Source organism: Theobroma cacao, chromosome 2, assembly GCF_000208745.1.
Source record: "Theobroma cacao cultivar B97-61/B2 chromosome 2, Criollo_cocoa_genome_V2, whole genome shotgun sequence".
Lineage (NCBI taxonomy): Eukaryota > Viridiplantae > Streptophyta > Magnoliopsida > Malvales > Malvaceae > Theobroma > Theobroma cacao.
In genome coordinates, this window is record NC_030851.1 from 35,872,393 (window position 1) to 35,944,481 (window position 72,089).

Consider the following 72,089-nt stretch of genomic DNA (forward strand, 5'->3'; position numbering starts at 1 on the left):
ACGCGACATTTGGGCTTTAGTATTAGGTTATGGTATCGACTTGTTTCCATTGCTACTTGACCCACCCATGTACACAAACATTATCCTTTTTTGCAAAGAAACAAACATCAATTTTAATCACTTCTTTTAATTCTGAAAAAAACGTTTTAAATTAATTTTTTAAAGAAAAACTATAGACATAATACTCAAAAAATCTTTGAATTATTTAAAAAAATTCAAATAAATATTTATTCTTTTATTGTATTCAATTAAACATTTATACTTTTATTTTGAATCAAATAAGCTTTTACAAATAATGATTGATCATTTTCATTAATCAAAATGTCTATTATCATTTTATATTTAAATGGTGTTAATATAACACTAATGTGGATGATAAAAATATTATATGATCATATTATCATGTCATATCAATATGTCACGTCATTATTTATTATCACATATCAACTTACTACGTTAATACCATATCATCGTTATGTGATTTAAAATAACAAGTGATATTTTGATTAAATTAAGTAATAGTTATAAGAATTTATTTAATTCAAATAAAAATATAAGAATTTATTTGGTTTAAAATAAAAATATAAGAACTTGATTAAACGCAATAAAAGCATAAGAGTTTATTTGAATTTTCTTAAATAATTTAAAAATTTTTTTAAATATTATGTCAAACATATGTATACATTTACTATTAAATCAAATATTCATATGCAAAATCTATTATTCTTGTCCCTTATCTTTTGTTCGTAATGAATAAGTGGAGGCGAATTTTTTTCGGACTCAAACTCTTTCATTGAGGTAGTAAATCAAATAAAAACTTAAAATAAGATTTACTTTCTCTCGGTCACATTTTATTGTTTTCATTGGATTTTAACAAAATTTAAAAGAAACTTTAACTTTAATGTATGCTATATTAAATTTAAATTTTGAATTTGATGTTTCATAATAATTTTTAATGCCAAAAATTAAAAAAGAAAAAATCATAAAAAATTATGAAACATAAAGAATAAAAGTATTAAGTGTTTAAACAAGGAAAGAAAATATAATTTTAAAAAGAAAAAATGAGACGAAGGGAGCATCATCTTTTTCGATGAAATTGTTAAAAATAAAATCTTGATCTGATTCCTTATTGTCAACAAGTTAAAACCAAAGGATTATGTTTTTCAGAAAATTTGAGACCCTTACACAGCTACACCATTATTCAAATGTACTGTTAACATGGGTTTGGGAATAAAGGCGACTGCATATATACAGAGCATAAAATCCTCTATGTCCTTTGCATTCGGTCAGATTCCCCAATAAGGTCTGGATCGAGAGTTCCCCTTTTTTCTCTGTAGATTCCATGTGAGCCTGAAATGACCCATGTTCATGACTCAGCCACTACTCAGTGTAACAGAAGGATAGTGGCATGCAATTGGAATTGGATCACGGAATCGCTGAAAACAAGAATCCAATGCAAAGTGACCAACTTCAATAATCCAAGACTTTTGTTGGTGATATATACGCTTACAAATTGCAAACAGGGAATGTTATGGGTTTTGACGAGTGGCCCAACATGTAGAAATGATTTGCTCCATAACTAGAAGCACCAAACTTTGAGGACATTAAGGTAGAAATTAATATACTTTGTATCGGATAGAAGGAGTGATATTTTACATATTATGATTAAGATAAGTCCTGTTCAAAGTGTTTTTTCGTTTATGGGCTAGACAATGGCCTGGTTTCAAGGGAAGTGGAGTATACATGCATTTTCAACTGTAAAAAAAAAAGTTGATGATCGCTTACAATTGGAAACATAAAAAGGTGGGCATTATGCATGTTACTTTTGATAGTGCAATAGCCTAAATCATGGGCTCCAGTGGATTTTCCAAACTACGATTCTTGAAATCAACACGTATAGAACAACGTTTGTTTGTACATCTTTTACCAGACAAAGGGTGGAATTTGAATCACGTGGGGAAACATGAACAGGAACTAAGTCATGAACAACAGCTAGGAAAGGGGAAAGAGAGATCTTACAAGGAATATATGAATCACCGTAAAGTAGCATATAATATCTCCCAACTTCAACAGTTTGCAAGTGACAGCCACGAACTGCACATGGCGTAGATCAAGCCCTCTCTGTTTTACAATTCGAAACTAATTTGCTCAAAATTATACCATTAATATGACATCTGCGAAGTTCTCTTGCAATAAAATAGCAAGAAAAACTAAAGCAGGAAACGTCGAAAAAAAAAGAAACGTCGCGGCGCAACCTTTTTGCTTTTTCTTATTGCATACGATCTTTGCGGCTAACATCACGCAACTTTCAGTTGATTTTATTTTTTATTTTATACTACCAACTGCCTTTATGGTACTTGTATTGTGAGGATTCGAGAATAAATTAAAAACCAGGCTTAGCCATTAGCATGAGTTTGAACATATATGTTAGGCGAATACCGACAAGCTGGTCCTTGTAGGTGAACTAATTTGATGGTGGAGCTGAATTTTGTTGGCTATAAGACAATGCCTTTTACTTTCATTTCATTACTATTACTTAAGTCATTCTTTTGTTTTAGGGTAAAAATAAAAAGTCCCATATCTCTTATTAATTTGCAAAAACTCCTCCGTTCCCCTTACATGCAAGTAACAATATTAACAATCAAATTGGTGTGACGACCGTACTTTTTCAGTGATGTTAGTGGTGCTTCACACCATTGTTTAATATCAAATAAGTTACACTCCTCGTCAAACTGCAAGCAAATAATTTCTAATAGTTTTTTTGTTTGTTTGTTTTAATTTATGAGTTAACTAGTGCTATAAATTCAAACCTCAAGTACGTTACATCATTTTGACCCCAAAATGACCATATGTGTTAATGAGTTGAGAAGTGATCAGAGTGGAACATATGATGGAAAGAAAAACCTTTCATTTCTTTATTTGAAACACATGATAAACGTCAATATCAAACCGAGAGTTCAAATTTTATATCTTAAGTAAAACGAGTTGAGGAAGGCAATTATTTAATGAATATCTTAGTTTTGCTTTAAGCATGAAAAAGACTTGAGCCTTTTGGTCAGAATATCCTCAGCATCATTCTTCTTAAACGAACCAAAGCTTAGCCTCTAATTAGTCAAAGATTCCAATAAGAATTTAGCCCGATCTAATTATACAAGGGCGAGCTAGGATTTAATTAACCGTGCACAAAACAAAAAACTTCATTTATTTTTTCCACCCTCTGTACAACATATAGGAGAGTTATGTTGCATTTATAATATATGTTCAATTAAAGAGGCATCTAAATGGTCCTGTCCTAATTTCTTGAGGATTAAAAAGAGCAAATAGTAAATGAGTTTTAAGAACGATGAAGAAGCATGACGTTCACACCAAGGCAGGCAGGAGCGTGGCAAACTTCCATCCAAAGGCTACCCCATCTGCCCCTTGGTGCATATTCCTACACGTGGGAAACGTTGGAATGAAAACTTTTATTCATTTCTGACTCTAAATTAATCGAATCATTTATTTTTTAAGTTATTCTCAGAGCGGTGAGCTGTTTCATGCAGTTCCCTGAAAAATAAGAAATTTGGGCCCTTTTCTGCTTGCCAAGTAAGCATCTGGTTATCATTAAAGAAAGCAAAGAAAAATGAAATAACAGCCGCCATGTTGCTCTGGTCCCTGATTTATTTTCAGATAACAGACCTGAAGTGAACAAGGTGACCAACCATTCAAGTATTAATTTAATTGATAAATTATTGTTCATGATGTAAATAATTATGAGAAGTTTATTAAAATTTATTTTAGTACTATTTGAATAAAAGATGTAATTTTTGAATCACATCTTATTAAGTATTGGAGTAATCTCTTTGCTTCTGAATTTATGTCTCTAAAAAAAAAGTGAACAATTTTAAAATAATAATTATAAGAGGAATTTCATAAGGAAAAGCAGCCCCTTGGCTACTCAATTTTCTCGTAATTTATATGGTAGAGTCAAAGCATCGAATGTTGCGTCTCTCATGTCACACAGAGTTTAATAGCATTAATCTGTCGGGCAACGAACAGATTTAAAGTGTCCCGATGGCCAGAATCAGGATTCAAGAAAATGACAAATGGTGTTTCCAATTTGCAAGCGTGTAAGGGAATTTGATCTACATGTACTGGGGAATCAAACAATTAAAAAAAATTATGGAAATAAGTGAACAACAGGTTCTTTCTTCCATGTGGCTGGGGCAAGCCCAAGGCTTAATATTGTTTAGACTTCAGCTTATTCTTCTCTCTATATTTCTTGAACCATTCCAGGAAGAAAATGGGAATAATAATTGATAATTTGATATACAAATTCAATTTTGTAATTTGCTCCTTTTTTCTCTTGGGAAACAGATTTTGTAGTTTGTTATACTTGACATCTATTGTAAGTTGCTACTAATATGCACACATGAAGCCCTTTTAAAAGTCACCTCTATTTAGCTTAATTACAGACCATTGAACGTGGATTACTATGTAGATTAGTCAATATTCTTATTCTCATATGATTTGGAATTGTCCAATGCGGATTCCTTTTGTTAGTTTATCAATTAATTTTCTTCTAATTAGTTTGATATGGCATTTTCTCAGCCGATGTTGAGGAATTGATTCAACCTGCCCCAGGCTCTTTAGCCTCTAGACAGAATTATGGCTACTTTTATAACAGGTGAACAAATGTCATAGCTAGTATACATATAGTATCATATCAAGGATGAATGGTTGAAATTTCGATTGTATAGTACTACTTAATAAAGCAAATAAATAAGTATCCGATGGCAATCCAATCTTACAATTAAAAAAGTACCTTTTTTTTTACAGAAGCTAAAACAATACTTTAACAACTAGCATAGGGCATAGCCGACTCAGCTTAATTTTGATAAGTAGATATCCATCTTTTTTTGAGGTTTTAGCTTTATATCTAGACTCGTATTGTTGAATTATGGAAACGAATAATCACATGCCTTACTGAATCCAAGCTGAGAGAACCCCTTCCATCAATTCACCTAAGGTCTTTATCAGCATGAGCTATACTTACTAATTCTATAAATATTTTGGAGAGAATTTTTCTCTATTTTCATTTTACTTGGACTTCAAGAAATTTTATGGTTAAAATACCTTTTTATTTACTATTATTATATTTGCACACCAAGTAGATTTAGATCTAATTAGTTATTATAAATACTATACTTGCATATCAAGTAAATGTAGGTCTAGTTCGCTATTATAAATAACTCATAGGTAGTTCTTTATTTTTCATCAAGCAATTTAGTTTTTTGCTTTGATTTTGAATATTTTTTACATGATATTAGAACAGTTCTAATTCTAAAAGAACTTTCTAACACGAATTTCGTATTGTGAACCTCTTATCCAAAAAATCACCATCACTATTTTTTTTCCTATTCATTTGAAACTACATGGCAAAAACCAATTTCATTGTTCCAACATACCAAAAAACCCAATACCACCAAGACAATTCTATATTTCCTACTAGCATCACACTAGATAAGACAATTTACTCATTATGGTCTCAACAAGATGGATATGCACATCGACACTTGCAACAAAGCTAAATATCTCACTAGAGAAGCAAAAAAACCTACACCCAAAGATTCTAATATTGAAACATGGATTACTAAAAATCACAAAGTGAAAAGCTAGCTTATTGACTCAATGAGTCCGTCTCTAATGCTACGATTTATTCATTTTCCCGCAACCAAGAAGGAAAGTTGTATCAAAAACCTTCTATGATGAATTGGACGAGACCCATATTTTTTATTTGAACTAGAGATCTTTCTCTACCAAACAACATGGTCGACTATTCTCAACATATTATAATGAACTTGTGACTATTTTTAGGAACTTAATCACAAAACTATCTCGTAGGAAAGAACAGTTCAAGATGTAGTCCAATTGCATTTCGTGATGGCTATGCTTCAAGTCCATATTTTTCTAAGTGGATTTGATTTTGAATTTGATTAGGTTCATAAGCAATGCTTCTTATTTTAACTGATTAACCTATTTATTATATAATTTTATTTTTAATCATTCATTTTATTGAGAGAATTGACTTTATCCTACACACTTAAATAGTAAAATTAGATATTATTGAATAAATAATGTTTTGTTGTCATTAAAAACATATGGAGTCAACAATAATATTGGAGGTAAGGTTTATGTTCCCTTCCCCAGTGTACTTTTATTTCCCATTTAAATAAAATTTTAACAAAGTAGTTGGCATTGAGAGATTTTTTGACTTAAAAAAAGTACAATTGATTTGAATGAAAGAGTTTATCAAGAAAATGGTGTTTATTCCAAAAATTGTTGCTCCCTCAAAGCAAGTTGATAACCCTTGAGTTTTTATTAATGGTTATTATGAAGAGGTAAATTCATTTATTCAGGAGGAAGAAAATGACATGGAAGGAGAAGTTGAAGACAAGATGAAAACGGAGACCAAAAATAAATAATTATGATGAAGTTCAACATGAAGAAATGAGTTTGCTTATTCTTTTTTTTCTTTGAATGGTAGTATATATTAATTGAAGGGATCACACAAAAAAACGTGTGGATCAACAAACATGACATACAGGAAGATGGCTCACATTTGACTGCTTAAGAAACAACATACCAGCAACAGCCAAGGAATAGAGAACCAAAAAAAAAATTTATAAAAAAAAAAATGATAAAATTTTGATTCATTGGTTCAAAACCGAATCGATCAAACTAATTCTATATTTAATTGTTTTAGTCTTTCTTTATATTTATTCGATTTTGATCAAATTTTTAAAAATGTTTTAACTCATTTGGTTCTTTGGTATAACGGATCAAACCACCACCCATTTGTTTACCCTAATGACACCTCATGCTGAATTTAAATTAGGATATTTATGATGATTATGACTATGGTTATCATTTAATTGCATCTATTATGTTTTCGTGAAATAGATTTGCAGCTGCTTACGTTTTTATGTATAGGATGGCGACAGGAAAATTTAATAAGAGTTTTGTTTTGACAGGACGAGTAGGGGGCTTTGAGACTTGAACCTTTTTGCGGGCTTGTGTTTACGTTCTCCTTATAAGGATGTCGTCTTCCATCACTTCATTTGTACCATTTAACCCAAACTAAAAAGAAAAACGCCCATCAAAGAATGGAGTTCGAGAATTTGGGATAAAGAGGAATTAAGGAAGAGTGAGAGAGAGAGATCAAAATAAAAAGAAAAACCCAAGTAGAGGGTGGTGCGAAAAGGAGAAGGAAAGTTAAAACAAATGGTAAGAGTGGAAAAAAAGGCGGAGGAGAAGATTACATGGGGAAAATTTGTGCTTTTTTCAAAGGTAAGTGGGTTTTTTTTTTTTTTTACCATTTCCCATCGATACACACACGCTGTATTGTGATTGAAGATTAGCTCCATCTCAATTGCAACACAGTCTCACTTTCACAATATCTTATTGACGCACCCTAAGTAAGTCATGTTAAAGTTGAAAACGAAGATGAAAGTAGAATAAACATTTGAAGAAACGTTTGAGTAACAACTAGCATGAAATAATATGTTTGGCACAGGGAGGCGATGGTAGTAAGGTCAGCATGGAAAATCGAGTGGGATGTTAATATAAAATAAGAATACTTCTTGAAGTCAATGGTGATATAGGCGTGTGCTAAAAAATAATCTCATCTAATGTTTTAGGTTAATGTGAATGTGATTGTTGATTTCAGAGGTTTGTTAGTTTGAAAAGAGATCAATTTATAATAAAATTACAAAAAAAAAATGACCTGCTGCAATCTCTCTCTCTCTCTCTCTCTCTCTCTCTTGAACAAAAAAAACCATATTTAAAACGAATACGGTTCAACGAGGTTAGACCGGCCGGTCTAGATGAACATTAAAAGGAAAAAGAAAATGTAAAGGAGAAAAAGAATGCTTGTGCAAGTGCAACAGGCAAATTTGTCGAGAGAGAGAGAGAGAGAATATGGCAGGCGTTTGGTGGGGGAGGGGTATTCGGTTCGGAGGGTAGGTCGGCGTAAATAACGAGACCCTAATCAGTCATCAACACGGAAACTACTTTCACGAAACGAACAAAACAAAACAAAAAAAAAAAGAGAAAGGAATAATAAAACTTTATATATTCAGAAAACTGAAAAAGCCTTTTTAAAAATCACCAAGCTCCAACTTCTTTCCACCGGAAACCCTAACCCTTTTCCTCTCAGTTAAAATATCTCCCCCTTTTTATTCTCGTTTAAATACCCTCACAAACCCACCATCGCCTCTCACCCCTTCTCCCAACCACAACAAAAATTTCTCTCCTTTTAGTCGAAATCTGCAGCACCCAGAATTGTTCTTTCTGCCTTTTTCTTATCTCTTATTTGGAATCAAAATATTGATCTTTTGGTATTATTGTGAATGGTGGAAACAATTCGGAGTGATAGTAATTTCATGCTCTCCCTTTGCCAATCAAGGGCGAGCGCTCTCCTACCTGTTTCTGCTGCCTCTGCTTTTGCATTCGGTTCTTGCAAGGAAGGCTGGTACTACCGTTGCCTCGGCCTGGACCCATAAACAACCCAGAAAATCTTTAGCCTCCACCAATAACCCAGATTTTTTTTTGTTTAAATAAAAAAACAAAATAAACCTTTTTTTTTTAATCTCGGTTGTTGGTGAAATATTCATTCAATTTTTGTTGATTTGATTTTTGGATTTTGATAAAGTCGAAAAAATGTTGCTTTACAAGCAGAAGAAGAATCAGGGTGCAAAGGGCAACAGGCTCTTGATTAGCATCACTGTTTTGGGAAGTGCAGGGCCGATCCGCTTCGTTGTCAACGAGGAAGAACTTGTTGCTGCTGTCATTGATACTGCTTTGAAATCCTATGCTCGTGAGGGGCGGCTTCCTGTTCTCGGCTCTGATCTTAATGATTTCCACCTTTATTGCCCCTGTGCTGGATCCGATGGTAGGTTTATTCAAATCCATTTGAATTATTGCCCCATGTCAGTTTTCATTTCTATCCTAAGAATAAAATTTTTCTTGAATTTGTTTATTTGAAATTTTGGGATAAATTTGAAGCTACGGGGTAAAAATCACCAAGCCAAGTCTGGGTTGTTAATTAAAACCTTTGTCCTTGAAAATACGGAATTAATTTTGTTTTGCTTGGAAAAATTTGTTGGGTTATTTATGATTTTGATGTTTGCTATTTCTATTGCAGCACTGAGTCCATGGGAGACAATTGGATCACAAGGGGCACGAAATTTCATGTTGTGCAAGAAGCCAAAGACTGAGAAAATGGAAGATGATGGGAGGTCAACTGGAGCAATTACTAGGAAGGGAAGTGGGAACTGGAAGGCATGGATTAATAAATCCCTCAATCTTAAGATTTCCTCCCACTAATAATTCTCAATCCTTTATGATCTTTATTTCTTGGATCAGCTTTACGTTTGAATTAAGGACTGAACTTAGGCTATCATGGAAGACCATGGTAGAATGTTGGTTATCTTTTCACCCTATGTTCTCATTCACGTGAGAAAGACCTGAATTGTTATTCAGGAATAAATTCGAGGTGTTATTCTGTTTTTTTTGCATTCCAATAAAATTGAACATTTTTTGTGTGCTTAATTTCAATTTTTTGTGTTCTGTTCTTGAATGGTTGTGATGGATGATCAAATTTATGTCAATAGTCCAGGAATCTCATTGAGGAACACTATTGGGTTTGGCTTACATCCATTGTCTGAAAAGCTTTTCGGAATTGTCCATATCCTTGGTGTTGTCATTAGCTGTTATCTTACAAGCTGCTTTGCAGGATTTTCATTTGCTAGTTGCATACGGCTATTTGCCTAGAAATATAGAATGTAGAGAATATGATGGATTAAATCATTCAATGTATGACAATTTAAAAATTTTAGTTCAATTTTTGTCATCTCATCAATTCCATATATTCAGAACTGAATATAGTTAGGCGATGCTTATTTTTGAACTTTGACCAAAATCAAACCGATGTTGTAATTTTTTGTCTTGATTAATAGTCTATTATTATGGAGCTGATTGTTAGATCCTTTTAAGATCTTTTGACAAATTAGATATTTGGTGAATCAAAAGAGGCGGTAGTGTTCTGTTTAAAATTGGACTAAAAGGAGTAGTCTGTCTCCTGTTTCCAACTTCAATTGCTACTGTTGGGGTGCACAATGGGGGACAAATTCTTATCAATCTTGCAAGAAATGGTTACTAGAGTCATATCAATCTTGCAAGAATGGTTACTTAGAGTCAGAAATAAACTAATCACAGGTTTAATGCCCATGTTCTCTGAATAAATCATAGTTGGTCTCATGTCACTAGTTGAAAGATTCAAGTTGATTTTGTGGACAGATTCATCTTTGTTATTGTGGGATTTTAACTTCCATGGTGTTTTGGAGACTTTAACTTGAAAATTTGATTTATGAGTTCACCAATATTGACCTAACTGTGGAAGGTTGCCTATAATTTGATTGAAAATACTTGCATCAGGTACCCATACTTTTCATATTAGAAATGGGAATGCAGTGTTGCTTTCATGACTATATAGCTTGAAAAAGTAGTCGTTTTCCCCTATATCTCCCTCACATGCTAGCCGTGCTTTATTTCATTGGTGCATTTTCAGATGAAAATGGGCGGAGTCGTTTGGAAGCATGGAAGAAGTGCGGTCCCACCATCTCCAAAATACATTCGTTTCTAATGACTTGAAGCTGCTCAAGTCTCAAAGTAATTAACAGTAATAGGGTCGGCAGGCAAATGCAAAATCCAAAATGCGGAACTGCTTCTGGTAGATGCATGGGATGGCTCTAAATTAGGTGATGATGCGTTTCAAGTTTTACCTCTAGCTGGCGAACTGCTGGTTCCATTGTCAGCTGGCGATCAAAAGGATGATAGGAGACAGCTCGCTAGTTTTATGGACCCCACATGAGAATTGGATTGTACTAGGCATATCCGCTTGAAAGCATGGCGATGCAATTGCTTTGTCCCTACTAGAGATTGATATCTTTAGTGCATTTGCAGGCTGCTGCAGCCCACGCTTCTGTTTTTCTTTTTCTCTCTTTTTGATCAGCGTCAAGGTTTTTTTTAATATGTACGAGCAAGCTGATTTTTACACTCCCAATTCTTATATTGAAAATTTTCACTTGTAAAAATAAATATGACAATTCATTTATTCATTATAAAACAAATGAGACTGCATCCCTAAAAATAAATAACTTTGGGCTTTTGCACGTTCTTTCCCTTTCCTTGAAGTCGTTTTCAGAACGGAAGCAACGCTCAGTCGGTACAAAAATATCTAGTCACAGATTTTCTGAGGCGCCTTTCTTCCATCGTTTCAGTAGCAAATGAGCTTTTCAGCATTGTGCTGACCATCCGAAACTGCTTGCCTTATCATGTATATGGGAAAATAGTTTAATTAACCTAACTAAATAAAGACAACAATTACTTTACTTATATCCAAAATTTATATTTACAATAATTTAATTAAATAAACCTGCACGAAATGCCAAGTGTCATTATCATGTAAGGCCGAAACAATGCCCAACAAAGCCTAATAATATTTGGCAAAGACAACCTACTCTTTCTAATATCCCCCTTATTTTCTTTCTCGTGACGGATTTGGCACATATACTTCATTGTTTCAAATTTCCATTACAAATTTGATGCTTCAAGTTGTAACCGTTAAGGTATTTTTAGGAAAACAGCTGAATCAACCATTATTTATTCCTCCACCATAATCAATTATTCCCATCCACATGATCCAACTCTGACACTATGATAAATTTGGAAAATCATTCTACTCATAATTTGTCCAACAATTGCTTATCAATTGAGCATAATCATAATCTCAATTGCATGACTTAACTCCAATTACTAGGTGTATTAGACTTAAAAGACGAGTCGCTTTCATACCGATCGGACCACGGTGTGGGGAGCAGCCCCATGTTGCGCCACACCCTCACCCTGCAATTGGGGCCCTGAAGGCTGAAAACACCCTTTTCAACCCCCTCAAAACTTTATAACTGTTTCTAAACTAGCCCTTTTCTAGAAAACTCAAGTCTTAAAGTGTTAGGCCAGTATTTGGGCTTAAAGCCCACTAAGCACTCTAGGGATGGAATTGAAATTTACCTTATACTCTTGGTTGGGTTTTGTTTTCTATGTCATGTTTCAGACATGTACATGAATAAAGGATGCAAGTATGCGTCCGTTGCACCAAAACTTCTCTTATGATATTTGAGTATGATTGCAACATCCTTTGGCACATGTCCTATCTATAGCCACATTTTAATATTTAAGGGATTTAACGAATTCTATCGTCTATTGTTTGTCATCATTGAATAATTTTTTTTTTAGTGCAGAATCATCATTTTGACCATTAAAAGGTAGGTATTGATCATTAAGACTGTGACTTCGCATTTGTTTAAAATTAAAAAAATATAACAAAGTGGACGAGTTGGATTAAATTAAAAAAATAATTTTTTTATGAATAAAATTTTATATTAAATTATAAAAATAGTTAGATATTTTTTTACAAATATAAAATATATATTTTTAATTAAAAAAATCAGTGGCCTTGTTGGCATTTATTTAGAGAAAATTCAATTATTTCTTTTCTTATTTGATTACTGATATTATCTCTAGTTAGCATTTGAAAAAACTCTTTTCTTTCGACGTAACCAAAAAATTGAAATTCCTAATGGAACCTTTTTCTTTTCATTCAAATAATGGTAAAAGTGCACCCAAAAAATTAAAATAGAACTGTGACATTGCATAAAAAAGGTTTAGAGTAGCAAATTTTGAGGCCAGCAATTTCAACAAGTGGTAATCTTAACCTTTATCTTTAGATTTAAAATGAACTGCATTGGTACAAATATCTAGATTTCATAATTATTCAACATTAACATATTAATAATAAAAATCTATGAAAGCATATCATCAAGGAAACTAGTTGATATAAAGATAGGGTGACTTATTCATTTACATATTTAATATTGAATCGGACCAACTTATTTCTGGGGGAATTACCTGCCAAACTCAAGAATGTGACATGCCTTGGTTGGTATGGGGTGACTTTAATGTCATTAGGAGTCCAGACGAGAAAATAGGAGCCACTTTTAATGATAATGCAACAAATAGTTTACTGAATTCATCAAAGAAGTTGGGTTGATTGATCTGTCGATGAGTGAGGGGAAGTTCACATGGAATGGTAATAGAGAAGGGGTGACATTTTGCTGGCTTGACAGGTTTCTAGTTGCTTTTGATATTCTAGAAATTTGTCCTAATCTTATCTATTTCAGACCATAACCCTATTCTTCTTTCCATTGTCTTGAACGACGAAAGCCCCAGACCATTCTAATTTTTTAATCACTAGAAGGACGAAGCAAGCTTCCAAGATATGTTCCTCAAGGCTTGGGAGAATACTCAAAATCTAAGTCTTAAAACGGTTAGCATCTGGCACAGACAAAAAGGGATCAAAGATGAGATTAGAGGTTGGCAAAAAGCCACTTATTGTGTTGGAGATAGGAAAATCATATTGATGGAACAGAACATTGGTGATCTCAAAATAGACCTACAGCAAGATCTGACAAACTAGCATATCAGGGGTCAAATTTTGAAGCTGAAGGGAGAACTATGGCAGCTACTAAGGGCTATTGAAAGAAGCTGGCATCAAAAGTTGAGAATAAAATGGTTCCTTCAAAGGGACCACAGCACAAAATTCTTTCACACGATTACTTCTACGTGGAGGAGAACTAACACCATTTGAAAGCTGGTTGTGTTGTGTTAATGGTGGTTAAGTTTTAATTTTGAAAAAATTTATGTTTTGATGTATTAAGATTATTTGTAAAGTTTGATGTTAAAAAGAGTCCAACTGGACAAGTTTCTAACATTTATTTTTGCTTACTATAGTTTATCTATCAATAAATTTCTTCATCTATCGATAGATAAACTCAAAAAAGTTTTTAAAAAAGATTGAAGAACATCCATTGATAAATATTCAACATCTATCGATCAATCAAGCCTAAATATCGATAGATGAGTCCATCTATTGATAGATAGCAACATAAAAGCTTTTTAAAAGAACCTTGAAGTCCATCTATCGATAGATGATCCCAATCTATAGATAGATGACGTCATTTTCAGAAAAATAAAAAAGATAAAAACGTATTTTCATATCTTAACCTACAAATATGTCACATGTTATGAGTGTTTGTGATTCTCAGCCATTTTTTCAAGGTATTATTTCAATCCAAAACCCTCTCAAACTCATTTTCAAGCCAAATCACTTTTTTTAAGATTGGAAGCTTGGTTTTTATTTTTAACCACAAAGGTGATGTTTTTCCACTTTAAAATCTTGGATTTCAAATTCTAAAATAATTATGAATTGTTCCAGATTTATTGTTTACTCCAAACTAAAGGATTTGAAGGGTTTTCCTCTTTGTCTGAAGCTCACCTAAGATAAGAATGATCAGTTTATAAATTTTGAGCACATGGATATTTGTAGAGCAATGAATTTAATCAAGAAAACTAGTTTTGAAGGAAATCGAATAACTTAGAAAGAGCTTAGAATGAATACTATGTCAATCTTAGTTTGAGAATTAAATATTGTGATAGCTAGATGTTTAGGAATGACTAGAACTCTAAGGAATTCATTGGATTAGAATTGGGTTTGTTGGTGGAAGTCGACTTTTCAAAATTGAGTAATAGTCAATATCTCTATTATATATTAGTTTTGAACAAAGGGTGACAACCCCTTTAAATGATTTTGTTCAAAAGTTCCTCGATTACTCCGTCCTACGGGCTAGTATGGGTAATAAGACATCTCTTGAGAAAGTGAATGTGGATGATAAGATGCCCATAAAATGTGAGAAATGTGAATGTGGATAAATACGTCTCCACCATTTCAAGATATATGTGAAGACCATGAGTTCCTATTTGATGCTTGATTTTGATTGGATCTTGTATAAATATTTCATTGTGTGATATGTTGGTTAAAGCTTGATATGGGGGTAAGAATATCGCAGGGTTAAGTTATGCGAACATACCATTTTTCCCTTCCTTAAGCCAGGTGTGGGGGTAAGAATGCCACAGGGATGAATTGGGCAAAAGTACCCATTCTCCCTTTATCTTGTTGATAGTATGTATTGATATCTTAATCGTAGAATAGATATTGTAATGCTTAAGAATGGTGACGTGATAATTGTTGTGCTTATGTGGAAATGATGATGTGAATCATGATTGGATGATACATTCATGTTATGAATGAATGATGTTGTATATGTGAGTTCAAACTGATTTATCCTTGCAAATGATTTGTAAGTTAAGCTTTTTATGTTATTGACTCTTTACGCCAATTGAGTTTTAAAATGCAGTTATGGAAATGTTGAAATGAAGTTATGGTCATTGAAAGGATTTATATGTTTATTATGTGTTTTTACAGAGTATGGTTTATTACAAAAACTCTCTCCTTTGGTTTGTCCCTTTCCCTATATCCATTTGCGGAGTCTTTGTGACTCACCCGTTATTTTCTCCTATTTTATTTTTCAGATCAATAGCTAGCTAGGCGGCTTGTGGAGTAGTAGCTTAGTTCATTCATGGTAGGTGTGGTGGAGCCTTCCTTCTAATGTTGTTACACTTTATAAGTGTCGAGTCAAGTCTTTGAACTGATATGTTAAGGTTAAATTTGATTATGTAAATAAATGTCGACCTATTCATCCTTGTTTACATTTCAGATATTATGTTAAGACTATGGTGAGCGAACCATATCAATATAGGCATGGGGACGCATGTCGAACCAAAGTTGTTCTAACTTTGTGTATATTTATATGAAATATGATAAAAATCTCACTTTACGTTTAGAAATTCCGTAATGTGGTGGTTTTGAAGAAATATTTGCATATTTTTAATTATGAATGGAAATTTATATGAACGTAATAGATAACTAACTCATACATTAATGGTTTAAGCTTACTTAGACTTAGTGGGCTATACTCACATAAGTTCATGCTCTGGTCATGATCTTTTCAGAAAATGAGATGTGATAGGATTACATATTGGGCCAACACAAAATGGCCTAGTGCCAATTTATCTATTTCAGATCTCACTAGATCTCCTAACTTTTGTCATCCCCCAAATCAAAACCAAATCTGTCAAACCGATAATTAAAGGGCCAGCTCCTTTTTTTGGTGCTCTAAAATTCAATATTGACAGAGCCTCCAAAGATAACCCAAGTGCTGCAGGCATTGGTGGCGCCTTAGAGACCATGATGGTCGAGTGTTAATTACTTTCCTTTCCCATATGGGACTCTCTTATGCGAATACTGTTGAATATAGGCTATCTGTAAAGCTATGAAGTTTTTTTTGCTTCTAGATGGACATTTCACAAGGTTGTGTTTGAAAGTGATTCTCAAAAAGCTGTGGATTGGATTCTTAATCCATCAACTGCTTTTTGGAGGCTAAGGCCAGGCACTACGAAAATTAATTTCTTCAAATCTAAACTTGTTGACTGAAGCATCATTAAAATTCTAAGAACAGCTAATGATTTAGCTAATTCGCTAGCTAAAGTTGGGACAACGAGAACTAATGATCCCTTATGGGTTTTCTATGATGGGGTTAATGGCACGTAATGTTGTTTCCCTCCTGATGCTGCTTCCTACATATTTGCTTTATTAAATGTTAGATTATAAGGGAATTGTGTGATCAGGCTTTTGTTGATATTTGTGAGTGGTTGGGTCTGTATAGTGTTTATGATCATAGGCATTTATCTCCCCCGTAACCTTCAAAAGGGTGTATGTATAGGGGTTTTGCTTTACATGGTTTACAGTAGTTTTTGCTTCTGGTGTTTTCCCTTTTTTGGGGTTCTAACTTGTATTGGATCTTGGTGGTTTGATAGATATGGGGTGTTATGGATCTTTTTTGTCATCCATAGCTTTTGTTGTATTTTGGGGTGATTCTCCCCATCTTTTACCATGTGAATAATACATCAGTTATTCAAAAAAATAAAATCAGACCAACTAGTTGGATTGGTTCGATCGAGAACTAATGAAATATTCAGCCCAAAAAAAAAAACAATTAGGCTGGTTAATTATGAACTGGTCAAAAATCTATCAACTCTTTTAGTTAAATTGAGTTTGAGATTGAACTAATTTTATTTCTTTAAAGTATCTTCAACCAAGGTGTGTTTGATTGGATTAAACTAATTTTATACATTTAACTAATTTATTATTTAATATTTTAAATTTTTTAACAAATAGTGAGATTATACCAACATAATATTCAGCAGTAACGACAAGGCAATAAATGGTATAGTGGCTACAAATACAAGTAGCTGAGAACCCTAGTACTTAATTGGGCATACTCTCTCTAAGTGTGGGGCAATGAACTACATTAGGAAGTAGAGGCTACAAGATTGGCAGTAGAGGCTGTTATCCTATGAGGAGATAATGAAATATTGATAAAGGCAGTTACAAGTCCCATGCCTATATATGTTATGAGCTATTTTCCTATTCTAAAAAAGAAATGTGAAGAAATAAAAGTAGCAATTGGCCGATGGCAAGGTTTTGGCGGGGACAACAACAAGAGGAAAAAAGAACTTATTGGACTAGCTGACAAAGAATCACTGTAATGAAACTGAGAAGGAAGATGAAACTATGACAGAGCAAAGGACTACTCTGCTATGGAGAAGGAAATAAAAGTAAAATGAGAGAAAGATTATTCTGATTAAAACTACACTTCATTCAACATGAACCAAAATATTTATACACGGTATACATGGTTAACACATGTTAACATAAAGAGACAAGCGTTATTAACCAGCCATACACTAAGACACCTCATAACACTGGTGTAGAAACATTTAATAACTAGTACAATGAAGCAAAATACATAGTAAAACAAAATGAGAAAGTCATTGCATGCTGAGTCAATACATGCTTTAACTCTAACACTCCTCCTTAAAGCTTGCATTGACAGTACTCAGCATTGCTTTCAAATCTTCAAACCTGGATGTAGGTAAAGTCTTTGTCAAAATATCTGCAATTTGATTTACAGAGGAGCAATATCTAAGAACAATCTCTCCACTATTCTCAGCTTCTCTAATAGCATGGAACTTTACCTTTATGTGCTTGGTTTTCCCATGAAACATTGGATTCTTGGTGATAGAAATTACAGACTTACTATCAATCAAGATATTTGTTGGAGTTGTTTGCACAAAGATTTAGTCCTTTAAGACTTTTCTCAGCCAGACAGCTTGGTTTGTTGCAGCATTGGCAGCTATGTATTCAACTTCTGCTGATAATTGTGCAACCATTGCTTGTTTATGTGAATTCCAAGAAAAAATTGCATTACCTAAAGAGAAAATATATCCAGATGTGCTTTTGGAGTCTTCAACACTCCTTGCCCAGTCACTATCTGAATATCCAACCAAGTTGATCTCCTTGATTCTTTCAAAATACAAACCATGATTAATGCCACGCTTTAAGAATCTGAGAATATGTTTAGCAGCTGCAAAATGAATATCAAAAGGTTCTCTTATAAATCTGGACAATAAACTCATAGAGTACATCAACTCAGGTCGAGTAAAACACACATACAGCAAGCTTCCAATAAGACTTCTGTACCTAGTAGCATTTTGGAGCTTAGAACCATCATCTGCAGTCAGCCTTTGATTCATAACCAGTGGTGTTGACATTGAATTACAACCACTCATGTGAAACTTACTCAGAATGTTTATGATGTAATTTCCTTGACATACAAAAATACCTTTGTTAGTTTGGCACATTTACATTCCAAGCAAATAGTTCATCAAGCCAAGGTCTGACATTTTGAATTTATTCTCCATCTGAGACTTAAACCTATTAATTGCTGTAGGGTCACAGCCAGTGATCATCAAATCATCAACATAAAGAGAGATAATTACCTGAGCTTGATTTTCATGCTTAAGCACATATAAAGTAGCTTCATTAGAGCTCTTTTCAAATCCAAGATTAATCAAATAAGAGTCAATCTTACTGTTCCAAGTTCAAAGAGCTTGTCTCAGGCCATACAAGGCCTTATGCAGCTTATATACTCTATCAGAGTTAGATTCGATCTTGAATCCTTTAAGTTGCTCAACATAAACCTCCTCCTGCAATATACCATTCAAAAAGTTTGATTTCACATCAAAATGAGATACCCTCCATCCTAATGCAGCTAAAAGAGCTAACAGCAACCGAATGGTTTCATATCTGGCCACAAGAGCAAAGGTATGTAGAAAATCAATACCTAGCAATTGTGAGTACCTTTTGATAACTAATCTTGTCTTATACTTGTTCAACGTACCATTAGAATTAAACTTCTTTCTGAAAATCCATTTAACTCCAATCACATGCTGATTCTCATGTCTATCAACTAATAACCAAGTATTGTTCTGATTAATCATATTGATTTTCTCTTGCATTGCAGCCCTCCATTCCTCAGACTTTGTTGCTGCTTGATAACTATCTGGTTCAGTTATAGCTATCAAGCTTTTGTCATAAATGTCATCAAAACCCCTTGTACCTCTAACTGCAAAGTGTTCATCATCATCATCAATGCCAACATACTGATCAGCTGTATCTGCTTCAGTTTCTGTATCTGTTTCAGTTTCAATTGATTCTTGAAACTCAATTCTGAGTGGTGACACTCCTTTGTTTGCTTCATTTTCATTCTAGCTCCATTTAGATTCTTCATCAAAAATGACATTTTCGGATACAATAACTTTATTTGACTTTACTAGATAAACTTGTATCCCTTAGACTACTCATTGTAACCAATAAACACTCTAGTTTCTGATCTATGATCAAGCTTATCTTTGATCTTCTCAGGTATTTGATGATAACACCAACTTCCAAATATTCTGAGGTGATCATCTGCAGGCTTTCTGCTATACCAAGCTTCATAAGAAGTCAGAGCTATTAAGGCCTTTGTTGGTAATCTATTTAATAGATAAATAGTTGTATTACATGCTTCTGCCCATAATTTCTTTAGAGGATTTTTCTCAAACAAAAGACATATTGCCATGTCAAGTATAAATCTATTTTTCCTTTCACTCACCCCATTCTGTTGATGTGAATAAGGAAGTGTAAGCTGATGATGAATACCCTTTGTTTCAAGGAAATTTTTAAACTGTGAGGAAGTATATTACCCACCATTATCTGACCTGAGGCACTTCAGCTTGGAACCAGATTCTCTTTCAACTTTAGCCTAGAACTTAACAAACACTTCAAAGGCATCAGACTTAGATTTGAGAAAATAAATCCATGTATATCTGCTATAGTCAGCAATGAAGACTATGAAATACCTATTACCAATCAAAGATTATTGAGTCATAGGCCTTGCTACATCAGAATGAATCAGTTCAAGTCAGTTTCTTGCTCTCTTAAAACTGACAGATGGAAAAGGTTTTCTGCTATGTTGACCAAGCTTACAAACACCACACACTGAAGTTGATTGACTGATTTTAGGTAGCTTCTTTACCAGCTTCTGAGATTGCAGCAAGTTCATATAGTTATAGCTATAATGACCTAGTCTTCTATGCCAAAGTGATAATGCATCTACACTATTGCAACTGGCTTGCATACACATTTCAGTCATATTGACATGAAAACATCTATTTTTCATTTGAACATTCATCAACAATTCACCAAAGGGATCATATATGGTACATACATCATTTTTAAATACAAGCACATTGTTATTTTCCATCATCTGACCTACACTCAGCAAATTCTGTGCAATATCAGGTATTAATAGTACACCATGAACATACCTTAGGCCTAAAGATGTGTTGATCCCTACTGTATCTTTCCCCATAGCATCAAGATAAACACCATTCCCTATTTTTACTTTTGACCTGAATGAATATCTAGATCAGTAAATAATGAGGGGTTTGGTGTAACAAGATTAGAACTACCACTGTCGAAAAGCCACTGCACACTATCTGAAGAATTGCTTCCTGTAGCCATAAACAGTTATTCCTCTGACATCTCAACATTTTTAATGGCATGAGAGACTTCTTCGTTTGTTTCAGGTTTGTTTTTACAAACCTTTTCCACATGACCTAGCTGTTTGCATGCATTGCACCTTACACCAAGCCTGTTCCAGTAGTATGACTCTAAATGACTCTTCTTCTTACAATGGGAACAAACTAGAAATCTGGTTCTCCTGTTCTATATTTTCTTTTCTTGTGCTTTCCTTTTTGCTTATCCCTTGCATCACTCACATTCTTCTTTGTTGAAGTATCAGCATGAGCCTTTCCTTTCATTCGAACAAAAAAGGCTAAATCAACTTTCTTAATTCTTCTGGCAGCTTTCCTATGTTCATCAGCCTCAAGAGCACTCACTAAATCAGTGATCGATAGCTCTGAAATGTCTTTCACTTATTCCAGAGAAGAAACTACAACATCAAATCTCTTTGGTAAGCTGATGAGTACTTTCTCCACAACCTTTGCATCTGTCAAAGACTCTCCCATCAATCGAATTTGATTCACTAGCTTCATCAACATATCAATGAATTCTTGTACTGACTGGCTTTCCTTCATTCTCAGCATTTCATACTGTCTCCTAAGGTTTTGTAAACACATCTGCCTACTTCTTGTAGACCCCATAAACTCTTCTTCAAGTTTGCTCCAAGTTTGATTAGTTGTTTCACACCCCATAATCTTACTGAAAATTGACTCTGTAACAGTTGACTATATGAAGGATAAAGCTCTATATTTCTTAGCTACCTCCTCTTCATATTGCTTCACTTGTGTCAGTGTAGAATTTTCTCTCAAAGGCGGTATTTCAGGATCATTTGCAAAAGCATTCCAAAGGTTAACACCTTTAAGGAATGATTTCATTTTGACAGCCCAAACAGGGTAATTAGAACCATCAAAAATAGGTGTGTTTTGTTGAGTAACAGTTGAAGTTGACATCTTGATGAAGAGTAAACTATGAATAAGTGAGAAACACAATTATAAATGGCTCAAAGATCGATTATATTGCTCTGATACCATGTAATGAAACTGAAAAAAAGATGAAACTATGACAAAGCAGAGGACTACTCTGCTATGGAGAAGGAAATAAAAGTAAAACGAGAGAAAGATTATTCTCATTAAAACTACACTTCATTCAGCATGAACCAAAATATTTATACACGGTATACATGGTTAACACTTGTTAACATAAAGAGACAAGTGTTATTAACCAGCCATGCACTAAGACACCTCATAACACACCTCATAACACTGGTGTAGAACACTTAATAACCAGTACAATGAAGCAAAATACATAATAAAACAAAATGAGAAAGTCATTGCATGCTGAGTCAATGCATGCTTTAACTCTAACAGTCACAAGGATTAAAGATACGGCTGGAATGGGATTTAGGGACCTGCCGGCAGGGATTTTTAAAAGGACCTATGGCAAGAAATGGGAGGAGAAAACATCAACATCTGGACTAATAGATGGGTTCCTAACGACAATCCTCTTAGGATAAATGACAGTGAAAATGTTGGAAAACTACCCCAGAAGACGACTCAAATAATTAATAGAAGGGACGGACATTGGAAGCTAAAAAGAATTCAGAATATATAAATAAGGAACAGAAGATAGCTATATAGCATATGCTAGTATGTCAAGAATGGGGGACTGATAGAATATTATGACCAAGGCTTCCGTTGGTGAATACAATGTGAATTCAGTCTAGCACGTACTGGAAGAAGATGAAGACAGGAAAATCTGTTAAGAAAGGAATGCAATGGTGCATTCAACATCCCACGCAATCGGAAAAGATGTACGGGAATTGTTATGGAATCTACAAGTTTCACATAAGATTAGGAATATTCTGCGGAGAGCATGCTCCAATGATGTAGAAACCTTTAGGAATCCGTGGGAAAAAAATTGAAGATAAGAGCCGATTCTATGTGCCCTTTACGTTAAACGGAAGAAGAAACCATTGAACATGTCATTTTATGGAGTGATTAGGTGAAAGCAGTTTGGTTTGAGATAGGGTTGGGTTACAAAGTTGATCAGAAGGCAATTACAACTCTGGATTGGTTGCTAAAAAAGGTTCGTCAAATGGAAGAATTGATAGTGCTAAGGAAAAACAGATATAGTGTCGACTTTTACAGCAATTACATGCAAAAATATATGGAAAGCAGATGTGAGGCAAGTTTCAAAGAAAAGGTGCTCGATGCAAATATGACAGTATATATACAATAGATCAATGGGCAATAGCTGAAAATTGGGAAATAAATGAGCAGAATGGAAAAAATCAGACAGACGGACAGGAAGGAAACAAAGATTATGTATGGAAAAGACCTGAAAAAGAGTGGGTGAAGAAGGTTAATACAGATGGTGCTTTCACTGACAAACATTTAGAGGCTGCAATTGGGGTAATCATAAGAAGCTGTCATGGTAGAAATTCTGAAGTATTGTTTAAGTGTATCAGCTCAAGTCAGTCATGTTTTGATTGGAGAATTGTGCCATTGGTATACAAGCATAGATAAGAAGAATTGGCGCAGTAAAGTTAAGCTAGCTGTGTTAAGTGTAAAGCAAATAAAACCGACAGATTAGATAGCTAGCAACTCAATCAAGAAAAGAGATATATGTGCCTTTCAAATTGGGTAAATATGCCTCCATCATCATGGGGTATATATTCTACCTATCGATGGGCTTCCAGCCCCACGTGCTATTCAAAAGTTAACTTAGGCTTGAAGGAGATGGAGTCCGTCATAAAGTTTCAATAGTTTCTAGTTCTATATGTAATTTTTTTTTCAGATAATGAAGCTTCTGATTATGATAAAAAAAAAAATCTTTTATGTTTCTAACTCTCAATTTATGACCAAATCATTAGGTCAAATGCATGATATTATGGTTTGGATACAATGGAAGAAGTCTGTAGACAAAGTGGGAGTGAAGGTCGGGTTAGGGCAATCTGAGTCCGCATAGCAATCGATCTTTCTCACTCTTCGTCGGCCTGAGTATTTATGATAAAAACGTGTTAAATGTTGAATGGCACAAGTGAATATTGAATGGTCAAAGAACGAGAGAGAGCAAGATTTACGTTCAAGTGCCCGACATGCACAAGTGTAACAAAATCACGAGCGACTCTGACCTGAACAATGACTGCATAGAATGTTTGGAAAGCAAACATGCACGGGCAAGTGGCTCGTGCCCTGCTTTCTAGCCCCGGATTTCTTTCCCTTCCACTAGCTTCTATGTCCTAAATTTAATACAGGGTTTTTCATCAATTCTCAACCTGACAAAGGGGCTATTGTTGAAATACTGCGCTGCTTCCTAGCCCAGATTTCTTTCCCTTCTCTTAGCTTCTACGTCCTAATACAGGATTTTTCATCAATTCTCAACCTGACTCCATAGCTTTCTCAAATTAAAAAATCATCAAGTATTGTGAGTTGGTTTGGCTTTCCTGATATATTCTAGTAAATATGCAAGGACTTTAGTTTGGACCACATCTCCATCGAAAAAAGAAGGAAGAAATTAATATCAAATAACCCTTTCCTTTCTTCGAGCAAAAGGAGAAAGAAAGTTACCTATAGCCTTCTCTTCTTTTCAAATTTTCTTCTTATAGCTGAAGAGAAGGGAAAAAGTGAGTAAAAAGCAAGGCTTGAAATGGGATGTGATGTGATCTCCAAAGATCAGTGAGGAAGTGGGGGTCAGCTCAGAATCCCCAAAACCGCATGCAAGTGGGCAAGTTGGTCAAATAAAGAATTGTCATGGCTTTGTTGTACATTAACATTATAATAATACATATAATTGTTCCTCATATAATTTTTAGCACCAAAATTATGTAGTGTTAGCTGGTCCAATCCCTAAAGACTAATATGAGATGGTGGCATTTCTTTCATGCATCCTCTCATCTACTAGTCTGTGCAATACTAACTTAATGCCTCCTCTGGGGTTGACAAATCCTGAGCAATCAAGTTCTCTTGTTGTTTTTGCAATCATTTATTTGATATATCTATGTATCTACCCTATAAAACGGGGCATGGGGCATGGGGGATATGGCATCTCTTTGCTTTGCTACAATAAGTTTTTGAGCACCCTCCGCCTATATTTCATAATGTCAATTATCTTATTGGATAGATCCAGGTGTCAGTCATTTTACTAATCATTTACTCACCAAAAAGGTGGAGGAAGAAGCAGACAGAGACAAACACTCCCACATAAGTATGAGTTTAATATTGTTCTTATACGTTTGAATCAAAAGCAATATGTATATATTTACCAATATGATGTTCGAGTTTTATTTTCTGTGTCTTGATACGTATAAAAATGTTTGAATGAAGTGTAAAACCTCCAAACTTTAGACCTTCAACCTTCGAAGGGAGGGATCACAATCGGTATACTAAATATACACTAAGATTATCATGCAAGTTGTAGTTGATGATGTTTAGCCTACAGTAGGTATATATATAATCCTTTTCCACGCTGCAAATTCTACCGATATAAAAATGGAAAAGAATTATGAGTATTAAAGATTTAACTTCCATAAGTAAAAGAAAAAGATATTTGGTATTGTACGTGTTTGGACAAAAGTGAGGGTTGTTAGAATTGAATTCCATTCATTTCAGTCTTATGAACTTGCTTTGCATCCACTAACAAAAGGCAGTTCCTTGAAAACGAAGTGGCTAAAACCCATGAAAGATGGTGACTTGCTGATTCTAGGATCCATCAAAGTGGTGGGCAACAGATCCTATTTAGGTGTCGACATAATGACATGGCAAAACAAGGAGCATTGGGATTCACTTAGCCAATCCCATTATGGGGAATTAGGCTTCGTCAATCTGAGTTCATTTAAAGGGGAAGGGAATAAGATGTCTATAAAGATACAGTATGTATGAGAGAATTTTCTCTTTTCTTTACAACTTGCACACCTAAATATCTCTCAGCAAAATCTTCCCTTGTTACAGTTTCTGGTTAGTTTCAACGTGTTACTGAACATCAAGAAGCAGAACTCGAGGCCAAGACATGACCTCCTCAATCTCCTAACTCAAATATTAAATTAAATTAATTTGATACACAATTAGATATGCATGCATTAGCTGGCAGAACTCAAATTCTCTGAGTCTTCAAAAGTTGAAGAAGTGCACACTGGCCATCACAATCAATTATCAGTGCAAAGGTACCTAATGGTTAAAAAGAAAAAAAAAGGGTACAAAACATAACTGTGTATTTTTGGTTTATTTTTCCAGAGGATAAAGGAAAAGGAGAGGGGAAAAGGTTTGATAAAAGAGAAAATCAGTGAAGAAGTTGTAAGAAAAAAGAAGATGAGAAAGGGAACCTTTTCAAGAAAGTTAATACCATAATTAAGAACTCGACATAAGTGAGCCTTTTTTCACTCACTTATGATTGTGCTTTCCTGTTCCTGACATAAAAGGAGGCCCCCTGTAATAGTGTTATTATCTGGGAATGTAATATATAGTTTCGACTTGAAAAATATTTAATAATAATAATAATAACGCAAACTTCAATAGCTCTGCTAACGCTTCATTGTTGTTGCCAATGTTTTTGTTCAAAGTCCAAAAGCAGTATCACAGATTTGGTAAATTTTCAGTGCTGCCTCACTTACAGCAGCCAGCAAGCTGGGATATTGACAGTGGAATATAAGCATGCAGTTGAATATTAGCTTACTGTAGAAACTGTTGGGTTTTCAACCAGGCTTCTGCATTTTTTCCTTTTTTCTTTCTCTTGAATCATAACAAAACCATGTCAATTCCCCAGCAAATAAGGCCAAAAAGAAAGAAAGTTCTATCTTTTTTATTTCCACCAAAGCTATATATATATATATATATATATAGATATAAATAAATACATTGACCCTTTTTGATTCACCCTGAAAATACAGAAGATTCCCAACCAAAAACAGACCGGCGAAGAAAAATATCCTAACCAGAGGTAGCTGAAAATTCAAATAAAAAAAAATGGGACTGAAAATTTAGAAAATGATAATTAAAAAAGAAAAAGAAAAAGAGAGGTGAAGGGGAAGGGGGAGGGGGCAAACAGGTTCGGGATTGGTGGGTCTCATTCTCACCAGGCAGGAAGGCACCCAGCTCAGAATAGAACATAGACAGCCCCCGAGATAGGGTTTGGTAGGGACCAAACTGAAGTTGAATCTAACTCACTGAGTCAACTCACAAACTCAGTGGGCAGTAGCAGCTGTTTTGTTGGCGAGTTTCCAAGCAGAAGTTGCTATGAGTGGGCGACTGTGCCAACCCAGCATCAAACACCCATTATTCTCCTCCACCCCATACCCATCTCCTCCAGCAAACAAAGCCAACAACATACTAGCTTGCTTGAACGCATTAGAGCCCAAATGAACAGACGCAAAACCGGCCGTACCCAACCGATTTCTCCAGTGAGCCAACTTCTCGTGCCTCTCAACTCGGTCCACCCCTTCACAGGCCACCACATTACAAATCTGTTTCCCCAAGTACACCTCCGACATAACCTTATCCTGACTACTCACCGACCCCTCCAACGAGTCAAAAAGCGTCGAGTAATAATGTAACGACTCAGTGAATCGGTCTAAGAAAACCGGACCGTTATGGTTCGCTTCTTGCTCAACTATAGTGACAATCTCAGGCTTCATCTGTTTCACCACGGATAAAACTTTGTCAATAGCACCCGGACGAGCCAATAATTTATGTAACTCAAAAACGGAGTTAACGGCCACGGCTTCACCTTCACTGGGTCTAAGATCAAGCATTGAAGCATCCAAATCGGCCAAAGAATTAGCCACGAACCCACGATATTCAAACTCAACGTGAATCGTTTCAGCTAATTGAGCCAATTTCCAACCAACTTCTTGCAAGTGATCCGAGTTATCATGGCTGGGAGGTCCAATCCCAGTTAACCTAAAAGTCGGCGGACCACCACCTCTTAACGCTAAGGCTTGCATCAAAGCAGGCCATTGCATGCCTTGGTTCATCGAAAAATCGATGACGTGAACCCTTTTTTTGCCTTCAAAAGCTTCGAGAATCGCTTGGTTAGCTGTGAAGTGGGCAAACTTTAGATAAGGGCAAGTCTCGTAGAAGTGCATGTGAAGAACATCTGATAAAGAATGGTCGAGTGGGTTTTGAGGATATAATCTATAAATCCTTCGAGCTAATGCTTCAGCAAAATACGTAGCCACTTTCCTCATAGCCCCAGCTTGAGAACTCGCTAAAAACCCAACTTGTTTTACCAGCGCTTCGGCGAGATTGAGATTGTTTTGCTGGACAGCTTCTGCACATGCCATCAAAGCATGGACCAGCCGGATTCCGTTTTCTTGTGAGTCAACCAGGACAACAGGACGAGTTGACTCAGCCGGAATTCCATAGGATGAAGCAGGAGGAGGATAGATATCCGAGTGCGACCCGGATGTAGATTTCAAGCGCTTTTCGGATTTAACAACGTTGTTTTGAGTGGAAGAAGAAGAGGAATCATGGGTTTGGGTTTTTTGAGAATAAATAGCCTTACCAGGAATTGCTTTGAGATCATAATCTGAACACGAAGCTTCCTCAAAGAGTTGTCGCCCTTTTTTCTGATGTTTTTGATTGTTGTTGTCGAAATCCAACGTCGTTAAAGTCGAAGACTCAGCCGGACCAAGAAACGAATCATCTAACGTAGCCGCCGCAGCCGGTCCAGCAGTGACAACAGGATCAAAAGTGGAGGGAGGGTTAAGCTCAGAGAGCATGCTTTCGAGCCAAGTTGATAGATCGGAAGGATTATAATGAACGGTTTCGGAAGCAAGATGTGAAATCCCATCATCTTGAACATTACACATAACCTCCTCTAACTGCTCAAGCTTTTGAGCCACTTCTGCCATGTCTGAAGTTTTAACCTTGTACCCAAGAACCGCCAAAAGCTCATCCATTCCACAGTCTTGTTGGGCGGCTTCTTCCTGCCACATCTTGGCCTTTCCGGTTGTAGAACCACCGCAGACGGAGGAGCTGCCGACAGTCGATGGGTCTGGGTTGGTTTGGAGATGATGGTGGTCTCTTTTCATGGTTGTTGTTGATTTTTTATCTTCTTCTTCTTCTCCTTAGTTCTCTAATATTGGGGCTAATTTCTTTTGGTTTTGGGGGGGAGGGTTCTTTTGGGTGGGTATCTATGGATTTGTGTGGAGATGCTCAGAAACCAAAGAAAAGAGATGAATGGGCGAAGAATCTGAGCATTGGGGATTGGGGGTTTTGCTTGGTTTTTCACTACTACTCCCACTTCATCATCAGAGCGAAAAGATAAAAATTAAAATTATCAAGAATAATAATAGAAATTAAAAGGAATCAAATGAAAGAGAAAAGGCAAAAAAAAAAACGACTCGTGATGGGGCGCGACCTCCAATGAACCACAGAGGCAAACTACAACAACTACAGCTCAAACAGATAAGATGAAAATATACATTTTTTATAACCTTCTTCTTTTTTTTTTCTTTATTATTCCTTTTGGTTCTGATAATGAAATGTTCCCTTTTATTTTTCTTTTTCTAATTTGTAAAATATAGTTTTACAATGCAGTACAACTACTGCGGGGCCTGCTATATTGTCAGCACCACTTCAATGAATTTTTTTACTTTTTATAGCTATACTTTTGCAGAGTTTAATTTATTTGCAGCTGAATTTCTGCTTGGTTACTAGGTTTAACTACTTACTCTGTCATGGTTCAGCAATGTTACTGGCCCCTTAATGATGCCCCTACGCTGCTCCCTTCCTTTGATTTCTTTTTTTTCACGGAATTGGTTTTTGGTAATTAATGGCTCCTCAAAATAATTACAATTTACAGCTTAGGACCAGTTTAGTAGCATAAGCTTGTAACCTACAGTGTGACAAAATTACAAGCAATACTACTAGAATAACAGGTTAGCCGAGTCTAGAGTTGGAATTTTAAGAGTATAATGGGGGCTACCATCTACATTGAGTTTTATGGTTGATTTCATCTATAACACTTAAACTTATTTATGTCATAAATAAATTAACCCTTCACATCTTGTAATTTTACCAAATTAAACTAAATTAACTAGCACATGCAATTGCAATATTTCTTTTTAGTAGAGTTTGTAGGCATAAAATCGAATCTTTCCACCCTTTTTGGGTTAAAACTTAAAAGAACATGTGTTGTTTCTGTGTTGGTACATTGTAGCAAACTTATGGAAGTTCAACAAAGTCGGGATAGCTCAGCTCAGCTCAAGCAAAACTTGTGGCATAAGGGTTGGTTTTTTGCTCTTTTGGTTAACGTGGTTGACCTCAATTTTTTTTTGAATTATTCATTTATCCAAAATTAAAGTACATCAATGGAGTAAACTTTGGTGCTAATCATTCGGCTGCCACGGACTAAAAACGCTAGAACAAAAACGTTCGGTGCATGCATGATGCCGGCTACGTGGTGGCTGCCAACTTGTTCAACCATAACAAAAGCAAAACCGTTTTAATTGTGTTAAATCCAAAGATAAAATGTCCCCCCCAAAACTCCAACTTGACCGATGCCTTTGAAAAACCCCAACTCCCTTTCTTGTTGAATAAATTCATGGGATCCATATAATTTGAGATAAGTTACCAATTTACCATTATATTTAAGGTAATTTGATTTAAAATGATTACAAAGTCACGGTTAAAAAAATATTTGTACCTTTGATATTTTTTAACCAGATTAAAAAGTACAATAAAAAAATTATATACATTTAAAAATAAAAATAAAAATTGATTTATGATAGATTTGGATCTGTCTTAAATGATTCAAGCAAGTGAAGATGAAGATTAAAAAATAGAAAAAAGGGAGGAAGCGTGAAGGCGTATCGGGAAAAAGGAGTGTGAACTAATGAAAATTAAGAAGTACTAATTGATGGGAAGTCAAAGAATCTAATGCGCAATTAGCTGTCTAGACCTCAAGTTTTCATAAATTTCTGATGTTCCAAATGATTGGGAGGCAAACCAAACAGAAGAATTCATGGGCCGCCACCCCCCCACCCCTCCCCTTCAACTCACCCAATTTCAAGCTGGTATGGTATCTGATCCCTTTTTAACAAGATATGGGCGCCGTTCACCTCAAAATAGCCAATCTTTTCACTAACGACCTCTATTATATGACGACAGAATTTGCTGCCCAATCTTTTCAAGATTGCAGATTGTCTACACTTTGATTTAATCCATAATTCCCCACGCTTAATTGCCGTTTATTGACCCTGATCAAAATTCTACACATTCAAAGATTGTCGACTATTTATTTTGATTAATGTCAGCAATTAGTATATCTAGTTTTGTGCATGATTTAAGATATTATTTAGAGTCAAAGGTCCCTATTATGTCAATTCATATTAACTGAAATAACTTTCGATATTGTTAAATATATGGAAAATAGTACTACAGTAAACAAATTGGTGAAAAATTGTTAGCGCGTGGAAGTGATTAATAGGTACATGAATAATCAAATGTCAGGGGATGCCCTACATGAGGGAGACTACTTGACCAAAACGTCCCCGCCCAAGCGTCAGACGACTTCCCACCCTTCAACCCCATGTTATTATTAACACAAGAGCAAGGACCGGAACAGGGTTCCGGAAGAAGATATCCCCTCATCTTCACGCCGTTGGCAACGGCCTATTGCCTTGTAATCCTCACAATTCAGAAGAAAAAAAACGAAAGCCACTTTCCCTTCTGTTTTTTTTTTCTTTTCTAAAAAAAAAATTTAGCGAATTGACGTTCTCTCTCACAGTGGGCCCTACTTATTTTTTTTCCCTTCCCTGCTCTGAACACTGTTGTTTTTCAGGCAAAAAACGTTCTTTTAAAAGGCCAAAAAGAGGCTTGAAGAAAACTGAACTGACACTAGCATGGCACCACGTGATTCTTACACGTGTGATGGCCCACTTCTTGATGGAGAATTAGTACTCGGTACTATTCTTGTTTGGTGGGCCCCCACCCCCCAAGTGATCCTGACACGTGTTAAGATTCCACCCTCGAGTGGGGACCATCCCAACCCTGGAGGCCGTTCTCTCCATTGCCCGCAGGGTCGACGTCCCATCACTGACACCTGTTTTCACATTATATTTGCTCAAACCAAAGGTTTTGTACCAAAAAGAACAACCCAAAAAGGTGTTTTGCTTCAAATTAATTTCACTCATAAACATTTCATTCTTGTTAATGTCATGTATGAACTTGTAAAAAATACTCTTTTCTATCACATTTGTTTGCTCAAAATTATGATTTTTTAATATTAATATTTTTTATATTTCCAAATTATATAGTCTTAATTTTTTTATACTTTTTTCTTTAAAAAAAATTAAAACTATACATTTATTATTAGATCAAATAATTTAAAACACAATATGAAATTAAGTTGGATTTTGAGTTTTATACAATTTATTTATAACGTAAGTTTATAATGTAGGTTAACTTGTCTAACCCGTATATAATACATTTCTACACATTTAATTAATTACATTAATAAGTTAACTCATGTTACTCAACATAAATAATCTGTTTAAACTCATTCATTGAATTATCAATATTTAAATAGATAAAAATATCTTACTATTCATATTTAAATATTTTAATCTCGTGATCACGTTTGTACAAGTTAATCATAATTAAATATATTAATCAAGTCATGTTATTAATAAGTGTAATAAACATATTATGTTTTGACACAATTAATTAATCATTTTATATTTGTATCGATCAATTTATCTATGATATTGATACTTTTAAACAACATGATTACAATCGATTAACATTAATTGTCAATCGTAATTATCATTGAATCAATTATTGAGTTGCTAATTTATTTTTATTCTTTTAAGTTAAAAATTATAGAACATTACTTTGTTTTTAAAAATTAAATTTTAATATAAACATACACTAATTCAATTTTTTTTGAACTTTCTAAAAATAAAATGAAAACTAAAAATATGGGACAAATTAAAGAAGTATACAAATATTTTAGATTATATAATATGTTATAGAAATACCGTGCGCAAAAGATTGCTTAAGTTATTGTTTTTCCTCATGAACGCAAAAGGAATTCGACCTTCAAATGAGAATTTGGAAAGAGTTTTTAATTTTTTGTATATGATGGGAAAATGACATGTTAGAGTTTACTGTATATGTTAAAGGACATAAATATGTTTTTAGACGTTAGAAAAAGTCTTCTTGCCGTATATATAATTTGCTTAATTTATTACTTTGGGTTAGGCTATACATTCAATATTTTAAAATTGAAAGATTGTAATTACACAATCTGATTATTTCATGTCAATGAATGAGTTTTATCGAAAATTATTTGACTTCATCAATTATATCATAAGTATGTATATGGGTAAAACCTTGTCATAGTGATGTCAGAAGAGTAGTTTGATTTCGCCATGGTTTTACATCGAAGCCTTGTAATTACAATATAAATAATTAGTTATAAATGAGTTTTTATATATGTAAACTTACAAATGAAGGAAAGAGATGGAGTCCTGATTGCTTCGATTTGCTCTTATATATGATTTCATATGATCAAAGAGTATTTTGTATTTTCTTTTCTTGTTCAAAATCTGATGAAAAGAGATGGAGATGCTGAGATATATAGCCATAGTTGTCAGGCACTCAAGACTGATTAACGTTTAGCAGCAATGTTGATGTGTATTTTGGCTTGTATTAAGTAAAAACTAATGATGTAATTTACTCTCACTTCATGTTTCAAATTTCAGATTATCATTTCTCTTGTAAAAGCCCATCTGGTATTGTAGATGTAGATGCTAAAGTCAAGATATTCCTATAAATTATGCATCATGCATGCATGCTCGGCAATTTCCAGCTCTTCGTCTTGCTTTTTTGGGTTTTGCCTTTTTCCTTATATAGTATTCCTTGTAACCCATCAAATCCAAGTCACTCAAAGAGATACAGACTCGCAAAAGCTATGTCCACTTTCCAGCCAGATTTGTTAAAGATTACATGAAAAAAGGCCGTCAATTTTGTCACCGTATTTCCCTTTTTATTTACAACAAATTTCAGCCATATTGTCCCAGACTGACATCAAGAATTTTATCTTCTTATTATTGGCTTTTGGTGACCAAGTTTTTCCTCAATTTAATCTGGAGTTAAGTAAGAATCAAGCGCCAAAATGGCTGGAAAATTTGGCAAGGCACTGGGGTCTGGGTTACAGCCATCTGCGAATATACCCAACCCTAAATTTGCATCATTGAACTCAGTCCTCGTTATGGATCAAAGTCTTGAACAATAATTCAGAAATAAATATATGAATTTGGTTTTTTTAGCCAACTTACATGTAGGCTTCCACGATCTTGCCAACTTTGCTTAAGCTTCATTAACATAAATTAATCTCCCAAACTCATATTGTTTAAAGCTAAGTTAACATCAATAATGTGTTTCCACATGCCATGTAAATCTGTAAACACATGTCATCTAATACTTAAATAATCAGTAGTCAATTTCGTTGCATGATGTGTTTGGTGTAAATTATTGTAAGATGATTTTATTAACAATTTGATATTATAATGTTCTTAATTAAAGTTAATTTATGGCTTGCGCCGGCTAGCTATTACGATACCTACAAGTACATACTAACAAAGGATTAAAAAAAGTACCAGATCACTAATTGAAAACAAGAAGAATAATATAATATGTACATTAATTTAAGCAAATCTAGGTACAAGCAAGATTTGTATTATGTTAGGCATACATAAAAATAATACTGATTTGAGGATGACAAAACTAAGATGGTTGATGATCCTATAAGGTATATGTATTACTTGCATTCATTCAATTAATTTTCTTACTTAGAACCTGTTTGGTCTAGCTTTTATCTAACTTAAAAGCTATTATGAAGCTCTTATGAAAAATAATAGTTTTTAAAATTAAGTTAAAATTGTTTGGTAAATTTTTTTTTATAAGTTTTTTTATAAGTTATAATTTTTTTAAAAATTATCATAGAAAGTATTTTTTTAGAGCGTAATATTATAATTATTTTTAATAAATGAGAATATTTTTGAAATAAAAATAAAATTTTTTTTATATTTTTAAAAGAAGAGAAAAAAAAGCTCCTCCTTATAACTTTTTTTTAAGCTCTTTTTTTAAAAATTTTGTTCTTAAAAAAAAGGCTGTTTTTTTTTTTTAAACTTCTCAAAAAATCATGTTTGGCTTGGTTTTTACTTTTAATAGTTAAATAAGTTGAAAAAAAGCTAGGCCAAACATGCACTTAGAGTGCTATCACCCTCATTTACACTTTTTTATTTTTTTTTCTTTTTAAAATAAAATTAGATAAACAAACCTAAAAATAATTCAATTTGATGTATAACCCCTTATTACCTCAAATAGTAAATCATACACTATTTATTATATATTAATATTGCCTAATTATGTGTGTGTATATATTACCATGTAATATGATGGTCTTTAGTTTAGACCTTAAATTTAGTATTTTTGTATATTACGTGTTAAGACAACACGAAACAAGGTTAAATGTGTTTGAATTTTGTATAATTGTATTTGTGTTATAACCATGTCAACTCATTTATGATAGAAAGGTATTTATATGTTATGCGAGTTGACAAGCCTAATCCCTGTATCACACATGTAGGTTAATTCACAATACTCAACCTATTTAATATGTGTAAACTCATTTATTGAATTATTAATATTTAAAAATATATAAAATAACTTAATTTTTTAAAAATAGATTAATTGTGTCTAAATGATTTAAATGTGTCATATTTAAACGTGTCAATTGTGTTATGTTATATAACTTGTGTAATAAACAAATCGTTTTTATATTTGAGACATTAACACAATTAATTGATTGTGTCATGCTTATATGAACCCAATTAAACATTTTAGTCTTATTGTTACATGACACAGTTCCGACAATAACTTGCCAACCCTAATTTAATTGATTTTTCTTATTATTTATTCTGGCATCGAGTGACAGCAACTACATTTCTGAGAAGCAAATTGATTTCACGAGAACCAACTTGAGTGTCTTTTCGTTAATTTTATTCTGGTGTAGATAATGTTAATAATTAATCAACCTCTATGCAAGTACTTAAGGCTAGGCTGAAAATGGCCTGGCAGCATATCACATATCTAAAAGCTTTTCCCTTTTTTTTTCTGGTACATCAGGTTAAATGACTTATGCCAACCCATCAAAATTTAACTGATGAAACATCTCTCCAGCTTGCAGACTAGGACTTCCCAATTCTCGACCTCCCAGTGAAATTAATCCTTTCTAATTGGAGTCAAGCAGAGATTATTAATTATCCAATGCTGCTAGCAAGGCATCAGCACTGGCCGACAATTAAACCACAATAAAGTTGAGCATCACACGCGTTTAAAAGATGCATGCTCAAATTGAGTGAGGGAGTCCTCTTTCCTTGCTGCAATTGAGTGTACTGTCTCTGATTCTGCTCATGTTTATCATGGTGTGGGTAACTGGAAAATGAAAATGGTGTCAAATCAGGTGTCCTTAAAAAGCAAAAAATTGGAGACAAAAGGAACTGTGAACTTAAGAACCTACCCTTGAGCACCCCTCAAAGAAAAAAAAAAAACCCTCATTCACAGGTCATGGTTGTTTCCACATATCTAGAAGCTTTAGCGAAGAGGGTGTGGTGGTTATCAGGCCACCAACGTTGGTGGGTCATAATAGTTTAGGTTTGTGGAAGAAATATTGAGGATGACAATTCAAACACAACATCATTCCTAGAATTGGAGTCTTCAAAGGACTAGCACATCCAATTAACCACAATGTATACCTTATATCACTTTGCCCTATTCTAATTCCTATAGAGGAATATTAACCACATTACTTGCCCTATCCTACAACTATTAATACATGTCCATTATAATCAACAATTATAGCTTACAATTCTAAAGCTAACACTATAAATTTTCTTTCATGTAATTTCTTGGACCTTATTTTCATGTTCGAAAAAAGAAAAAAGATACTAATCACAATTCGTGATTGGTCGACAATATATTTAATTCACAAGATTAAAAGCCATAACTTATTTTCTTTAAAGTATTAGAGAGGGAGGACTTGTTCTTCCAATTTTTAATGCAAACCAAACCTACGTCCTTGGGACATGGCCTCTATATAGAGGAAGGTGATTATCTCTACTTATGAACGTGTATATAAAGGTGTCTATAATTCAATTGTGTAGATTTTTGGTTAATCTTAATCATTGACTAATCTCAATTAGTCAAACCGAAACTCGGATAAGTGAAAGCGTAGAAAGGCGGGAAACTGGTTATTACTGGTAAAATTTTACAAGTCCAAAAAGAGCGTTACACGCACGCATTTTGGAGTGACAGTTACGTTGGACAGGAGGACAGGCTGGCGCTGTAAAAATAGGGGCATTGAACCATGAAAGTGAGGGGACCCGTTGAATAGGTGCGGTCTGTACTGAGCTACAGAGGGGGAATGGGTGGAGAGTGGAAGCCACGCGTTACCATGATTTACACTTGTCTGACTAAACGATGGGGTGGGGGACCCATAACTTTTTGATGGGTCATCATCTTACTTGATTACTATCTCACACTCACAACACCCTTGAAAATCTGAAAGGGACTTTTGATGAACAAAGATTCATTTTAGACTTTTAGTCTTTAGAGCGCGCATCAAATTATTAGAAGTTTTAAACTGTAGTTGTCTACGGTATTTGACCTCCTTCATTAGATTTGAGTGAATGTTAGATTTTAGGTTCCAAATTGACCACTGCCCGCCTATCGCACATATCTTTTTTTTTCCTACCTTTCACGATTCGAAAATTGTGTTTAGGATGTTATTAAAAGTACGATTGCTTGGAATATAATTATTGTTAAGATAATTTTATAATATTTAATATAATATAAGAAAATAATGATTGTAAAAAATAAAATTGTTAAAAAAATTACATTACAATATTTAATTTACAAACACTTAGAATGTAATGTAAATTTATAAAATTATTTTTATATATGAAAATATAAAATTAAATTAATATATAAGATAACGCTTTGGAATCAAATATTTAACTATTGTAATCAATCAAGTGGTTATTTTACAGAAAATGAAAATATCACTTAACTCACATGTATTATGAAATCAATTAATTTATCGATTAGATAATCACTCATTATAATGATTTAAATATAAGTTTACAAACTTATAATATTCCTCCTGTAAACATTTTCTGTTTATTATTAGAGAATTTCGTAAGTATGCAACGATTTAGGATGTTATTTTAAGTTAATTTAATAAAAAATTTTATATAAAACATAATAATATAATATTTTAATATTAATTATTTAAATATTAAAATTTATAAAATTATTAAATATGTATTTTTACTAAATATTCAACTTGAGAGGGGTATAGTTGTTCAACCCATTCTCTCGACTGTCCCTCTTCTATGGGAAGGTCACTTTCCCTCCAGCTCAAGAGGGAACCACGTTGGGAAATACCGTACCGAACATGGTAAAGTCACAATTAAAATCTCTGTAAAATGCTCAACTTCTTCGATACCGAACGGGACCTAATTTCTTAGTTTTTGCTTTTTTCAAATAATACCTTTTTTTTTATAATTAGGAATTAGGATTATTAACTTTAAATTTTACAGCAAAATTTTAATTTAAAATCAATTAATAATAAATAGACATACTTTTTTTTTAATTTATGAGCTCATGATATTTTAAAATTTATCTAATGAAATTTTTTTTTTTATAATCGCCACTTTAATAGTTATTTAGCATTTTTTATTCAAATTTTCTTTTGTTTTTGTTAAAAATATCTAGTGCACAAATTGCTAGAGATATACTAAATCTCACAAATATTCTTTTCGAATTCTAGTAGTGTTTGTCATATTATGTCTGAATTTTAACGGTGAGTTAATTGATTAATAAATTTTAATAAATTTTAAAAGTCGTGAATGAAAAAATTTAAATTTAACTTATAAATGAAAATGAAATATTATAAAAATATCACAAAATAATTATAAAATTTTTTTTTATCTAATTCGAATTGCAATGTTTTCAAAGTAACTTGCTCCTTAACAAGACTATTGCTATGGATAAATCGACATATAATATGTTATTCCAATTTATATATATATCAGCACATTAAATAATTAACTCTGATATATCATCTAATTAATGACACATTCAAAGTTAAAATAGAACAATATCAAACAATTGGCTGTAAGATTTGTTTGGACAGTTGAGATACTTGCATAAAGAATGGAATGTTATGAATAGCTTGCAAGGAAGACAATGCGAGTGATTGTATCAATGGGCAGTGGTGAGATTAGCTTAAGTTAGGATGTGCAGTCTGATTGGACAACACTAACAAAAGAGCACTCGAACATTCATTGTTCACTTGTAGAATCTAGACTAGTAAGTAAACAAAGCAGCAAAGAGAAGGTTTTGTCACTCAAGCTGGCACTTCTACTTGAGCTCAGGATCCATGCAGGATACCCCGCCAACTCATGAATACATGATGACATCCTATCCTATCCTATCCTATCCATTAATATTGATTTAACTTCACCTTCTTCTTCCGGATAAAATCAGACTGTAGCTCATTATTGTTTTTGAGTACTAAACCAAGAGATTCCATTTACATTACCCAATGGAAAAACATTAAACTAGTTAATTAACATCAAATGTATGAGAATCACTTTCAGATTGACAATATGACAAAGTTTACAGGGCAACAAGGTATGTACCTAGGAAAACCGGTATGAATGTGTTCGCAAATATTGTCGGCACGGTATTCCCATTTTTCCAAATATATAATAGCAATTAAGATATGGTGGACATTAAATTTTCAAAGTCCAAGAAACAAGATCTCAAAAACGATGGCATCATGGTCCATCACACGTGCTTCAACACATGGTAGCTTTCATAATTTCACTTTTTATGATTCTGAATATCCTACGAGGGGGGACCAGCGGGGACCTCTCCCCTCTCCCCTCTTTACTTTACACTACTTGGTTTCTAAATTTTTAATTTCTAAATCATAACCATGTGCTTTAGGTACATTTAATTAAATTTTTTATAAAAAATTTAACAATTTAATTGATTACTAATTAAACATATAATTACTATTTAATCTTACCCTTGATGTACACAATAATAAATATCCTTTTGTTTTTTTTTTTGGTGTAAATTAAAGAGGTGAAAAAATCCCCTCTTTTGTTTGAAGTCTGGAGGGTCCCATTTTAAGGTCCTGAAGATTGCTGTGCTTGGTGTCCCTGAGGCAACTTTGTCCTCGGGAAAGGGGCAGGAAAAGGGCTGCCCGCCTCTTTCTTTCTGCTTGCGGTTTTTGCTTATCCACAACATCTCCCACACGTCATTGCATGTGACTTTGGGACCCCTAAAGTTTGCCCAATTCTACCCTACATCCTTATAAATGTGGGAGAGTACAAATTACTTCGACGGTAATTGTTTCATTTTTCATTAGGAATATATATATATATATATATATATATATATATTCAACTCATGTAATTAAAACACATTTAATTCACATATGTCAAATTTTGAAAACAGATAACCTAAACTAATTGTCAATTGTTTATGGGTGATCGTATCTATTAAATTAAAAATCTGAAATCTTTAAGGAATAATTTTTTTGTACATTAAAGATTTAATTAGTATATAATTTCAAATTTTATAAATAACATAATATTTAAATTTACTTTCATTTACTTTTTAGTAGTTAAGTTTTATTTATTTATTTACTTATTTTATAAAATAAATAAATAATAAGTTATGAATTAACAAGAAAATGAAACTTAAAAAATCAATTATATTTTATAACAACTTAATGTTCTTGATAAGATGAGATACATAGCATATTACATAGAACAATATTCTACATATAGGATAACGAGTTTATTATGAAGTAAGATCACATAAATAAATAAATATTGTCATCAATAAAAAAATGTTATTATAAATGTATGAGTTTGACTCACTTATTATTTTTATCTCATAGAATGAGAATAAGTGTAAAACAACTATGTCACGTAAAGAGTAGTGAAATTAAAATAATGAATCTTATTACAGTAAAACCTTTATAAATTAATAATCTTAAGATCACGAAAGTTTATTAATTAATCGAGATATTATTTAATTGATAATTAATCATTTATTAATTTATACATCAATTAATAAAAATTTAATTTATCAAGGTTTAGGGTTTAAGGCACATTAGGTCAAGTAAAAACATCTATAAAAAGAATATAAAGTCTCACAAATGGTACAACTAAACACAATGACTTTTTATTTCAAAGGTATAAAGAAATCAATAATGACGGATTAAATGCGTAAAGTATTATATGAATACAACATAGAAAATTCAAATTGCACTCAAAAGCAATTGCAACAATGGCAGTTAAAAAAGCTTAACTTGTAAGTGAGCCAAGCAACAATATCAAATACGATCAAGAGGTCATTAGAGTATTTATCAGCCAACATTGAAAAATGTGAAACCAAACGATGCAAAACTGCAAAATTTTTGGAGCTAGAGAAGGTTCTCTATGAGTGGTTTGTTTAATACCAAGAACATGTGAAAATGATCAAAGATCTAATCACGGAACAGGCAAAGGAGTTTATGAAAGAGATGTACCTTGTAGATACGCCAGAATTCCATTTTTCTCAAATGTTGGCTCGAGCGCTTTAAATCAAGACAGGCATCAAGATATATCGTTGTTTCGGAGAAAGCGGGTCAATTGATATGGAACTCATGGAAAGCAATTTGCCGTCCATAATAGAGAAATTAGATCAATTTCCCATGAAGGATGTTTTCAATATGGATGAATCATGATTGTTTTATAGGTTACAACCAAATCATTCTCTTGCAGCAAAACAACTTGATGGTAAGAAACAAGACAAGGAAAGATTTACAATTGTTATTTGCTATAATGAGGATGGTTCTAAGAAAGATCCTTTATGGTTCATTATATGCTAAACCACGACATTTCAAGAATATGAACTTGAGCAGTATGAACTACAAGTATCATGCCAACAAACAAGAATGGATGACTCAGATTTTATTCCAAGAAAATGTTCAACAACTTGATAGAAAAATGGATGGTAGAAAAGTTCTCTTACTTATTGATAATTGTCCCGCTAATCCAAAAACTATTGAAGGTTTGAAAAATATTGAATTGTTTTTCTTGCCACCCAACACAACATCAAAGATTTAGCCTTATGATACGAGGATCATATGAGCTTTCAAGATGCATTATCATCGTTGATTTTATCAAAATCCTTTGGACGATTATGAACTTGAGATCCCAAATTCAAAGAAGATAAATATTTTAGACATAATGAATCTTGCAATTTCGACTTGAACAACAGATGTTCAGGCAAGTACAATTGCAAATTGTTTTCGACATTATAAAATTAGGTCTATAGATAACATGGCTTTAGAGAATTTGGATCAATACTCAGATGATAGAGTTATTCAACAATTGCATGTTCTAATCAAAGAGTTGAAATATGGTGATACAATGGATGTTGAGTACCTTTTGAACTACCCAGGAGAAAACAAGGCAGCTTTAGAGTTGTTGAATAATAAACAAATTATTGAGAACATCAAGAGAAATGACAAAGAAAACAAAGTTAAAGAGGATAGTTCTGTATTGGAGCTTGTCTCGCACAAAGAGGCACTCAGAGTAACAATTATATTGCATAATTTTCTTGACAACACGAGAACATTACACCAAAGCTTTATAATGTACTAAAAAAGTTAGCGATGACGTTCAAAAAAACACCAATTTCAAGAAAAAAAAAGTAATATTAGAGTCATATTTTACAAAAGCCTTTTAATTGAGTTATGTATATTTATAATTTTGATGTATAAGGAGATTATTAATTTATATATCAAACAGGACCTATGTATTTTTTTAAATGTATTATTTTATAAATTTAGTAAATTATTTAATTTATCACATTGATCCCAAGTCGAGATCGACCAGAAATATTATTTAATTAAGATTATTAATTTATTGAGTATTAATTTATTAAGATTTTACGGTATTTGTTTCGAGTTATTTTCATTGCTTTCCACGTGATATATTTGTTACGTGGTTATTCTAATTCTGTGAAACAATTCTTAAAAAAAAAATGATAAGTTAATAAAAATCAAGCATTTGCAACTATTAAATTGAACTTGTTTCGATATCATATAAAATTTAAAGGACATTCAAGATAGAAAAACTACTCTTGATGTACATAAAGTTTTCCAGAAATAATTATTGAAAAATTATTTTCAAAAAATAACTTGTATGAGATTTAGTTTATAGTGGTTTACCAATTACCATTATCAATAAAATCGATAAAAAAAACTGATATAATTTTGTCTAAAATGTAATTCAAATCTCATTATTTCCTATTTGCATATTCACTGTTTACCTGCTTCAAGATTTCAAATGCAGATCTCACTAAATTCTTGAACCCTCCCTTACACTTGATCCAAAAGACTTACTTGACCTCTTAATTCTTACAATTTTCTCAATTTTTTTTTTCAATTGCTTTCTTTTCCTTTTAATAATTTAGGGAGGGAGGTGTAAAAATCGTCTTGTTATTAAAAAAAAAAAGGGTAAAGCACCACCCTGGAAATGATAGGGGAGTATAGCTACTAATCCACATGGTGCTTTTACTTAGAAACAAAGTCCATGCTGATATCCATGGCAAGGCATCTCTGTAATGAGCTAAAAACACTTCCAATTGCATCCATATTTAAATAGTGACGGGATCTTGCAAGTGGATAACATGGGATTAATCTACAAGAATTAAATTATAAAGATGGAGAGTCAAGTTTCCTTGCTTACAGGTTCAAAAAACATGGCATCACGTGGGTAAGAGAGCTATTAATTATCACATTGGAACTTCCCAAAATATATTGTTCAGTTGTTGTTGGTCCCCTTGTCTCCAACTTCTTCAACAGCACTCAGCTTGAAGCCTAATTACATCATTCCTGCTCCTGCCTGCTCGTCACAGACTTAACCTATTGCATGCAGACTCTGCCTGCGTATATAAATTCCTTCAGCTGAAACTATCTTATTTCTAGTTTCTTTGTCTTTGGAAAATTTCAGCTTACATTCTCACTGGCAAATTACAGCAAAATTCTAACAATTCAAATTTAGCATAACAATTGTTACCTTGCTGCAATTGAGGTCAGGAGGTAACTCAGATGGGCATTGTTGCTTAACAAAGAACCATCGTTTTCCATTCTGAAATGAATGAGCCTTTTTCCACTATCCCAAGTCTGGTCTAAACTCTAAATTTAGGGCCCAAATAAGGTTGTGGGCCTTCTCTCAGTACTGAGCCATTCCGGTTCGGCTTTAGTTTACTTTACGGACTACGGTACAAACTGCAAAACGATATATCATCAATTTGAGTAAGGAATTGTAACTCAAATTTAAACGAAAGAAAATTTAAAAAATAATTATATATATATATATATATATATAAATATTAAAAAATTCAAAAACTTGTTGATACTTAGGAGCGAATGAATCAAGTATTACAAAATTCGAACTAAATTTGATTTATTACACGATTGTGTCAAATTTGATCTTACTAAATAATGCATGAGTCAAACTCGATTATTCATTAAATTTCAATAAAATTTAAGCAACTTACAAATAGTTAAATTCATTTATATCCCTAATTTTACTTGTTTGTAATAAATTAAAATATAAAAAGTGTAATGCCAAATTGCCGTGGATGGATATTTTTCTTTTATCTTTTTTTCCTATTTATAACATCTAACAATCGATTTTCCCTTATGCCAAAAAGGGGTTGATAACTTAATATATCTATAATGCAATTATTTTAATGATTAATTAGTGTAAGGGGAATCATAATCCAACAACTAGTACAAAATCAGACTACACATACCTGGCAAAATTTGATGGCTATTGGTTCATCTGGCCTGCCATAGGCAAATTCCGCTTTGGCCAGTTGACATCTTAGCAGGGAAGCAGCAAATTCTGCTATGATAGAACAGATCTGGCAACTGTTGGCAAAGAAACAAGGATGATAATTGGTCTTATATTATAGGGTATTCACGGGTATTCGATCTGGTTATATAAGATTAAGATATCTTATAATTAGGTTTAAAAAGTAATTTCACTATCCATTTCGGGTTCGGATAGAGTTTAGGTACCACTCCTTGAGTACCCGATACCCGAACTCAATTATGTTTTTTCTTTTGATTTTATGTAATTAAACACAAATTCATATTATTAATTAAATTAATTCATGAAAGATGATTACTCATTAACTTGTAATATCTTTTAATACATATACTCTATATATTATGTTAATTTATAAAAAATAGAATTACTATTATATATTTAATGTATATCCTTGAAATATAAATATATTTATTTTTTATTTTTTATTAACGTTACAAAAATTATAACTTATAAAATTATTAATTATAATATATATACTTTTATTTATATAAATCTATAAAATATATACATAAAAAGAAGTTGTGAGATTATAATAGTTTTAGAACTTATTTATAATTTTTAATTTCATGTAATTAAAGATAAATCCATATAATTAATTAAACTTGTAATGTTGGTTAAGTTGTTATTTGGATATTTGTTTTTAATTATTTAAGTCGATATTTAAGATATTTATTTTTGTTTATTTAAATTTAAATTTTATTATTTGTGTGCTTTTATAAATTTAATTAGTAATGAATTATATGAAATATGGATAAAAATATTATTATTTATAAATATGGTTACAAATTCAGGTTTGGATAATTGGATACCAATAAAGAACATTTTAATAATTTTTTTACATAATCGAGTTTTTAAACGAGTTCAGGTAATTATCGAGTAATGTGTATATATTAGAGTTTGAGTTAGAATAGTAAATTTAAAAAATATTTAGATAATTATAGGATTTGAATATCTCTTTTATTAATCGAGTTTTGGTTTGAATACTTTAAAATTAATAAATACCTTATTCGTTGACATCCATACAAAGAAAAAGATAGCTTGTTGCAATTGCAATTAATTTGAATAAATTTTGCTTTGAAATCATTTAGTAAGTTAAGGAAGGTCCGATGCTATTTTAATTGGTAACTATTTCTTTTATCTCTAAATGACGATGTCCCTCATTTATTCCGGGAGATCATTCCTCTCTTGAAAAGAAGCAATTTTGAGCAACCAAGTATGAAAGGATTGATGTGCTCTTTCAATAGGATGTAATGGGTTGGACTTCTCTATGAAACAACGACTCTTTCCTCATTTAATGTAACCCAACTTCTCCAACACAAATTGAACACTCCAGACTTATCATGTAAGTGCATCAAATCAATCCTTAAGCAATCAAGAGCTTTCAAGTGTTCAAATCAAACATTGTATTCTTTGCATGCAAACTTTAAGGGTGAGTAAAATTGGATCGAATGAATAATTCAATCGATACGAATGTAATTTGAATAAAATAGTTTGATACAATTGATTTATTGAGTCTATTGTTTTAAAAAGTTTGATTCAACTGATTTATTTGATCGATTGTCGATTCTAAAATTTTTAGATCGAACTAATAAAAAATTAAATTAATATTATATATATTTAAAATTTATATAATATATATTTTTTATTATTAAATTGATGATGTGCAATAGTTAATTATCTTACCTTAGATGATTTTATTTTGTACATGTTAATTTTATTATTTTTGCTATGTTGAATTTTTAATGTTAAAACTCTTTAATGTTAATTTGATAGTTTATGTAAAAGGATATAATTATATGAGTGAAAGGACAAATATTATGATTTTTTTATATTTAGTTTATTAATATATTTTATAATTAGAATGGAGTTTATAAATTTTAATGTTGTAATTTGTAAAAGATAAAATTTTAATTTTTTGATGTAAAATCAAATTGAATAAACCAATTCGATATTTGATCGATTCAATTTTTTTTAAAATTTAATTAATTTTTTAAAAATATTTGATCTCTTTTTATGAGGGACAAAATCGATCCATTGCTCATTCTTACCAAGCCTAAACTGGCAAACAACTATCCTTATGAGGTAATTTGTTTGCAAAACCTCTTCCCATTCCACCTTGAAATTGCATAATCAAGGAGAATCCAAAACTTAAGGTTACGTTGGAGAATTTGAATTTGAAAGTCAAAAAAATTTTCTTTCCCTATCTTTTTAATATATCAAGTATTTTTATCTGTGCTTAAATTCTATTGTTACTTGCGAATATTAAAAAAGATACTGCTGTAAAATAAACAAATAGCTGTACTAGGACTTAGAAGGAGGAGCTACAGCTGGAAGTTGATTTCCAATTTAGGGTCCGACTTAAACTGGAGAAAATATTTTACCAAAAACGATATTTTGTCCACTGCTCGTGCGTCCGCATCCAAAATCAGCGAAGAAATTTACGCGCTTTGCGCTGCTTAATTCCTCATAATCCGATCCCTTCATAGTATTTATTTATTGTTAGTATTACTCTCCACTTACTTCTCTCTCTCTCTCTCTCTCTCTCTCGCGTTTCCAATTATGGAGTCCGTCGATCTCCATGAAGCCCACGAAACCACCACCGCCAACCACAGTGACCATGGCTGGCAAAAGGTATCATATCCCAAACGACAACGCAAGACCAAGCCCAACGCCGATCCCGAAAAGCCTAACCTTACCCGCCCTAATGGATCCCTAACTAACGGCGCCCCTAACGTTTTCCGTTCCGTCGAGCAACATTCCGAAGATCGCCGCCGCCGGACCCTCGAAGCTCAAAGAGCTGCCGCCCTTAACGCCAATGCGAAGGCTAAACATAACAGATCGGGCCTCGACGACGACGACAACGACAACGACGACGAAGACAGTGATCTGGAAGGCGTTAAACCTAACGGAAAGCCGGCAGAGGAGGAAAAGAAGGTGAAGCAAAAGAAGCCGAAGAAGCCTAAGGTTTCGGTTGCAGAGGCCGCCGCAAAGATCGATCCCGCCGATCTCTTGGCTTATCTCGCTGTAAGAGCTGAAAAATGATAAATTTTGTCTTTTTTTTTTGGTTTTAAATTAAATTGATTGATTATTTATTTATATATTGGTTTGGGGAATCAGGGGCTGAATGAAGAACAGCAGGAAATTCAAATGCAGAAGTTTGCGAATTATTATGGCAAGGCATTCCAGGAAGTGGTAGCGGGGCAGTTTCCTTGGATGAAGATGTTTAGGGAGAGTACCGTTATCAAGCTTGCTGATGTGAGTTCATATTTATTTTGTTTTAACGTCATTGATTTTATCAATTGGAAATTGTATTTTTGAGCTGGATCCGTGTTAGAAAGGAACCTTTGACGTATTATTTCATTGAAAGAAATTTCTTGCAAGTTTGAACCTTAAAGTTGAAAACTTTCACCGAAGCTTGATTTGTGGATTGACTGGATAAATGTGTTAAAAGTCCATGATTTTGCTAGGAAACGTGATTGGGATTTTTTAAATTTTGTTTGCATGATTATAAAAGATTGGAACTGACTGGTGCTTTTTCATTGTACCATCACAATTTCGTTGTCATATTAGTTTCACATTTAAACTTATCCTACACTTTTTCTAAAAAAAAAAAAAAAAAAACTTATCCTACACTTGGAAGAGCTCAATTATATCAAACTATTAAATTGATTTGCATGAAAAGGAGTGAGTAGGATTTTGCAATATCATGTGCATTTATTGTGGCTTTCAATGTTTTCTAAGGAAGCAGTCAAATGCTTTTCTCGGTTATCGGTTTACCATATTTTCATGTATCATAAATCCATACAATGGTATTAAAAGGATCCAAAATCAGCAGCTTGAGATAGCTCTTGTGTTCATATGCTGATGATATAAAAAAGTTCAAGGAATCATTTAGCATTGCAGCTTACAAACATTGAATTAGTTTAGAATGTAGCTATAATTTGAGAGGAAATGATTTCATATATGGTTATTAAATTGGTATAATAAATGAATAACAAGTTTGTTTTGTGGAGATCAGTTTGCATCAAGAGGTGCATAAATGTTACCTAAGTACCATTTAGATATTTCCTTTTAAGTGCTTATATCAAATATCATTATTCTGAGGGTGATATTGAACTTCTTAATGGTTATAGCAAACTGTTATCATATGCTCTCATTATTGCTTCTATCTGTTATATTCAGGCCTATCTTTGTGATATCTAGCTGTGGTTGTAATCATGCTTACTCTTCTTTAAAAAGCTTTTTAGAATTTTTCTTACCAAATTAGTAATTTTGTCCGTTGGCAGATACCTCTTTTGCATATTTCTGATGCTGTTAATAGGACATCAGCCGATTGGATAAGCCAACGATCCCTCGAGGCACTGGGTTTCTTCGTATTATGGTCTTTAGACATCATTCTTGAGGACTTGGTGGCCCAGCAAGTAAGTGCTAAGGGTTCCAAAAAAGGTGTGCAACAAACATCATCAAAGTCTAAGGTAACATTATTTGCGGTTTTGCTGCTAAATTGGTTACTATCTTTTGCTTGTCATCCATTATTTTGATGTTTGATTCTGTTGAGTCAATATTGGTCATTTGCTTTTAGATATCAGATGTGTGCTGTTGTTTACATATTGTGCATCATTCAGCTGGATGATGCTGTTGTGCTATAGTAATTTGGATAAAATACAAACCCCTCGTTAGTTTGGGAAACCCCCCTTGGCCCCTCTAAAAAAGTAATGGATTAATTACAAGCTAATTTTGAATGAAAGGACAAGTATACCCTTTGTTATTTAATTTGTTTTCTTTTGTTCTTTCTTTTGCGTAAGTTTTTTTTTAATTACAAAATTTTAAGATTTAGTTAGTTATAAATAACGTTGTCAAATTAACCAGTTTTAAAATCATCTTTAATTACTATAAACATAAATTTTAATTAAGCTAATATTATAAGTATATGTTAAATATATTATATTATCTTTAATTCAATTATGTATGAATTTTTAGATGAATATATCAAATTGTCTTTTTGTTAAAATAAATCATCTTAATTACTATCAAATTGGAGGAAAAAAGGCTGGGTGACAAAGAATTTGATTAAAAAAAAAAGAGAAAAAAATTGAAAAAGGAGGACAAAAAACGGAGAAAAAAGGAAAAAAAATGAGGGTGTCTTTTCTCTTTGGTATTTAAAGTTAATTTTGAGCAAACATTAGATTGAGTAACAGAATCTTAACTTTTGTTACTTTTTGGGGGTGGATAGAGTGTTTTTCGAAGTACTGAAGGGTAAGTGTATTTTTCACTTAAACCTTAGATGTAACAATTATTTTCATACTAATTTTATTCTGCCTTTAGTTGTCATTTGTTGGTTTCACACTCCCATGAAATCACTTTTCATTTATTTTAATAATATACCCAGGTTAGGATTTAATTTGTGTAGGTGAAAGCTATTGATCCTTTTAACGTACGTTTGATCAATCCATACAAGCAGATATCCTTTAGAACATATGCAATACCCTGCGAGTTATTGTAACATATGTCCATGGAGAAGTTAAGGCATGAGCTGATGTGAATGCGATAATACTTGTGAAGGCTTTGGTTTTCTTGTTCCACAATTTGTCGAGTACAAGTTTATTTTCTTGCTTATTTGTCAAAGTATTTTGGATGGGAAGTTTCTGTTACTGATGTGCAAGCTAAGCAGCACTGAGTATCATACATTTTTGAATGTTGTGTTATACGGTAGGTCTGGGAGTTAAATAATTTCTGCTTTGACAGTTGCTTTTATTTACTACAGGATCTTCAATCTCGTTTCATTCAATGAACTTGCGAAACTCTTCTTCCTTTTCCATTTTTGCTTTTCTTTTGCATGTGTTCAAACAGAGGCTTTCCTTTTATCATGTATAGTTTTGTAATATAAAAAGTATTTACCTCAAACTTTTGGCCAAAAAAAAGAAAGTTTGCTGTCTCAAATTCGGTTTGATGTAGAAACATGTTATGCAGGTTGGAATATTTGTGGCATTAGCAATGGTATTGCGGCGTAAACCTGATGCCTTAATTAGTGTATTACCGAAGCTGAGAGAAATTTCAAAATATCAAGGACAAGATAAGCTTCCTGTTATTGTATGGATGATAATTCAGGTAAGCGTATGGCAAAACATCAGTCTAACTTATTTATGAATTTTTAAGGCAGTTTACAATCTGTTATTCTTTGCACTGATAAGCTTCTAATCTCAAAGTCAACATTGTATTGTCTAGGCCTCCCAAGGAGATCTTGCTGTGGGGATGTACTTGTGGGCACATCACCTTTTGCCTGTAGTTGGTGGAAAAAACTGTAATCCACAGTCCAGGGATCTAATTTTACAGATAGTTGAATGGTATTAGAGCTTCTATCGTTTTTGCCTTTTTCCTTTCTAATCCATTTTTTAATCTTCTTCTTGAGCTTGAAATTCATAAGGCTAATTGAATTTTTTCCTTCTTGGTGAAGGATCTTATCTGCCTCAAAAGCGCGGTCAGTTTTAGTAAATGGTGCAGTTAGAAAAGGGGAGCGTTTGGTGCCACCATCTTCATTTGAGATACTAATGCGAGTTACCTTCCCTGCATCTTCAGCTAGAGTAAAGGTAGGTTTAGAGTTTTGACTCTGCATTTTCTGTGTCTGCACTTAGATCTAAAGAGTTATAGTTTTTTACTTTATTGTAAATTATGTTATCCCTGCAGGCTACTGAAAGGTTTGAGGCCATGTATCCTACACTAAAGGAAGTGGCTATTGCTGGTTCTCATGGAAGCAAAGCAATGAGACAAGCATCTCAGCAGATATTCAACTTTGCAGTCAAAGCAGCAGGAGAAAGTATGTCTGTCTTGTATTTGAAAACTTTTCTTCTTTGCAGTTCTCTCCCTCCTCCTTCCTGCCCCATTCCTTCTTCCGCTTTCTTCTAATGGTAGTTTTGACATCAAAGTTTGTCCTTTATCTTTATTGAACAGGCTCTCCTGAGTTATCCAAAGAAGCAGCTGGAATAGTCATATGGTGTTTGAACCAGAATACTGACTGCTACAGGCAGTGGGTGAGCTATTTTAGTTTTTAATGAACACTTTTATGAAGGAGGAGGAATCTTTTTAGTTTTTCTGATCGGCTTCTTACTGATTTATTCTTATCTTTTGCTTGGTGTGAACAGGACAAGGTGTATCTTGAAAATCTAGAAGCTAGTGTTGCTGTTCTTAAAAAACTTTCAGAGGAATGGAAACAACACTCTTCAAAATTTACTACTCTTGATGCTTTGAAGGAAACCGTCAAGAGTTTTAGGAACAAGGTACTTACTGTGCTAAGAATAACCTAATGCCATATGATTTTTATGCCAACCATCCATCTCATTTATTGGCAGAAATCGATGTTATGGTAGGCAAATGTTTCAAGTCACTTAGGAAGTGACCTGATTATCATTTTCTTTTTGGCCATTTTCAGAATGAGAAAGCAACGGCCAGTGGAGCAGATGCCTCTAGACAGGCACTGTTTCAGGATGCAGACAAGTACTGTAAGCATATATCTGGAAAGCTATCACGAGGCCATGGGTGCATGAAAACTCTGGCCTTTGTTGTTGTTGCATTTGCTGTAGGTGCTGCTGTCGTTTCTCCCAACATGGATGCCTGGGACTGGAACAAACTGTCTGTAGTTTTCAGCTCTTAACAATCTTCCCCGTCTAGAACTTTGTCTTTTAGATACTTTCTTTCCTCAGTTAAAAGAGTTTTTGATCTAGAGTTTCTAACTGGAAAGAAAAAAAAAAAAACAGGAAAAGATGTCTTTTAATGTGGCATTTAGGGTGAATAGGATCAGAATACAGGCTGTCGTCTTAAAGAAGCGAAGCCTAAGGTTGAGGAAAATCATTGAATGAGTTCGGTTGACTATATTGGCACGTATTTCGAGTAATTTATTCTCATGACTTTTGTAGATTCCAATAATTTGAGGATCAATCTGCATGGTGCAAACCATTATTAGAATGCTTTGAAAAATGAAGTTTCTTCAGTTAGTTATCCTTGTATTTTTGACCGCAATCCTCTTTCGAAGGGACAATGGTGCCATGCATGGAATTGCTATCATTGACAAATCGGTACCCGTTAACGTTCAAACTTATGTAGTATTAAACCTGCGGGAAGCTTTGGGACACAAGCAAGAACCGCAGGGTTCTGAATATTGGTAAATATTTCATCGATTTACCCATCATAATCTTCAGGCTTGGCAAAGGGGTATTTGAGATACGCATATTTAACTTGTGAAGGATCTTTAGGTGTATCCCAAGGATACTTCAAGGATGGATCCCGAGGGAATTTCCTGAAGTTCAGAAATGGCGCCCAAAGCAATACTCTGCACGCAGGAAGGGGAAGGAAATATGAAACCAAAATTGATTAAGTACACCCAATCCCAATGAAAACATCAACATTTCCTCAACCTAGCATGCCTCAGATTCTAATTAGAAAATATATGGTCTTAAACTCTGATCTTTTGAAACAATTAAACTTGCTAATGAAATATTGGAATACTTTAAGCTCTGAAGTATAACTCTTCTTTCTATGCCAGACATCAGTGAGGGACCAGACTTTGAGGTCTAAAACTTTTTTTCTAACATATGCAGATGCACACATACATACATACGTAACGTATATATAGAGTTTTATAATCTAAATACATATATTGAGATTTTCTACCAAGTATGTATAATGAATATTAGTAGAAAATCATAGAAATGAAATGCAGGCAGCAACCAAATAAACATTTTAGCTTTGGATATCTTGCCCAAAAGGACAAAAGTGAAAAGAATGTCCAGACTCACCCCGGAAAGAACAAGAAGACACACATGAACTGCAAATACATCTCCAATAGGTTTCTCCTGTACCATCTTATCCTGAGCCAGTTCATGATGATTGGCTGCCATTAATCAAGCCATAATCATAAGAAAACAATATTTGCAAAGCAAAGTGAATACCAAAAAAACTGTTCAATTCAGAGAGAGGCAACGGCAGTACTCACTGGCATGATAAGGAAGTACCAAAAAGCAACAATTCCTAGTTGAATTATAACGCTAATAAGATCTGGCTCGTTATTTACCCCTGTAACAGCTAATGCTGGCTGCTCAAACTGGTAGAAAAATCTTCATTAANAACTTATAAATTTATATCATTTAAAATAGATAACAGTTAATTTCATATTAATACAAGTTTATATATAATTATATATATATATCTCAAGGTTAAATAACTATGGACTAGAACAGACAGAGAGAAAAAGATTAATGTCTTACCGTGGCAAGAAGGGCAGCAACTTGAATGGCCAAGCTGGTCTTCTTTGTATCAAAGAAATCATTTGGCTTTATGTTGATGCTTGCAACACTGCGTTTCTGGGAAAAGGCATGATTGATTGAGAAATGTCTGAAGTAAAAACAAAATGTTAAAGAAAATGAAAGGATGTTTACCTTATCATCAAGCTTGGAATGGTGGATTGGTTTGTGTGTAGATGTAATATTGTAGAAAGGGAATGTTGTGCAGTGAGAAGGGGAATGAGAAATGGAAGGCCAAGCCTTGGGGATTTGGAAGGTGAAAGGGCTACTCATCTTGGAGCAGTACTATAACTCTATAATTGTTGTTTATTTCTTATCGTTTTGAGTAGAGAGTTTCATGGCAGAGAATGCATGGACTTTCCCAGAAATGGGAATATTGGAATTCTCAAACTTTATCCGTCTGCAAATATTTTTGGGGGCTGCCACGTATTATATAATTGCGTCAAGACCACCACACAAATTTTGACATCCCATTCTTTGTCCCTCTTAAGGTTTTGTTGCATTTGGTTTCTATATAAGTTTTTAATTGATGGGGTCAAAATTTTTAGGTTTTTGTTAATTTAGAACCAAACATTTTAATTAGAATAATTAAGGACCAAACATTTTCGATTCTTTACAATTAATGGGTTAAGATGAGAGGTGTCTGGCACGTGTAGGACACACACATGATATGGACGCTAACTTATCGTGTAAGATACGGAATGGTAGTTTTGTCAGAAAGTTTTTTCTGTTAAGTCAAAACAGTTCAAATTATGACGTGGCATGTAATAACTTTTTTATCATGGTATGTAACAATTAAATTTTTAACATGACATGTAATCATTTTATTGTTAAACATGATATGTAACAACTAAATTTTCAACATGACGTGTAATAACTACATTTGACAACTAAATTTTAACATGGCATGTAATAACTAAATCTTCAACATGACGTGTAATAACTATATTTTTTAACATGACGTGTAATAATTACATTTTTTAACATGACGTGTAATAACTAAATCTTCAACATGACGTGTAACAATTACATTTTTCAATTTGACGTGTAATAACTAAATTTTCAACATAGCGTATAACAATTATATTTTTAACATGACATGTAACAATTATATCCAACATGACATGTTACAATTAAATTTTAGAATATGACGTGTAACACTATATTTTTCAACATGATATTAACAACATTTTTCCCACAAAAAGTAATAATAGCATTTTCCAACATGCCAGGTCATCAGTTCACGTAAATTTTTATCGTGTGTGATACACACTGCATCCACTTGTCAACTTAACCCTTAATTATAAGGAATCAAAAACATTTGGTGTTTGATTGTTACAAGAAATGTTTGGCCCTTAATTGAAAAACTACCTAAATGTTTAACTCCAATTTGAACATTTAACCTTGATATAATGATGCTTGTACTATTTATTTTTTTGATTTTCAAAGATTTGCTAGAAAGTAAAAATTAAACAATTGTAGCTCATATCATAATTGATTAAAAGTGAATAAATAACTAAATTTACTCGTATTAATAATAACATAATTAATTCATATAAAAGTTGAATTATGTATTTTGTCATTTTAAAAAATTTACAAATTTTATGTACGCACTTTTTTTTTTTTTGCTTTTTCTATTGCTAAAAATCAAAAAGCAAATAGTAAAAATTAATAAATGTTTGATTTGGTTACTAATTTATTATATCTCTAAGAGTTGTTTTATAGTGAGTATAATGTTATATAAAGAACTATGAGAACAATTAAACGAATAGAACACCTATATCACGTGGATAATAGTGAAATTAATCTCAAACAAGTGGCAAGTTTACAAATTTGTTTTAAGTTTGGAATAGTTTAGAGAATTTAACTTGGTGACTTAGATATGAAAATAATTAAGAGATCCTCTCTTAATATTTTCTTGAAATTCAAGTGCTTGTTCTTTTCAAGAAACATGTGACACATTACTAAGTGTCAAATCATTAAATTGAAGTATCCGCCTATTACTTAGCATACGCAGTGGGTTAATGTGCTATTCTTATGATAAATGTGTTCCTACCATGATGTCCATTAATCACTCTTTATGTAATTATTCTTGAGTAACCACTGCTACTTGATCTATATATAAGAGCATTAACAATTAATTAAAGATAAAATAGAAACTTAACCGACTTTGATTTTAAAACACTCTTTCAGGCTCTCCCAAAATTCTTTCCAAATATTCGTTTTTGTTCTCAACTATATCCACTTTATTCTCTAAGCTTGGTTCGCCGTTCACTTTCCTTACATTTTCCCTAAAGTTTACCCATCAACTCTTTCAACAAGTACTTAATATTTCAAAGACTGCTTTAATCTCTTTCTCTTTTGTTTCTAATACATCTTGCTTGACTTAATTGCAAAGCTACTCCTATCACAGAAAAATCCTTCAACAAAGTGTTAAGCACACAAACTTTTATTAAACAATGCTTGCCAGAGGCGTTCAATAATTTTAAAGACCTAAAACTAAATATTTAAATAAAATCTTTTTTATTGAAATTAAGAAAATAAGGTCTTTTTTTATTAAAATTAAGGAAGAAAGAGTAAATGAGGAAAAAATTCATAACTGGATATTATAAATTGAAAAAAAATGGTTTTATGTATAGGAAAAAAATAGTTATTTAGATTATTAAATACATATTATTGTTAGTTGAATGGAAATAAGAGAAATAGTTGAAAATAAATAGCATTGTAGGAATTGGGAAGTCATAATAAATTAAAATTTATTAGGCATATAATTAGGAAAGTGAAAGAGTATGTCATTTTATTTATTATTTTGACTTTTACATATTTTTAATGAAAAATAAAATAAATAATTGAAAATTAATAGGACATGAAAAGTAAAAGAAAATATATATTTATTAGACATAGGAGAATATATAAATATTATGTTAATTATTTTAATTATTTTATATTTTTAATATAAATAATTATATTATTATAAAACTATGAAACCTATGAAAATATGAGGCCTATACCCTTGCTTTGCTAGCTTTACTTTAAAGTCTGCCCTAGTGCTTGCATATATTAAAAAATTATGGAAATTCATGAATAGTAAAAGAATAAGCCACCTGTTTGCTTCAAACCATTAATCAATTAGTTATATATATATTTTTTATTCTTTTTATGAATATTAACTATTAATTATCTTTTATTTTTAAAATAGGAAAAGCACTAGACAAAAACTTATTTATTAACATTAGTGACCTTAATGTTAATCTACATTTTTATCTTTTAAAATATTTTACATATAAAATTTAGAAATAAATAGCACATAGTGTATTTAGGTTTTTTTTTTTGATAAAAAGGATCAAAATAAATTTAAACTACATTAGTTTAGGCCAGGCGTCATAAGCCAACCTTGTCTCGGACTATACTAAGCTAGAGTTGTATAAGAGATTAAGTCTTTTGTACTTGTGAGGGAAATGTTCCCCTTTCAAACATTGTAACGGCTCATGGTTATACTTCTAGATATAATTGTTAAGTCTTTAGGGAGAAAGATTATGTAGGAAAGAAATGTCCTTATTTCAAGCATTGTAATGACTATTGGTAGAATACTTGTAAAATTTCGTAAATTCTTTATAGGGGGTGAGCAGTTGGTGGATTGTTGGGCTGTCTTATTGATAAAGGTATGTTTGTAGGGAATCATCTAGAACTGCCCCTATGGCCTGTCAATGGCATGTCTTGGTTCCTTTTGTACTCATTTTCATATTAATAAAATATTTTCTCTTATTTGGTTCTAGTGGTTGTATATATGGCATTTGGTATGCCCTATGATTTCAATGTGCGTTGCCCTTATGTAATTTGTTAATATTGTTGATGTTTGATAAGATATAAACGAGTTATTGACTGGCTTGTGTGGAAGCATTCACTAAAGCGCCACACGAACTATTGTATACTTAAGTGAAGGAGTGTAGTTCGTGACACCAGACAATGCTCAAAGTATCTGCTAGTAACAAAGAAACTATGCTAGTAAGGGGGGCCTCAAATACATGTAGCCATAAAGATAAATTATCATTGTGGGTGGCCATCTAGGTGGCACATTAGTTTGCTTCATGATGCATGTGAGATACTAGACATTCTCAATTTCGTTGAAGCAACTTGTTGATGTTGCTTAGAAGATACACATGGGGATCTAGTGTATTACCTTGTTTACGCAATTTTTGAAGAGCTATCAAAGAGTCAGTCTCTACTTGTACGTTTAGAAGCCTCTATCCTAACAAAGTTTTAATCCCTGGTAAAGTGCCCACAACTCGACTGTCAATGAAAACGAAACTCGAACTTTGTATGTAAAGCTAGCAATCCAACTACCTTGATCATCATGGATTACACTTCCACCTACTACTCCTTTAGTTTGGTCCCTCGTGTTGCCATCTACATTAAGTTTAACATATGATGGCCATAGTTTTTTCCATGCAATCAACACCTCTTGCTTAACTCTTCGTTGTTTTCGGCCTATATTATCCCATGCCTCCTTAGCTTTTGTCCAAATCTATTTCCATGCGTTGTTTAGCCATACAAATACTTATCATAAATAATTGAGTTAAGCCAAAACCATACGAACCATACTGTATGCACAAAAATCGAACTCCATGAAATAATCTAAAAAAAAACATCATTCAGTATGTTCCACAGCATCCAGTCCTTCAAATTCAAATCAAAGAATTCGCCATTAACAAGTTTAGGTTTAATCTGGAGCCATATATGCTTTGATGAGACACAATCCCACAAGGCATGTAGAATTGTCGCCTAAAAAATTCCACAACGTGGACATAAAGTAGATATGCCCATAATCCTTCAGTTTAACTAGGAAAATGTAGGGAGAGAGTTATGCATACGCTAGAGAAACATATGAACCTTCATTGAGCTTTTAAATTTCCAAATTTCCCTCTAATAATTTTCTACATTTGTATTAACCCCCATTTGAATTTGATATGCTATCTTAACGGAGAATTCACCATCATTTGTCAAAAACCAAACCCTTGTATCATTGTATTCACTTGAAGGGTCTATAAACGTAGAAGTTATCATGTGAACAATATGAATAGGTAATACCTATTCTAGGTGTTAAAGATTTCTGTTTTCTTCTTCATCACAAAACTCGCAACAGGTAAATTTGCCTTTACATTTAAGAGCTCTATAGTGGCAAAGTTTATCAAAGGTCCATAGCTGAGCTAGACATCTGTCCAAAACTTAGCTAAATCACCATTACTGATATTCATCCCAACACCTTTCTCTAGCACTGAACGAGCCTTTAAAATGCTCTTCCATACATATGAATTTGCAGACTTAGTTTGCATTGTCTGAAGTCTCTTATTCTTAAATATTTCATCTTTAGAATTTTCACCTAGAAGTAATCTATCTTCCCAAATATTTCACTCAAGTTTAGCAAGTAAGGCCAAATTAAACTTCCTAGAGTCCTTAATTTGTAGTCCACCATTATCTTTTGGTAAACAATTTTTTTCTCAACTTATAGAATGAATTTTCTTTTCTCCTTCCAAATGTTTCCAAACAAAATTCCTGTTAAGACGATCAATTTCCTGACTAATGTTTTTAGGAATAAAAGAAGTTTGCATTAAGTAAGAGGTCATAGAGCTAGTAACATATTGTACCAATGCAACTCGACCAGTCAATGATAATTTTTTATTGCCTATTTTGGATAATCTTTGCTTCACTTTGTTCACCAATTCCAAGTAAGTTAACCTAGAAACTTTATCATGAATCATAGGTAAGACTATGCAGCGGTCGGTTGCAACTAGGCAATTGATCGCAATCGTCAGTTGTTCCGATCGACCTTGTCGGTCGATCGACTTGGTCGTCAAGGGGGACCTCATCCCCCCCGAACCAACTGATTAACTGAGATTCCCTTCTTTTTTGGGGGCTGGGGGGGAGACACCATTGCCCTTCATTAAACCCCCTTCCAAAGTAGCACATCTGCTGCCACTCTTCCCCCATGCCCTAATTTTCACTCCCTTTTCTGCCTGTCCTTTTCATACTAAACCCTAAACCAGTAGCCATCAATCAAGTCACTTGAATCTCTTCTATTCTTCAACCGGCGCTTCATTATTAGTTCAAATTGCTGTCAGTCATCTATTCTAGCAAGGTAAACCATAGATTTTCTTTTTTGTTATTGATTTTGTGAAAATAACAAGAGAGAGAAAGCTTGAGAGATTATGATATTATTTTTTTATTAAAATTCATGCTAGGGATAAACTATGTTAGAGATTATGAGTATGATATGCTATTTTTTGCTTGTAAAAAATAATTTTAGTACAAATGAAAACAATTCCAAAGGATTATAAAAATAATAGGTTTGATTTTTAATTTTTGGGAATTAAATTTTTTTCTCAACTGTAGATTATTTCAACCTTAGTTGACATTAAACATTTCAAAGACTTTAATATTTAGAAATATTGTTTAGATAATTAATTAAAATGATTTGATGTTAGAATTAAACATTAAGAATTATGTTTGGGAATTAATGTTTGGAATTGTTGTTTGAGTTTTTAATTTAAATAATTGGTAATATGTTAGAATTAAACATTAAGAATTATGTTTGGGAATTAATGTTTAGAATTATTGTTTGAATTTTTAATTAAAATGATTAGTAATATGCTAGAATTAATTATTAAAAATTATGTTTGGGAATTAATGTTTAGAATTATTATTTAGATTTTTAATTAAAATGATTGATAATATGCTAGAATTAAACATTGGAATTGATATTTGGGTATTACTTTTTTTTTTGTAGATGTCAACTAATGAGGAAACAAATTGCGCAACTAGCGAAACACCAACACCAACACCATCAACATCTACACCTTATGTTACTGCTAGTTCTACTGAAGCCAACAAAACATGTGAAGTTTTAAGCAAAGTGCAGAAGCAAAGGGAGCCATCTCAATTTACATTGGTTATGTGGGATATACTTCACGAAATTTGTTGATAAGAAGGTGATAAGAAGGCTAAATGTTCCCATTGTGGTAAAGAATTGTGTGCTGATACAAAAAAGAATGAAACATCTTATTTGAACGATCATATTAAAGTTTGTCCTAAGTTGAAATTGGTGTGTGATAGTGAGGAGAACAAGCACATGGAATTAGTTTTTACTTCGGGAAGGGATGGGTTAGGTAGTTAGAAGTTTGATCAAGAGGCAATTAAGAGGAGTTTAGCTGAGATGATCATTTTAGATGAATTGCCTTTTAAGTTTGTGGAAAATCAAGGATATATGAAACACATGAATAAAGCATGTCTTAGATTTTGTATACCGTCATGATAGACTGTTGCTAGGGATTGTTATAAGGTTTATACTGATGAAAAAACTCGAATGAGAAGATTGTTAAGATCATGTTCTGGTAGAATGTGTTTCACCACTAACACATGGACTTCGATATAAAGAATTAACTATATGTGTCTAACTACCAATTTTATTGATAATGATTAGAAGTTACAAAAAAGAATTTTGAACTTTTGTCCGATCACTAGTCACAAAGGTGAAGCCATTGATAAGGCAATTAGTAAATGTTTGGGGGATTGGGGATCCAAAAGATTTTTTCTATCACTGTTGATAATGCTAGTTCAAATGATGTTGTAATAGGATATTTGATAAAAAAATTTAATGTTGCTGGAACTAGTATTTTAGGAGGTAGATTTTTTCATGTGAGATGCATTGCTTATATTGTTAATCTTGTGATTTTTGATGGATTAAAGGATATGAATACCTTAATTGCTTGTGTTAGAAGGGCAATGAGATATGTTTGACAATCCCCTACTAGATTAGTCAAGTTTAAGGAGTGTGCTACTAGTGTGAGAGTTGAGAGCATATGTTTATTGTGTTTGGATGTGAGCACTAGATGGAATTCTACTTTTTTGATGTTGGATACAGCTTTGAAATTTCAGAGGGCTTTTGCATCATTTGAATTATGTGATAATAGCTACATACTTGAGCTCATAAGGTTAGGAGATGGGGTGCCCGATGATAGAGATTGGGCAAATGTTAGAAGGATTTCTCATTTCTTAAGAGAATTTATAATTTGGCCTTGAGTGTTTTAGGCACATCTTACATAACTGCTAATTCTTTTTTGGATTCCATTTCTGATGTGTATACTACTTTGATTGAATGGCAAAATGGTGATGATGTTGATTTACGGTATATGGCAATTAAGATGAAAGAGAAATTTGACAAGTATTGGGGGAATGTGGACAAAATGAAAGAGAAATTACAGTATAGTATTGTTCATTGTTGCTATACTTGATTCGAGGAAAAAACTTTCTTATGTTGAATTCACTTTGCTAGACATGTATCCTCCTACTCAAGCTTTAACGATGTTTTTTTTGGTAACACAAACAATGGATGAGTTGTTTCATTGTTATAGAGTTATGCTACAACCTCCAGCTCGTGATGTTGGTGAAAGTGGTCAAGAGTGTCCAACGTCCATGGGTCAAGGCACTAGTGGTGGTTGTAGCGATAGTGTTGCTTCGACTTTGATTTGCAAGGACACAGAATGCACTAAAAAAAGATTGGATAGGTTCAAGAAGAATCGGTTAAACACAGGGTCAAAAGAGTTGAAAACGAAATTGGAGAAATATTTATCTAAGCCTGTGGATGATGAAGGTTTTGATGATGATGAGTTTGATGTTCTCATGTGGTGGAAACTTAATCAGTTTAGGTTTCCTGTACTTGCTGCTATTACTAGTGATATTTTTGCTGTTCTCGTATCAATAGTTGCTTCGGAATCTGCTTTTAGTATATATGGACATGTGCTTGATGCGTATAGGAGTTTTTTGACTCCTAAGGTCATGCAAGCACTTATTTGTGCTCAAGATTGGTTACGTGGATTGGCACGTGGTGATCTAGATTTGATTGAAGATGATTTGGACGAGCTTGATAAACTTGATTTTGGTAACTATTTAATTTATTTTATAGTTTTATTTATAATTTAATTTATTAGATTTGTCAAAAATTAATTTATCATATTTGTTATTTTATTTTTTAGAGTTAACTAATATTGCATTGGAGACAATAGCTGAGTTTGAGCCTAAGTCGGACTAAAATTTTCAGGTAATGTTATCATTAGGTATTATGCAATATTTATATTACATTTATAATCCATTTAGGTTATCTTACCACAAAAAATTATACTAATTATATATTTGCTTTTAACATTTTTTAGGAGCATGTTCTGCAAAATCGTTAAAAATTGAAGTTGGAGCCTTAGAGATCCATCTTTTGAAATTTAATCATTTAAGTGAAGCTTTAAGTTGTGGAACTCTTATTTGTTTATTTATTGTATGAAGATTAATATTAATTTCTTTGTGATCATATTTAATTATAAAACTTTTGAAACTAATGTTTATTTATTATATAAAGATTAATGTTTATTTATTACATGAAGATTAATATCATTAATCATTTAAAAAATAAATAAATAGGTCAAAAGGATTACATATAAATAAATGGATCTAAAATAACAATTTACAAAAAATTATATAAAAAAGTCCATGTCAAACAAAAAAGAAGACCATTTTGAACAAAAAAAGCCCAACTAAGCCCAAGTTAACCTCAAATAGTCCAAGTCAACTCACTGCAAAAATCAACTTGAAATCGACTGAACCGAAACCCCGTAAAATCGATTGAAACTGACCTTTAATACGGTGGTTCGATCAGTTGGAAGAGCTTAATTTTTTGGTCGGTTTTATGAAAAATTGAATCAATCGAAGCTTACTCTCCCCTAATTATAGAGGCCCCAAGATATTTAAAAAATCCTTAGTTAGAAGAATTTTGGCTACCATGCTTAGTAACTTAGCTTTTCCAATGCAAACATTAGAGGAAACCAACATCTTTGATTTCTCTAGGCTTACCTTTTGCCCTGAAGCTTTATAAAATCTGTCAAGAATGTTCATCATAATCCTGACTTGACTTGCTATAGCTACACCAAAAAGCATCAAATCATTAGCAAAGCAGACATGAGAAAGACTAAGACCATGTTTTGTAAAACTGAGTGGTTTCATTGCCTTTGTCGCACATAGTTTTTTATCAAATGTGAGAGTTTTTGCAAGCAAATCATAAATAAATAAGGAAAGAGGGGGTCCCCTTGCTTGAGTCTTCTAGATGGAGAGAAATTTTTTGTATAACTACCATTCCAAATGATAGAAAAGGTATGAGTCTTTACAATGTACATGATCAAATTTACCCAAGAAAATGGTAGCCTAATTTCTTCTTGCACTTTTTGTAAAAAATGCCATTTTAATCGATTATAGGCCTTCTCTGAATCAATCATTATAGCTAAAGCCCATTGCTTTCTTTTTTTCATGCTCATAGTATGGATTGCTTCTTGGACAATAATAATATTATTCGTCGTCTGTCTCCTTGGTATAAAACTACTTTGTGTCTTACTAATAATTTTTGTAAGTAATGGTCGCAATTTATCAACAAGTATCTTACTTATAATTTTAAGTGGTACTATGCAAAGACTTATTGGACAAAATTATGCAATTCTCTTAAGCAATTCAACTTTCTAGATAAGAGTAATTAAGGTATGATTTAAATTTGAGGGCTAAGTACCTTAATTCTATGCTTCTTATACAAACTTCACAAGATCTTAACCAACATTCTCCTAATTTCTTTGATAAAAGTTGGTTGAAAAACCATTAAAACCTAGACTCTTGTTCGGGTACATATCAAAGGTGGCCCTTTTAACATCTAAAGCAGAAACGGGCTTTGAAATGTCATTAACATCAGTATTTTCTAACCTTCAGCACGAGCTCTTTAGCAAAGAAATCTTTACTCCATCATCCGCGTATAGTCTCTTATAAAATTGTAGGACAAGGCTCTCTAGTTCGGCTTGGTCATAGCACCATGTCTCTTCATCTCGCTTAAGAGTTGCAATCTTCTTTCTATACTGCCTCTCTTTAACTATCGCATGATGAAATTTAGAATTAGTATCACTATACTTTAACCAGTCAATCTTGGCCCTCTGTTGCCATATAACCTCTTCTTGACAAAGAACTGAATTGTACTTTTCAACTAAAGTAACCCTCAGATTTTGAAGATAGTTATTCGATCATTTGTCAAGGTGTCGTTGTATTCCTTGAAGTCTCACCAGTAATCTTCAATTCCTTTTTGATAAATCACCAAAGGACTCATATTTCCATATTTCCAAAGCTTCCGCTAATTTTTTCAATGTCAAAGTAAGACTGTCAATTTCGAAATTCTAATTATCTCTCACGAATTCATCAAAGCCTAGATGAGATAGCCACTCCTTTTCAAATCTAAAATTCATTTTTGTTTACTTGCATGGTGAACTAGTTTGGCACTGCACCAGAATAAAATGATGATCAGAGTGAGCTCGAGAAAGATCTAATACTTGAGCATATGGGAAGAAATCACACCAATTCTCATTAACCACTACTTTATCTAATCTTTCCCTAGTTTACGCTAAGCCATCTCCCTATTCAGTCCAGGTGTATTTTGGTCCAGATGCACCTAAATAAAAAAGACAACAATAATTTAAGCAGTCAATCATTTAATTGCATTAAGAAAAGTTCACGCTGCACCTCTTTATCTTTTCATCAATTGAAATAACTTGGTTGAAATCTTCCATCACTAGCCAAGGCAAACAAATGTAGCTTGCTAACTAAGCATAGAGACTGCTAAAGCCTTTTCCTCTCTCTTGCCATAGGACTTCCATAAACCGCTGTTAAAAGCTAATATTTCAACTTCTAGGTAAAGCTTTATCCCACAACAACCATATACCCCCCCAAAAAATCATTTGCCTCTACTCTAAAAAAGTTTGGAAATCCAATTCTACAACATATCTTAGTTACTTTATCATCTGAAATCTTGGCTCCAAGATGATTACTAATTGTAACTTATGGATTTTGATCATATTCTTTACATTCCTAACACTTCTACGAGAGGCTGTTCCTCTCACATTCCAACTCAAAATATTTATCATAAAATAATAAAATAAACAAGAACAATTGGTAATAATCCTACCAATCCTTCAATAAGAATTAATCTTGCATGAGAACATGTTCTCTTTCTTCTATCCCCGTAGTTGTCGATAAGGAGCAACCATATGTCTCATGACACAACACGTGAGTCCAACCCCAACTGATCGATGGACTAACATGCAGATGAGGGGTTCCCCGTGCGTATGTAATAGCGAGGCACTCTGCACTTAGCCCCTTAAAGGGCCTAGCAAGCCAGTCTAGAGAGCAAAGTCTCCATATACGTAAGCCATGCATAGGCTTCTTGAGCGCAAGTGGGCCACATGCTCAGCGGAGCTAGGCATGCTGTGAGCCTTGCACAATTGGGCCGTGCATGCTGCGTAGCTCGCATAGATGGGTCGCGTGCCAATAAACCCTAGCACTAAGTAGAGGTGTCAATATGGGCTGGCCTGACCCAAGCCTTTATGGGCTAAGAAAATATGGGTGGGGTCGGGCTAGCCCATTTGTTATATGGGTCATCAAAACCTCAACCCAACCCATCCCTTGTTAGCCTATGGGCTAGGTTGGGCCCGTCAATTTTTTTTTCAAAAAAAATTATTTTTATAATTTTACCTAACAAATTTCCTATCAATAAAATTATTCTATGATTTAATTCATAAATTGAATAATAAAAATATGTTACAAACAAATAAATTACATAAATAAAGGATAAATTTTTAACACAAGCTATCGTCCCATAAATGTATGTATATAATCAAATAATAGAAACTCCAAGACTCATTTATATTCTCCTCAATCTTTATCCTCAAGCAAAACATTTAAATCTTATTTAGACAGCAATAATGTCTGAAGGTATGAATCATTATCAATTTATCATTTAATATTCATTTCCATAAAAGAAAAAGATATAATAAGTTTTAATTTAAATTAAAATTATTAATTTGAAGAATAAAGATTAAAGACATTGAAATATATAAAATAAGCAATACCATTTGTAACTAAATTATTAATTTTATATAATTAAATATATAAAATTATTAAATTAATTAAACTTATTAATTTATTTTTTTTTCTTAGGCCACAAGGCTAGCTCGCCCTAGCCCACCTCAGCCCACTAATCTGATGGGCTAGCCCATTTAGGCCCAATTTTAATATGGGCCTAAATTTTCAAGCCCAACCCACCCCATATTTAATAAAAAATGCGCCGACCTAATGGGTCAGACCCATTTTGACAGGTCTAGCGCTAAGTGCTGTTGTTAGGTGCCATGCAAGCTAGCCCAATGCCTAAATTTTAGGCACCCCCTTTAGGGCTAGCCCTGCACCCCTGTGCACCTGCAAGTTGCGCACCTTGTGCACTTACGAGCCATGCGCACCAACTATTGGCGCACCACTGCTAAGCTAGCTCCGTGCATCTGTGCACCATTGCCAAACCAACATGCCATTCCCAGCGCACCATAGGCAGACCATACAAGAGTAGATTTTAAGGAGCTACATGAGCTACATAGGGACTAAATTTCCTTAAGTTTAAGTTAGGGTTGCTTACTTGCTCACCAAGTTAAGGGAATATTATCTCTTTAGCTATATGTTTACTTTTCTTCCACACTAAGGAAACTTAGGTTAGTTGTTTTCTTGTTTTATTTTACTTGCACCCCAAGTAGCTTAGATGCTATAAATAGCCACCTTAGATAGTCTTTTCTTTTCATCATGCAATTACTTTTTGTTGAGATTTTAGATATTTTGTTTTTCTCTCATTTGAGCAATAATACTTATTTATTCTCCCCAATCTCTTTTTTTATATTTATTTACTTTATGTTTTCGCATCAATATTCAATAAACCTCAGTAAGGTTTGCTTGGTCTTACGAACACAAGACTACAGCGCCACACGAAACTTGACTAAAGTTCCAAGCTTGTGACATCTCATCCATAGGATCATTTTTTGTATAAGCAGTCCTTTTTTCACTTGCAGTATCATTCATTCCCATTCTAAGCTATTAGCAGTACCTTCACAGGCTAAAGTATTAGGAATTTCAATACTTGACTTGGGTGCTTAAAGGCTTCTATCTGGCAATTTATTTGTTCCTGCATCTCTATTCACTAATTCATGAGACAATGTAGTGGCATTCAAAGCTCCAATATTGTCTTATGTCTTGGTTGCATTATTCAGCACCGAAATCTTCTTTGAAGAGGCTATTTTAATGGCACCAAAGCAAACATTTTTACGTTTTGCTTTGGCTGAAGATTGCTCTCTATTTGCAACAATGGTAGATTGTAGCAAAGGTCGTTTCAATATCTCTTTCAAGCTAGTTACAGTTTTATGTGATTTAGCTACAATCGACACAAAGGTGCTTGCTCTAAAGATTCATGGATCACCTCCTTTTCGTCATGACCTTCGTCGACTTCTTCTAACAAATGGAATCTTGAGCCTGATTTTGGGTTGCTTTTAGTAATCTATTCATGGCTAGTTTGCTTCCCTCTAGTCTTTGCTCCTCCCTCTATTCTATTAACAATATTCTTCCTATAGTTCTTTTTGGTTATCATCCATGAACCAAATCTAGAGGTATCAAAATCCTTCATAGGGTTCTTATTTGAATCATCCACCTTCAATGCTTGCTTTTCAAATAATCCTTCATTCATTCTTTGTTTCATAAGACAAACCTCTGCAAATGTTCAAATTTGCCATGGTGAAAACAAAGCATTTTGATTTTTGAGTCCATACCATGCAAGATAGCAACTATCGCTTAACATGCGCCTATAAGCTTTCCTATATTTTTGTTTTTACTATATTTAGGTATTTTGATTCAACAGTTTTGCAATTATTAATTATTTAAAATAAATTTTTTATTTTCATCATTTCATGCACCTAAAAATTTGGTATTTGTTTTGGGGAAAAAAAGGGTAACTATAAAAAAATAAAAAGGAAAGAGAATAAAAGAAGATTAAGGTAGCGTTTGGTACTTTACAATGTAATGTGATTACAGGTAATGTGATTGTAAGCAATATGATTGCAAGCAATGTGATTGTAGGGAAGATAATATTACAGTGTTTGGTATATAAGTAATGTAATGATTAAAATGCAACAAATATAGCATTGTAGTGTTTGTTTTACAAGTACTTTACAGGGTATGTAATGTTAATTTTCAAAACTACCCTTATATATTAAAATACAAGTTTAACATGTATTTTTTATTGGTAATTTTTATATAATGTCATTTTTAAATATTTTTTATTTTTTATTTCTTATTACAAGAATATAATTTATTTTTATTTTTAATATAATTTTTAATATTNTTTATTTTATTTTTTTAATATAATTTTTTATATTGTATATTTTATTTTAAATTTTTTCTTTAGAAGATAATATTTTATTTTTGTTTCTTAATACGTTTTATATGTATACATTAATGTGATAGCTTCCTCTCTTGTAACCAATAGCAAATTGGCAATAAAAAACCCATAATTCTCAATCTCCAATTAATTTCTTCTGAAAATATCATAAATTCAAAAAAACTTGCTATCAAGCTAAAACAAAATATCAAGCATAACATCACCAAAACCATATAACTGAAAATCATAAATGAAGCACCTTGATTGATGCTCTAATCCAAAAGTCATAAAGTTCTAATAAAACCAAAGTTGAAGTCACCTAAAGGATAGACACACCATTGTTAAAATACAAAAGAGTTCAAAGTTAATAACACTGTTAAAGTTCACCCTAAATTGATAACTAGTTCTTTGCAATAACAATACCCATCATTGCTTTAGATTGAGCCACTAAGCAAAGCCTTCACATAAATTTTCTACAACTCCCCTGACAATGAAAATAGATAATTTATCTTCCACATATCACTAGAGATGATATGTCCAGCCTTAACAATTTCTTCAAAAGTCAAACCTTCAACTCCCTAAACTATCTCAGCTACATGCTTTTTCAACCTCGCATCTTCAGCCATGAATTGAAAACGACTTACTAATTTATCAATTCCTCCCCTTGCACCTTGACAGATTTCTCCAATCTTATCCACACTATATTGGAATGCATGAACAATGTTGTCACCATTACCTTTTGTCTTAGTTTTTTTACGACGCACCTCTCTGTCACCTTGCTCTATAGTCCTTCTTCTAGTAGCAGTGGATCCCTCACTATTGGTAGCTTGAGCAGGAGAAACATCATCATCACCATTGTCATTTTCATCAACATTCAATGCACTGAAAGCTTCTGAAGCTACCCTTGTTGCTGCAAATGCAACTTCCTCAGTTTCTATGTTCTCCACTGCATCAGCTGGTGACTCTACTCCTTCCCTAGTTGCATTCTTTTCTTGCACCCTAAAATCTAAAAAAAAATTATAATGGTTTCCTACTATCAAGACCAATTTTACCTTAAACAAAATAAAAAAAATGGGAGGTCAAATCTTAAAAAAAAAAAGCAAAAAAAGAGTAAAAATTCAAGTTAAGGGTTAAAATGAGATTTTTTTAGGTCAAAACGGTAGCAGACCATCTTCGGTTGTTTGTCAACGCGTAGATCTCGAAAAGTTACATGGATTCAAAAAAAAATCTCCCCAATTGGACAACCGAGCATAAAATTAGGACTTTTTAAAGTTGAGACCACCTTTGACCCAAAACAACCGAAACATTGTAACCTTTTTTAATTTAAACGTTGCGTTGAGTTTAAGCCCACCCAACAGTCCTCATAAGAGCAAAATGAACTAGAAGAATGAGGGGACTAAACCCCCTACGAGAAACCAACCCAACTCTTACAAATTTTCTAAAAAAAAAAAATTTCAATCCAAAGACCCAACCCCAAAAAAAGGCAAAAACAAAAACACAAGGCTTCTTCCTTGATAAACCAAAGTACTAACCAGTTGGATTACAGGCCGTCCATTAGAACATATAACATTCTTTACTAACTAGTCACGTAATACCTTACTAACAAGTCTCGCAATGCCTTAATAATAAGTCACGCAATGCTTATCAATTAGTCACGCAATGCCTTATCAGAAACTATTCACGTAATGCCTTATCAAAAACTAGTCATGTAATGCCCAAAGTCAGTCACGTAATGCCTATCAACTAGTCACGCAATGTCTTATCAGAAACTAGTCATGTAATGACTTATCAAAAAATAGTCATGCAATATCCAAAATCAGTTATGCAATGTCCAAAATCAGTCACGCAATGCCTTATCAAAAACCAAGCACAAAGAAGATGGTCATGTCTTGACGGTATCATGGATTTGGCAATGCTAGGTACGAGTTCTACTGTTTTCAGCAATTCTAATTGGATAAAAGTTCTAATTGGATAGAACTTGAAAACTATTTGATTATCCATATTTTTTTGAGAGAATAAAAACCAAAAATTGCAACCAAACATGCAGCGTTTTATTTCATCACAATTACCTGTACCTCTTGTTGAAGATTAGCCCAGAAATCCAACCTCTCTTGCCGATCAAGGGCCAAATTGTTTCAATGATAAACCCTAAAATATAAATATGAAGAAAACCCAAATTAATAAAAAAAAGTCAAATTAAAGAATACAAGAAGAAGATAAAAAAAGAAGAAAGAAAAAGAAAAATGGGAGATTTCGATCCATAATTTCAAATGATGAAGAAGCAGAGCTAGAAGAAAGAGTAGCGACTTTAGCAAAATGGAGAAGAAACAACAAACCCTCAACCCCAAAAACGATACTTTGCTTCTAATTGTGAGTAATTTTTTTAAAAAATAATAGATAAAAATATCTTTAAATACATTATAGAGTGCAATATAATATGATTGTATTAATTTTGAATTGTAATCATATTACATCTATTAACTGTAATATAATTACATTATAATATTATATTATAATAATCTATTAAAAAATAAATATTATAATATA

General features: G+C 33.0%; 5 protein-coding genes across 5 annotated transcripts; 3 read left to right on the forward strand and 2 right to left on the reverse strand.

Annotated features, from left to right (window-relative positions):
- On the forward strand, positions 8,239 to 9,591 carry LOC108660978. The gene is made up of 2 exons (XM_018116329.1): positions 8,239 to 8,932; positions 9,185 to 9,591. Exon 1 carries the CDS (start codon positions 8,391 to 8,393, stop codon positions 8,541 to 8,543), a length of 153 nt encoding a protein of 50 aa, XP_017971818.1. The 5' UTR covers positions 8,239 to 8,390; the 3' UTR covers positions 8,544 to 8,932; positions 9,185 to 9,591.
- On the forward strand, positions 8,416 to 9,591 carry LOC18609824 (uncharacterized protein At4g22758). Its single transcript, XM_018116328.1, has 2 exons — positions 8,416 to 8,932; positions 9,185 to 9,591. Exons 1-2 carry the CDS (start codon positions 8,701 to 8,703, stop codon positions 9,364 to 9,366), a joined length of 414 nt encoding a protein of 137 aa, XP_017971817.1. The 5' UTR covers positions 8,416 to 8,700; the 3' UTR covers positions 9,367 to 9,591.
- Positions 26,821 to 29,357, reverse strand: LOC18609825 (DELLA protein GAIP-B). The gene has a single exon (XM_018116333.1). It carries the CDS (start codon positions 28,986 to 28,988, stop codon positions 27,141 to 27,143), a length of 1,848 nt encoding a protein of 615 aa, XP_017971822.1. The 5' UTR covers positions 28,989 to 29,357; the 3' UTR covers positions 26,821 to 27,140.
- On the forward strand, positions 47,318 to 52,931 carry LOC18609826. The gene is made up of 10 exons (XM_018116094.1): positions 47,318 to 47,963; positions 48,057 to 48,194; positions 49,226 to 49,414; positions 50,910 to 51,047; positions 51,165 to 51,283; positions 51,394 to 51,526; positions 51,624 to 51,753; positions 51,888 to 51,967; positions 52,079 to 52,213; positions 52,366 to 52,931. Exons 1-10 carry the CDS (start codon positions 47,499 to 47,501, stop codon positions 52,585 to 52,587), a joined length of 1,749 nt encoding a protein of 582 aa, XP_017971583.1. The 5' UTR covers positions 47,318 to 47,498; the 3' UTR covers positions 52,588 to 52,931.
- On the reverse strand, positions 52,963 to 54,638 carry LOC18609827 (NAD(P)H-quinone oxidoreductase subunit L, chloroplastic). The gene is made up of 5 exons (XM_007045138.2): positions 54,368 to 54,638; positions 54,197 to 54,292; positions 53,926 to 54,033; positions 53,729 to 53,823; positions 52,963 to 53,262 (listed from the first exon to the last, which is right to left on the reverse strand). Exons 1-5 carry the CDS (start codon positions 54,503 to 54,505, stop codon positions 53,112 to 53,114), a joined length of 588 nt encoding a protein of 195 aa, XP_007045200.1. The 5' UTR covers positions 54,506 to 54,638; the 3' UTR covers positions 52,963 to 53,111.

Excerpts from the sequence above, each read along its gene's own strand:
- LOC108660978 (XM_018116329.1), top strand. The coding sequence starts at position 8,391 with ATGGTGGAAACAATTCGGAGTGATAGTAATTTCATGCTCTCCCTTTGC.
- LOC18609824 (XM_018116328.1), top strand. The coding sequence starts at position 8,701 with ATGTTGCTTTACAAGCAGAAGAAGAATCAGGGTGCAAAGGGCAACAGG. Across the intron at positions 8,933-9,184 it reads CCCCTGTGCTGGATCCGATG|CACTGAGTCCATGGGAGACA; the intron begins GTAGGTTTATTC and ends TTTCTATTGCAG.
- LOC18609825 (XM_018116333.1), bottom strand. The coding sequence starts at position 28,988 with ATGAAAAGAGACCACCATCATCTCCAAACCAACCCAGACCCATCGACT.
- LOC18609826 (XM_018116094.1), top strand. The coding sequence starts at position 47,499 with ATGGAGTCCGTCGATCTCCATGAAGCCCACGAAACCACCACCGCCAAC. Across the intron at positions 51,754-51,887 it reads AGTCAAAGCAGCAGGAGAAA|GCTCTCCTGAGTTATCCAAA; the intron begins GTATGTCTGTCT and ends TTTATTGAACAG. Across the intron at positions 51,968-52,078 it reads CTGACTGCTACAGGCAGTGG|GACAAGGTGTATCTTGAAAA; the intron begins GTGAGCTATTTT and ends TGGTGTGAACAG.
- LOC18609827 (XM_007045138.2), bottom strand. The coding sequence starts at position 54,505 with ATGAGTAGCCCTTTCACCTTCCAAATCCCCAAGGCTTGGCCTTCCATT. Across the intron at positions 54,293-54,367 it reads ATTCCAAGCTTGATGATAAG|AAACGCAGTGTTGCAAGCAT; the intron begins GTAAACATCCTT and ends GCCTTTTCCCAG. Across the intron at positions 54,034-54,196 it reads TTGCTGCCCTTCTTGCCACG|TTTGAGCAGCCAGCATTAGC; the intron begins GTAAGACATTAA and ends TTTTTCTACCAG.